Below are 71,636 nucleotides of genomic sequence, written 5' to 3'. Positions count from 1 at the left end.
TATGTAATGGCCGGTTCACACTACACAATTTCAGCACAATTTTGCCCCGATTTCTTCGTCGCCGACAAATTTACAGGATCTGGCCCGATTTTGAAAAGTCTGCGAGGAGGCGAGGTCTTGTAGTGTGACATGCCTGCGGCCTGTGATTTTTTTCGTCTGCGACGTTCGAAAACCCCACGACGAAAAGTCTGGCATGTCAGAATTTTGGAGTGAATCGCAATGACGTATCCATTATTGACATAGCGTAAACCTAGCATAAACCTCACTCTGGCCTGTATAACGAATGTCCAGCCTGATAAACTGTTATTATTGTAAATGTAGGTTACAAAATGTTGGTTTTAAAGTAGTCTATTTCCAGTCTTACCCGGAAATTGACGTTTGATAGCCTACCTCAAAAGTATAAGTAGCCTATCAAAAGTAGCTAGCTGCTACCTAGGCTAGTGGATACAAAGATTCATGATCTTGTAGTGTGGCCAATCTTCCGACCAAGACGAAGCCCAAAGTCGTGGCTCTGTGATCAGGTAGTGTGACATGTTAAATCGTGAAGGAATATCCGACAATCGTGTAGTGTGAACCGGCCATAAGACTGACAGATTTTCAGAGCTCTTACCCGACAGCATTATGCAACATTATGTCCAGATGATAATTCACAAAGGAACTTCTCACACAACCTAAAGCCCTTATCTCAGAGGGCAGGTTTGCATGAAACTTTGTAGTCATCTGAATACAAGAGAGCTGGTTGTTACATGAGCCCCTAAATGAGCCCTGACTACACACCTTACACACGCGCATGTTGACAAGACTTCCTGTGTGGCAGTTGTGCCTTAGAGGACAGGCATAGGTTCCTTAATATCTGGATGCTACAAAGTTTTATGCATCCCATTAAAAGCATGTAAAATAACATTTACAAAAGCTGCTAGATTCCTACTGTGATGGCTTTGTGAGGCAATATTTATGAAAATAAAAGCATCCAATGGATACTGACATTCTCTATAGACCAAGTGTCTCTCTCTCTCTCGCTCTCGCTCTCTCTCTCTCTCTCTCTCTCTCTCTCTCTCTCTCTCTCTCTCTCTCTCTCTCTCTCTCTCTCTCTCTCTATCTCTCTCTCTCTCTCTCTCTCTCTCTCTCTCACTCTCACTCCCTCTCTCAGACACACACAAACACACACTCACACAAACAGGTTGGCTGATAAAGAATAGGTTGGACCATTTACAAGTTATGTTTTTGTAGAACTCAATTTTACAACTTCTTCAAATTCACTGTTATTCATGATCAATAGCCACCCAGCCACTAGTTCTCAGGTCTTTAACGCTAAAGATGCAACCTTTGGGCCGATGTAAATGTACCATGAAGGGTCAATGGCCCGATACTAAAGTTAGGAATTGGTAAACTACATTTATGCTGCTAATTCTACTTCAGTAGCCTATAGAGAATGGAAGTTGACTTAAATTTGTATTTTTTAGAGTAAGCATTTTAACTCCTCATGGTGCCATAGAAAAAATCCCTATGAAAAAAGGAATGGGTTTTTGCCAAATCTGGGTAAAGAAGGTGTGAGTGTTTAAAATTTTGTCAACGTTAAAGAGGAAACTTCTGGACCAAGTAAATGTACCATGAACCGGTCCATGGCCCGATACTAAAGTTACAAATTGGTAGACTAAAGTTTTGCTGCTAATTCTACTTTCTACTAAAACTTAGTTATCAGTCTGTCTGCTGTAACGAACTGTTGATGCCAAGGATGTTGCTACCAATATGCTTAAAGTAACATTATGCAGCGATTTTACCTTAAAATAACAGCTTTTAATAGTTTTTGGTGGTACACTAACTTGAATGATTTGGAGAATGGCATCTGTGCCACTGCCACAGCATGCCTGGTATTGCACTTTGTAACTTTGGGGTTGTGAGAAGGTGAAGTCCCTCCCCCTTCTCACTGTGGTCCATGAGGAAAGAAGGACTGGACTCCCTTACCTAAATGGTTTGGTCCGGATTCCCCCACCCCTGTGGAGGGGTCCAATTACCTCTTAATTGGACCAAGGTGGCCCAACTTAAGGTGCACCTCATTGTTTGATAGATGAGGACAGACGGGAACATGCTGGATGGAGCTTGGACAAGGTACTAGACCAAACCTGTATGCACAGAGGTGTACCTTGTCTAGTATAGGCTTGAGTGTGTTCAGTTTGTGTTTATATGTTTTGGGGTTTAACAAAAAACCCTTGTAAATAAATATAGCTATTTTTATGGAAGCCACTGTCTCCTGCGCCGTGTGTTCATGCCTGCAACCCCAGTCTACCATGCTACATCCCACATCGTGAGATGGTCGGCTCGGGCCTTTTCTCACATTTTGTGGCAGCAGTGGGATGGTACGCTGACGGAGATACCGGGGGGAAGCAAGGCAAGGAAATGGCGACCAACACTGGCAGGAGAGGGCCTACCACCGGCGGCTCAGTTGAAGCTGCAGCAGCAGCAGCAGGAGTTGAAGCTGCAGAAGGAGCTGGAGCAGCAGCAGGAGGTGGAGCCAGAACGGGGTGGCCGACTTGTCTCGTCACTGGGTGGCAAGACTCCAGAAGGGGAGGGAAATGTGAAAAGTTGAAGTCCCTCCCCCTTCTCACTGTGGTCCATGAGGGAAGAAGGACTGGACTCCCCTACCTAAATGGTTGGGTCCGGATTCCCCCACCCCTGTTGAGGGGTCCAATTACCTTTTAATTGGACCAAGGTGGCCCTACTTAAGGTGAACCTCATTGTTTGATAGAGGAGGACAGACTGGACAAGGTACTAGACCAAACCTGTATGCACAGAGGTGTACCTTGTCTAGTATAGGCTTGAGTGTGTTCAGTTTGTGTTAATGTTTTGGGGTTTTACAAAAACCCCTTGTAAATAATTATAGCTATTTTTATGGAAGCCACTGTCTCCTGCGCCGTGTGTTCATGCCTGCAACCCTAGTCTACCATGCTACATAACACATGGTGAGATGGCCGGCTCGGGCCTTTTTCACAGGGGTACAGGGCACGTGACCTCTTGCAAGAACTAGGTTATGCTTCATAGTGCTTCACCCTACGCAACAACAGACCCAGGCGCAACTATAAGAGGAAGCAAGCGCAGTATTCTCTGTATGGACATCATGGTAGAGGTGACAAAGAAACTGAGGAAGACGATGTCAGACACAACCTTTTGTTACATACCTCTCATTGTACCATATCAGCCAAATGAGTTATCTCACAATGTGTGTTAGTTAGGCTGACCATATTTGAGTTTGTGAAATGAGGACACTTTGTTGCAGGGGAGGGAGCGTGGTAGTGTATAGTTTACAGATGACCCCGCCCCCTCCCCCCCGAAATTTTGACATGTTTTCCACATGCAGATGTCATGTGCTGTTGTAAACAATGCACCGAATGGAAGCGGCAAGGTACTCAGTGTTGCCAGATTGGAAATGGCAAAGTATTCTACCAAATGCTCAAAATAATCTTTGGAGGATAATTATTGTGTATCTGGCAACACTGAGAGGGCGGTCAACCAATGACAGTTCTCTCTAGAGTCAGGGCTCGCGTTAGAAGTTGTAAGGGCGTAAAAACTAGTTTGTGAAGGACCCAGAGAAAAACAAATATCCAACGAGGCAAAATCCCGGGCGATTTTGAAATCCCTGCCGGACGCATTTTTTAGGTCTCGAAAAGAGAACATGTCCGGGTAAAAGAGGACGTCTGGTCACCCTATGTTAAGCCTACGCATTACAATGGACTGTTTTGGAAGATGGGTGACAATAATCTGCAACTGTAGTTAAATATCATTTCAGTGTTAGAAGGGCTTAGCAAAGTTATAATGTAATGCCACTTATAAAAAAATGGCTTATAATGGAAAATTAATGTCTATATTAAACAAATAGGATATCTTCATGAACTTGCATCTGTCAGCAACTAAACAATGAAATTGTAAATCATTTCACACCAAAAAATGGCACCATTGTCTTACACTTGAATAATTTTATGCCTGAAATTGTATCATTAAGTTATGAGCAAGTGATACAGAAGTGTATGGGTTCTGTATTCAAGGAATTGCCTCAATACTGTGAGTAACAAACTACACAGTGTGGGACTGATTAGAAGTTTGAAGAAACACTAACTTGGAGTAGTACTCAAGTTTTTATTGTTTTATGACTTAGACTTATGCACACACTTTTACATCAATGAGTTGTACAATGAGATAAACAAGGCAAAAAGTCTTTGATCTCTCAACGTGAACTTCATGTGCCTTTGTCCTTCACAGTGCACATGGGTTATCAGCACAAAGAAGATAAAACAAGTTCAGAAACACGTTTTAAATATATGCCCAAGGTCATGGAAAATAAAAGGTTAACAGGGAAAATAACAGGATACCTATATTTGGTTCTGACTAGTTTTAAAGAGTTCATATTGTTTTTACTTGATGTCCATGCGTTACCATATATGCATTCCATTGATGGAAGAACCAGATGAAATGTCACATTGCTGCCAATAAAACATCACTTAAGCCTAAAATAACTATTTTTTCATCACTCATCCTCTTTCTGGTGTGAGTGCTGTATTAGACATTCATAGAGTGGTAGGTTACAACATATGCTTTTGTTTTTATTTGAGTGTGGAAAAGCTAATATTTCATAGTAGGCATTGGATCCTTTAACCATTGTGGCCACAGGTCTCCTCAAAATGCTGAATGAATAAGTCATGAACACACTGTCTGAGACAAGACATGACCATGAGCAATCAAAGTATGCAGAGCACAAGGTCTCAGATCAAAGAATCAAATAAACTGAAACTCATCATTTAGTTTTCTGATTAAGCAATTCACAGAATTGGGATTTCAAATATACTTTAATCAGCCATCTCTAAAAATGATCTAAGGGACTGTATCTTAACTGTCTGTGATATGAGTTTAAATAGGCAGTGCATTATTTAAAAGAAAATAACTAGGGATTCTAATTAAACCATATTTAGGGAAATGTTTTTTGTTGTTGTTGTTTTCTGTCATTTCAGATGAACGATTTCACCACCTTCAATCAATTGTCCTTATACACCTCTATAAAATGAGCCCCCCCTAAAGGTAGACTTTACAAGTGCAACTGATGTAAGACTAGAACACATATCACATTCATATCACATATCACATACAGATGTAAACACGAGTGACCTGCTTAAAATGAAAAGGATATAGCTTTCCAAATATAAAGTTTGTGCCAGTGAATTTGTATTGAGTCAAATAGGCTTGGTTAGTACACATAAGACAAGTAAAGCTTTCTTCTTATCTAAGAGGCTGTAATAAATGTAACGTAAGTCAATCGTTTGGTTTCTTAATAGGCCACTCCGCTATCTGTGGTTACATGGGAGAGTATCATTTTTCATGCCAGTGCACACTTCAAGTCAGTCATGTGCCGGGGTTATGGCTTGTGTAATTTCTGCAACATTGTTACTTTACATACCCAGTTCACTGAAACAAACTGACATCCACAGACAGATGTAGTAAAAATGGGAGGGGAAGAGTGATCTTAGAATTCCCGCCACGTGCACTCAAATAGCCCCTTTAAAAGTATACAAAACATGGTATTTATAAACGCTACCCTATTGGTTAGGAGCTCCAGTAAAGGACGTAGTAGAAAGCTTCCAGACGAGTATCCTTGAGCGTCTTGTAGCCTACTATGTTTAAGTAGTACCTATGAATGCATCTATGTTTGTTTTTGTGTTGGTCGTATACATCATTTAGTACACGTTATAATAATAATGCAAGTATTTTGCATATTGAGGTACATTGTATGAGAGAGATGTATTCATAATTGGCCTAGATAAGACATGAGTGAAAACGCGGAGGGATATCACCACCCCCTCCACGCGTCAAAATATTGGCGTTAAAGGAGTACGTGAGTCCGCGCCAAAGCTCAGACAGAGATCACGCTTCGGTACAACAACAAAGTCCCGCTGACCGTGCTTACAATCAGGCTGGGCGTAATTTTATTTTTACAATACGCGTTAAGAGACGTGTTTTGGTAACTGGAGTGGCGGCACGTCTGTGCACGTCCAGGATCAGACCTTGTGGATTTTGTTCGTTTTCACGGTTTTCCCCGACTGGATCAGCATAACGCAGCGACAATTGTGGAGTGGGCGAACTGGATAACCTTGCGCTATCGATAGCGTGCTGGCTAGCTAGCAAAGAGGAGCGCTTTGCCAGCTAATCAAATATTTCTTCAGATTGAACTGCGGATCATAATATAGCACGTTCAGTAAACAAAAAAACGGATTCGTTTACACCCATTTAAATATGCTGCTGTCGAAGTTTGGCTCATTCTCTCATATTTGCAACCCGACTAGTATGGATCATTTACCGGTGAAAATACAGCTTCAACCAGGTAATTTTGCCGGTCAGCCCCGTGTCGCTGACAATAGTAACATTAACTAATGCTGGCAAATCTTATAAACCTGTAAGGTATGCATATACCGGATGACAAATTGTATAATTGCTTTTTATGTTAAAATATTAGTAAAATGGTATAACTATATGTAACATACACGTAACCCTCTAACCCGCGATTGTAAGTTAAATGGCAGTGTTATGAAAACCGACTACACTAACGTTAACTTTAACGTTACCGGTTAGTTTGCCCTTTGCATTGTAATGTAACGTATAGTGGATGATATGTGGCACGATTTCATCTGAACATAATGATTTGCTTTCTAGGGAGTTATGTCGCCAGTACAAAATACTAAACGCACTGTTTTGATTTTTTCACAGTTAAAATAGAAAAGGAGCCATTTGATAAAGTATATCAAGTCGGGTCCGTCCTGGGGAGCGGTGGATTCGGAACGGTCTACGCCGGTAGTCGAATTTCCGATGGTTTACCGGTGAGGATAAATCTATTTGGGGCAATTTGACTTGAAGACTGATAACTGATGTTTCAATAACGTATGTATATAGATTAATCAATTTATGTTTTTCTTCCCCAGGTTGCTGTTAAACATGTGGCAAAGGAAAGGGTGACCGAATGGGGTTCCATCGTAAGTAACGCTAACTAGCTAGCTTGTTGACATTAGCAAATGAGGTTGTGTTTTGTTTGGATTTGTTGACCAGCCAGCTGTAGCTGCGCGGCCACATTCACAATAAACCTTAATGCAATGTTGTGTTGTTCTTACAGAACGGTATGATGGTACCTCTGGAAATTCTGCTTCTGAAGAAAGTCGGTTCATCTTTTCGAGGGGTTATAAAACTCCTGGATTGGTATGAAAGACCGGACGGCTGGCTGATTATCATGGAGCGGCCCGAACATGTGAAAGACCTATTTGACTTTATTACTGAAAAAGGCGCATTGGAGGAGGCGACGGCCCGAGGATTTTTCAGACAGGTCCTTGAAGCTGTTCGACATTGCTACAGTTGTGGAGTCGTGCACAGGGACATTAAAGACGAAAACCTCCTCGTAGATCTTCGCACCGGGGACTTGAAGCTCATTGACTTTGGTTCGGGGGCGATTCTCAAGGACACAGTCTACACCGACTTTGACGGTACGCAAGTAACGCTTGTTAGCCAGCGATTGCTACGCAACACCACAGTGGTTCTGACTTGTTTTTGCTGGTTCAGTTTTAAAACTGGTGCTTGATTTAATATTAACGAGACTGGTTCACGCTTATATCATCCCATGGCTTGAACTGGGATAGACATATATTGTGATTGATCAGGTCGCTGTTGTGTCGTCTATGTCGAGACCTCCCCGACATGTGACTCATTCGTTTGTTTACCGTTAGCTTCCTCAAGGGTTTCCCCAAAAAGTCATTTTTTACTCATACACACTGATCGTCGTGTAGGAAGCTCGTAGCTTAACATGCCTGTTAGTATTTGTTAAGGGTGTACTATGGGTATTATGTCTCTACTTTGAAACGTCTTTCTAATTTGCCAGTCGTTTAATGGCCGCACAATGTGTTCTTTATCATTTTTTTTAAATCGTACAACACGCCAAATCGTTTAACGTTAAGGACTAGTGTCAAGGAGAAGCACTCAGCTGCCACGTAACAGCTGTTTGTTGTGAAACCTGAGTAGATGGTTCACGTGATATCTTATTGCACTGGTGTGACGTATCTTATGCCTTCGACCAGTTTTATCCGATCTAATGTCCAACCGCCAGTAGTAAGGCATTTTTGGGTTTCCATTGATGTTGAAAAGGAACTTGTTTGAAATGTAAGCACTTTATGGACGGATTTTTTTTGCCTCATGTTGTCTATGTGTTGATTGCAATGCAGTTATTGCCAGTTTTTTTTTTAGTTGTAAAAATGATGGCATTAGAAGTGTGGCATCAAGTGAAAATGATGATTTAAAAATGCATTTCATGCTCCATTTTTCAACACAGGTACTAGAGTCTACAGTCCTCCAGAGTGGATCCGCTTCCATAGATACCATGGGCGCTCAGCAACAGTATGGTCACTTGGCGTGCTCTTGTATGACATGGTCTGTGGAGACATCCCCTTTGAGCAAGATGAAGAAATCCTTCGGGGTCGACTGTACTTCAGGAGGAGAGTGTCTGCTGGTGTGTATTGTAGTATTTGTTTTGTGTCTTTTCCAAGCAAGCCTTACATAGCAGCTCTAAGAATGTGAACACACTGTGATCTTTATTATTTTTGTTTTTCATATTTTTTTAGACTGCCAGCAGCTGATAAAGTGGTGCCTCTCCATAAGACCCTCCGACAGACCCACCCTGGAACAGATCTTTGAGCATCCATGGATGCGCCCAGCAGAGGTCTCCAAGGCAGAGGAGAATGATATCAGGCTGCGGACCATTGACACAGACACATCGAGCACCAACTCCAGCAAAGAGAGTCTCTGAGAAAGAAGGCCAGAGCTGAAATGTGTTGAACTTTTGGGTCTGCGGTCAGTCATTGACTAAGCTCACAGAATACCATTTCGTTTTGTAGGGAATCATAATTTATTACAGCTTGCTCTTCCTTACCTTTTTTCTCTTTTATAATTCATGTTTCCTGATTGGGAACAGTTGCTGTTTGGGCGGACTTGCCAGCACTATTTATTTTTATTTTTTATGTTCAAAGATGTTATAAGGCTGGTTTATGCATAGGTCAACCCTCCTATTCAGATGTGGATGCTCTCATAGAGCTTGGAGAACTTTTATTTAAATGTTTTAATTTGATTTGGAGTGCCTTTTTGAAAGCTGCTGTTGTGGGGCTTTCATCGTTGCTTTTGTCTTTATATGATTTCCCTTCCAGGCTTATATGTAAGTTGTCCAGCGGTGGGGGCAAAATGGGGCTGGGGTGAGGGCCTCCCATTATACCGCAGAACAAATTACCTCCCAGCCTTGGGCCTCGTGATGGGGAGGGGTGAACATAGAATACTTGAAACACACTCACTCACTGCATCCCCTTTTGATGCTGCTCACTCACACTTTAGCCTCTACTGGTGTTCGTAAGACAGTTCCTTTATTTTCTGAATGTGTATTACATCTTTCAATTTCCTCCCACACCCACTAATGGGTGTAAGGGACCCCTACCTTTACCCCCCCCCCCCCCCCCCCCCTCACTGCTGATAATACAGTGCTCTGGCCTGGGCTGTCTAGGCTGGGGTCAAAATTGCACAATCAATGCAATATTCATAATTTTTCCCTTTTTGTATTTTTCAAAGTAAATCTTGTACAGTGTGTTTTTTGTGTATATTTTTATTTTATTTTTCCTTGCATTTAATTTATTTGTACCATGTAGACATTCCACACTCTGTGGCTATTTATTTTTATTTATTGTCTTTGCTTAGATCCCAGCATTCGCATATCTTTACCTGGCCTTTTGTTTGCATTCCTGTAGTACTATTTTTTTACATTTTGACAAGAAATAAAGTGGAGGATGCACTGAAGATGCTGTCAATGTTCAAAGGAATAAAGCAAGGTTTACTTAAAATTGGAAGAGCAATGAATGTTGTTTAATTCCTTCTCAGTTTAGATTTCAGAAGGTTCAGGTTCAGAAGTTGACTATAACTGAATTGATATATCTTTATCATTTGTGTAGTCTCCATTAATATAACTAGATCCAAGCAGTCTAACAGTTTGGGTTGGGCGAGGGCTGTTCTTGTTAGTGGCTTTGCAGCCTGGTGTTAGGTTTTCCTCTTCAGATTACCTGTATGGAGCGTAATGGAGATCCTATTTTTATATAAAGCATTTCAATTAAACATGTTTTGTACATTACATTTTCTTGTGTTTTATTGGCTTAGGGAAAGTAAGTAATCAGCAAATTCTCAGTATAAACAGTGTACAAGAAACAAGCCTCTTTTTACTTTTAGACATGATTTCATTGACATTATTAACTGTAATCTATTTTGGTACATTAGCAGTTGTGCAGTATCTTGACTAAACTAGTCAGACTGCCTTATCCTTGAAAATTACACAGCCAGCCATTGTTTGTAAGAAAACAAACAACTGAAGTAGGAACGTTCAAATGTTCATAGAGTACTGCACTGTCAGTGGTAAAAGTAAGTAGTATAAATATAATACACATAACATGGCAGTTTGCTGCCGCAGCACACGTTTATGTCCATGGTTTGCTGGTAGGGTCAAACTTTGCAGAAGAAAAACTAAAAGTAAATTAAGTGGGTTTAAAAGATGTTTGGTACTCCCAAGGTGTAATGTTTGCAGAGCCGTATCCTTCTGATGGCAAGCTAATCAAATGAAACTAAGCAAACAATTAAAGAAGCGACACCCGTAGCTGACGTGCAGGTGAACTGAAGTTAGTGCATTTAACAGCAGAGCCTGATAACATTTGAACCGTTATAGGTCAGAATTTCTACTCCAAAAACACTGTCCTGAATGAATGCAATCTCACAGAGAACTGCTGAAATGAAACTCCTTCTATTTATAGCCTGCAAAACAAAAAATACTTCTTCACATTTTTCTTTCTATTACACTGTCTATCAATTCCCCATTTTCTCCTTTTTCATGTCCGCTTTCTCTGACTTCCAAGTCCTCTAGCCTCCCTTCCGTCTTCTTCCAATGTCATGTCTATAGGCCAACGCCCACTGGCAGCGTCTAACGCGTGTCGAAAGATGTCAGAGTTTAGAACTTAGTACCTTTTAATGGGTCAACACCCACTGGCGTCAACGCCAGAGTTCTGAACACGATTTTATCAATCAAGAGAGCCTAATGTCTAGTAGTGGTTTCAATATTTGCAATATATCAGCAGTGGCGGTGCGTCAATACAAGGCGCTGGGGCGCCGCCCACCCTACAATTTTGAGATGAAAAAAAATAAATAAAAATGAAATGTCAAAAAAACATTACATATCAAATAATTTAACAAGAAATGTACCGTTTTAAAGCGTTAAATGTGTGCCGGAGACCGTAAGCCCCTGTCAAAAAACACTTAAATATGACCAAATATAATATATTGCCATTCGTTATCATTGAGAGAGAAGCCACTCCTCCCTGTGGGCGCCGACCAAGTGGAAGTCTATGGGAGCCAAAAAAAGGGGCAGGAACATTTGAGCAAGGACAGCTTCTCATTGGCGGATGACAGGTCGAGCCCGGGGCGCACATCAAGTGCGCCCACAGCCAATGAAAGGGCTTCTTATATATCATCCTGACAGGACTGTCCAATCAGAGACCTTTTGTTATTCCCTCACATCTCATTTAAATATCACATATCTACCGGAGCACCATAGCTAGGCTAGCAGAGAATTGGAATCTGAGAGTATAGTGACTGAAAACTCCTTAGTATCTATTCGTGGAATACCTTTTAATCGACGATCAGATGTCGATAAGAAGAGACTAAAAGACATGGGACCAGAATGTATGGATTTAAGCACTGACCGCGGGAGGACGTACCTCGACCGGAGCTGGGCTGTTCAGTGAGTAATGCTTGTAGCGACGCTAGTAGCTTGGTTGGCAGTAACGTTGATATTTACAAAACCAAGTAACTTTTCAGTAGCTAAGCTCTTTTATTGATCAAGTAGCGCAGAAGTGTCCTCGAAAGAATGTATCCTGGACCTTTCTAATGTTCATACATTCCCTGTATCCATCAAACAGACAAATTAAGCAGGACGTCACTTCAGTGGAGACTAGTGAAAAGCTAGGTATCGTAATTTCAAGTACAACAGACGCTGCTCATACATTTAGAATTAATTAATTTTAAATGGGTAGTTTGCATGCACATTCTAAACACCCGGATAACTAGAATGCTGTGGACATTCAGATACAGCTAGAGATGATGAAAGTTAAAATAAAATAAAGTAGAAATAAAGGAAGTCCGTGCTGTCTGCTCAGGGAGTCGAATTGGGAAAATGCCAAAGAAAAGTTCCTGTCAACATAATGACATCCAACACAAACATACGAACACACGTACAGGTGATTGAATTTAATTTACCGTTTTTATCTGACTGACAGTTGTGTTGATCACTACAATTGCATTGACTTGGCATGCAGTTTGTTTAACTGAAAGTAGCTACTAAGTTATCAAACTACTTTTGACAGGTTTTTGTAACTTAGCTTGCTACTTCTTTATGAGGTGTATCTTCTGTGTAGTGAAGCTGAATGTATTGTAGAGTAGCTGATAGCTTCGCTCACTACAAATATCAAGAAGCTTGCCCATCACTGCAAATATTCTACTCAAAACCTGTTTTCTTCTCACTGTGGAGAGCTATTTAAACCGCGCCGACAAACTGCGCCCCCCCTCAAAAAAATGTCACCAGCCGCCAGACACAAAGTAGTGGTGTGTATGTATGTGTGTTAAGATGCAGATGTGTGTTTGAAACATAAATGTGACAGCGAGAGAGCCTGGGAGGAAGGAGGTGTGACCAATTAATCAATTATCTCTCCCTGCAATAACCACAGGCTCTGCACTGCCACTGCAGGACTAGTGGGGGACCACACTAGGCCCACACACATAGAGATTGCCTCTCAAAACCACTACAGAACTGTAGGCTAGTGGTGAACTGTAGTACACACATGCACACATCACATCGCACATGCTTCAACAGAGGTCTGTCAGAAGTAAAAATCCCATAACAGGCCACTGCTCACATCAAAAGCACAAATCCACTGAATAGTAACCTTGACTCAACTGGGCACAACACAAAGCCTAATCAAACTCACACCACCATTCCCCCACACAGGTATCTATTCTATAAGGTATCTTATCAGTGATAACCAAAACGTTTTAAATACAACACAGAAACGTAGCCTACTCCAGCACTCCACGGCTTGACTCAAACTTACAACACAAGTAGTACATGCAATTCCCTATCACGTAGCCTAATATCTGCAATAGGAAACACCAAAACATGTCACTACATAACTTCACCCAGTTCCTAAACACCAAGTGTAAAACGCTACAAAAGCAAAGGCAACACCACACCCCACAAAAGCCTTTAAACACATAGGCAAGGCTAATTATCTGCCTGCAAAATGACAGGAACACAGACAAACATGCACAGGAGTCTCAACACAAATGGGGGAAACACAAAACATACGGTGAGTTAAAACATACAGCACATCACTGGTAACAACAGAAACTCCCAAACCTAGCTTAAACGTAAGACTATCTTAACCTTGCTATCCTTCTGTGCCCCACCCAGGATTGCCAGAGTGGACAGACAGTCTGTTAGCGATTCTGCTGTTTAAGTTCCTGTTTTTCCAGCAACATGTGCTTTTGTTTACGTTTTGATCATGTGGGGTTGTCATGTGCCTTCTGTTGTTTTGAAATGACATGTGTCTCTGACTTCACGCTGTCTTTGTTTGATTTCCTGCCATATTGTGAGCAAACCTGATTTCTGTTTGTTGTGATTGGTTTCTGGGTATTCAAGCCCGGTGTGTCTATCCGCCTCTGCCAGATCATGCCAGTCTGTTACCTGTGCCGTTCACATTGAGCTAAACCAATCTGAAAAGGCTCCAAAAGGACACGTCACGCCTTGTAACCACATACCTCGGACTCATCTCTAAGAAGGCTTCCGCCTAGGACACTCGCATAGGATAGGATGTTATGGGATGCACCTACTTTGTCAATGGCCTTCTGTTATGGTGAGTTGCTCTTCCTTGTGGTCCAGTTTCACTCATGCAGTGGTAATGTCCTGTGTGACTGTACATTTACTTATTTACAGGGATCATTGCTTTTAAATACATTATGGATAGTACTGAAGGATAATACCAAAAATAACTTTCTTCAAACATTTCAGATTTTATTGCATTTTTTTCCCCTTTCTTCTGCTGTATCTAAAAATAGATAGCTCTAATTTCTTTACATTTAATAAACATAAACTGCATTATAACCACATGCTGAGCTCTGAATGGGCAATCATTCATTTTTACTATCAAAGTATGTTAACATAATATGACGCCTCTTAAGTTTGACATCTGCTGTGAAGTGCTCCTTAAATCCCTTGGGAATCCGGGGGTTGATCAGGAGTCTAATTTATGAGCCCATGAGCTACACATGACCAGGCATTTTAATTGGCTCACACATTCACAAGTGGTTAAAAAATAAATCAGCTGCTTTCATTTTAGTGTTATCTTGCTTTATTTATTTATATTAATGATTAAAGTTTAAGTTACCATTATTATTTATTTGGTTAATCTGTTTGTTTTTTCATTACCCCATTTCGCCTCTACCTCTCACATCTAATGAGAGGGGGTGGAGAGATAGGGGGAGTGGGTTAAGTGTTTTATTCATTCTTAGGGCATCGTACGGTATGTGTTGGGGGGAGGGGGGGCCAGGGGATTAGTTGTTGGATATTGGTTAGATATCTTGTTTGGGGGAAGGCTGGGTAGATACCGGTACCGTGGCTAATTGTGGTCAAAACTTTGTATAGCTGTCATTTTGACATGGTGTTTGTGTTTGTGTACAAAATACCAATAAAAAGATTCAATTGGAGAAAAAATGCCACAACAATATGTAAGCAAGTATTTTTCTTCCTTTTCTAGTATCACACTGGGCTAAATCAAACCAGTTTCTATGAGAGTCAGTTTCAAGATGCTGACATCTGTTTCTGAAATCTACCGTGGCCATTATCCTGTGTCTTTCAGGATCCATGCTATTGACATGTAAATGATGGAGTTCTTTTAATGCGGGGGCCTTCTGGGTATGTTGAATGTCTGTCTCAAACCTGCCATAAAATAACAACTGAGCTAAGTGAGCATATGTGCATCTCTTTGTTTTAAGGATTTTTATAGCTTATTATGAGGGGTATGGGGGGGGGGTGGGGAGTTATATATCAGAGTCATTTTGCTTGTCATTTAACATGTTAGTCTTCTGCAGACATTTTCAGTGTGTCTCCACTGACCAAATTGATCTGATTACCTGAAAATAAGTCTATATTACATCACATATAAAGAAATATTGATACAGTGAATCATGTAAAAAAAAGTGAGTTATTTGGAAAAGCTCGCACGACGCCAATAAAGTCAAGTAGAGATAGCTACTGAATACCACTGCTGATGTTTTGACAGATCTTCAGGGTCATGAGTTGAGAAAAGGAGTCCTTACTGAAATGATGAAATCACAATCCAGTGGTACCCACAGTCTTAGGATGGCAGAGTTGACAACTTAACAGACAAGCAGGGGTATGCCATATGGGCTAGCGGGGCTTCTGTGGGCACAGATGGGGAAGTGGGTGGTGCACTGACAGGGCAGACTGTGGGCACAGAGCTATGGTATGGGAGGTAAGTGACAGAGGACAAATACACATCATATATACTTGATACAAAAGGGGCAAAGTAATCTTCTTCTTCAATGAACGACTTCTGTATAGTTTTTAAAATTTGAACTGAATTTAATACATCTTTTAAATATATTGAAATAAAAACAATCAAATATCATTAGCAGGACACTTTGCAGAAGCAACGTAAACACCAAATCCAATGTTGTAAACACATGATGGAACCGCATTTTGCTACTCTACTGTTGTAAGAGACATGGAATAAGCGTTTTTTATCTGTAAACCATACCCATGGATGTGTCTGTCTCAGATGCTGAACGAACCGTTAGCATCTGAACCCCTTCCCTCCCCTAGCCTCCTACCTGCTATCACCCTTTGTCCTCTGTTCTCTCTCCCTCCCCCTACAGATGAAACCCCAACCCCACTGTCTCCCCCTCCTGACATTACCTGTAGGGTGTGGACTTGAATCTTACATTTTAGGATTTAGATTTACACAATATGGCAATATGCAACCGGATATGTCTGTGCAACATTTGTAGCCAACTATAAACTAATGCAGACCATGTTTAATTTTTAACCTGAAATCCTAATATGAAACTCACTGGTAACCACAGCAATTGAGGTGAGTGACCAATACCTTCAATGAAGGCTAATCAATTCCAAATCACAAATACCAAACCTGTATTTGGAGTATATTAATACAACTTATCATCTTTATTTACAGAGCAAATTTAAATGAACAAAAGCTAATTACAAAATTACTGCAAAGACTGCAAAACATAACAGTACAATATTATGTACTGTTATATGGCACTGTTCTGTGCGGGCATCACCGGTCACTAGTGTTCCCTTCAGGTCGGTCCTAACAGGGCCAAATGGTCCGCTGTTGGTGCACCTACATGACAAGTGTTAGTCAGGGTAGGCTGTATAATTAGTCAGTAACTTTGTGACAACATTGATTGATTAAAGAAAAAAATTATTAAAGGTAAAGTATTCAGCACACAATTTGTCCAAAGCAATGTTCTGTGGCTGGGCATTGAATCCAGGTCGACTGGGTGTTAGACAATGCTATTCACTGTACCAACTTGGGCATGAATCATGTGGTGGCGCTGACTATTCATGATCTACTGACCCAGATCCGTTGCAATAGTGCCAATCTTATTGCCACAGAATTTCGTAGCAATAGTCACTGAAACAATCAGGACGGTCATATTTCATGGTGAAAGGAAGGCACCACACGAACCGTTTGCTTATCACAGTTTCAGACGTAATGTTAGTTAAATTGGGACGCGGAACTGTAAGACAGAATTAACAACAAATATGTTGCACTAAGTAAAGTCAAAAACTGGCAAGCAACAAGCGTCAATGTAGGCCAATGTTCAGTTTGGTAACCTACTCAATTACTGAATGAAAATGCCTAGTATTTAGTGCAGCCAGTGATCTTACAACCTTTACTTTTTCACCGGCTGGGACCTGACCTAACCTAGCAAGCTATGAGGCAGAAGATGAACCTGCTTTTAAAATGGTAATAATAACTACTTACTAACCGAGAGTGAGGTCATCCTGGGATATATCAAACTGCTTTAACGTATCGACCGAGCGTTAGCAAGGTTGATATACGCTAAAGCCGTCTGAATAGAAAAAACTTGAAATGTTCGTCAGAGGGAAATATGTAAGGGATAATGTATAGAACGCCGGTCATTGTCGGGAAAATAAGCCCCGACAGGGTGAACAGCACCCCGACGCGAAGCTGAAACTCCATTGATAACTTACCGGACTACTTGCGGAGTGCTACGAAAGACGTGAATCAGAGGCAAAAAGGCCACTTTCCTTGACAGCGGTCATTATTGCATAGCAACGGTCAGGTATCGGTTAATAACTGACCGCAGAACGTTGGGAAGCCCCATTTAAGTGAATGGAGCATTCTACAGCATTAAGAAGAGCCGTCTAATAAGGATCCGTATTGACCGTTGAGGAGGGCAATACGTGGGTGGCATGACCAGCATTAGCCAATCAGAACGCTCATACTGTCGTTGATTTGTTATTGAAAGTGATGATGAAGATTTGAAAACCATATTTTGAATCACTTGTGTTGTTGCTTTAAATTAAAGCCATTTTAGCTTATCTGTGTTGTCTGTTTTCTATTGATCATTGTAACTTGAAGTAACCAAGCATAATTGACGATTACAAGGGGGGCACTGTAGCTCACACAGTAGCCTCAACCACATTCGGGCTTGAAGCTCAAGGAGGTCACAGGTTCGAATCGGTCCAATGCCATTTCTCCTGTCCTCTTCTCCCTCTCATTTCCTGTCCAACTCTGCACTGATCTATCCATTACAGGCATAAAAGGCCAAAAACAGATCTTAAAAAAAACAATTACAAATTATTTTCATTTACAAAATGAAAGCAGCAAAAAATGCCATATAATAAACAATTTACTAACCTCGACCGTTCAGCTTTGACGTCTGTTAGGTGTTAGCTAGTTAGATCGCTAGTTAAACAATGAAACTCCATATAAATCCTTTTGAATTTGAGCATACCATGTCAACTAATACAGATTAATCGTTAATTATAACGCATGTTTTGCAGTTTTGTATACTGAGCACTTGAAACAACAGGTTTCACATTTTGGATGCAACTTATGAATTTCTTTTCTGGCAAATTATTCTGACTGGTAGATGTCCCATTGATATTTGGATGAGGAAGAAATAGAAAGCCCCTATGAAAGAAATTGCCTATAACAACAGGAGATGTCCGACATTTTTGTAGCAGTGTGACTGGACATATAAACTATTCATATATGCTAGTTTAATCTTGTTCAAAAGCTAGGCTGCTCCTGAGGCTATGTATAGAGTTCTGGCCAGAAGAGGTTGAGTCAAGGATGAGTGAATAGTTCGTCAGAGGTACATTGTGAAGTGTTTTATTCATTCAGAGGCATCATCTAGATATACAAAAGCGGTCGAATGACTAAAGCCTTTCCAGATGTAATAACAAGATCACCTACAAACTAATGGTCATGCAGAGATGGGAGATGTTTTTTGTGCTCGGGTAAATAGAAGGAATGTCTTCATGCCCCTCGGCTAATGGAGCTGTGATATGATAGGTTGTTATTGCTCAAGCTGAGGTCTGATTTGTGGCCCAGTCCAAGAATGAGAGCAGCTAGTACGTACGTGTTTTTATTCACGTCACACGTCAACATTGCAGTTGACTCATAAAAGGTTCTGGAAGTGCTCCTCCAGTTTAAATACCATGATAAGATCAAAAATAAGATCACAACCTGGCATTTTTCTCAGACCCACCTCTAAGTGGATTTTGAGTTCCAGGAATTCAAGATTCTTCCATTTTTAACTTAAAATGATCGTAGGCTCTCTCACAATATCATGGTTTCTGAAACATAATGCCTAATTAAAAGCTGAAATAACAGCAAGGCATTCATCAACTGATCAGGGGCATTTGAAACCGCTCCACTCTGGGTGCAGAGGCTGTGGTTCTGATTAGAGAGCAAGATGTACCACAGGTATGCAGCGGAGCCGCATCAAACCAAACCTGCCATCCCTTCAGAAATGCGCTGCGGCTGCTTGGGGGAGGACTAACTCTCTGTTTGTGGAGGGCCAGACCATTCATTGAGGCCCCCCTGTGAGTACTGGTTTCTTTTATGATCCCTCCAAGATTTCAACTCAACCACTCAGCACATGTTTCGGGAGCTGCAGTCTTAAGAGAGGGATCACAAGTACAGGGTATGGGTAACCATGCCTTTGAGAAGCTTGGTCCTGTTAGGGAGTATGACAACGTCTGATTGCGGAACTGAAGTAGTTTTGTAAATCAGTCAGCCTTAAAACATCAAGAGATAGAATGAAAGGTTGCACGATGAAGGACAAATTTAAGCTATTGAGAGTGATACAATGGATATATCACTCTACATATCATGGTAACATGTACATGAACCAAGACGGTTACTGGTGGCAGTTGCAGGAAGTTCTCTCTCCGTGTGAGAATCTGTGCATTGTATTTTTTTCTACATTGCCACATATATTTTTCTCTGTGTGGTCTTTTTCACAGACTTTCTTTGAATGCTGTTTAGTTGTGCCTTGGTGTATCTTCCCCAGTTTATCTCCACACAGTGACATTGCAAGTCCTACATGTTCCCCACATATGGGCTTTTTATTCTGGGATAGAATACTAGTCTAACCTATGCATGCTCTTCAAAAAATTAAAAAGAACATGGATGGACTTGAAAATAAAATCCACTGTTGTTCATGCAGTTTAAGAGGACAGCAGCGCATGTGTGAGTGTTAATAAAAGTTGTGCTCTGTTTATAGAAATGCTTAATGAAGTCACCAGTTTCAGCTTCTTCATAGACGTAATGGCAATAACGCATGCACATTTTATCCACGAATAGGTTGTGTGACAGACAACAGTGACTTTTTCAGTGACATATTCATGTTGTAATCATCATCAGCATTAGGTATCATGCTTTTTGTCCAAATGAAATTAGGAATGATGAATGAAACGTATTGCATACTGACACAGTGACAGTACAGCAATGACCATGTCCCTGGGCTTCTTTAAGGTGTTCTACATTCATAAACCCCTGATGTTCATTACATTACTCAATACTGTACAATGAGTGGTCTCCATGGCCTTACTATGAGTTATAAGGTTAAGAAAAGTCATACATGCAAAGGAAATCGAGTTTTCTATTTGCTTTTATTTTCTTGTCTACTTCTTGTCCATATTTGTATATGACTAATCCTGTGCATAAATCTGTGAATAACCCTGAGCCATGAAAGCCCTGTGGTATTTGAGGCTGTTTTGGTTTTAGGTCAGGAACAGGAAGGCTGTTTGTTGTTGGTGTCCATTTCATGTCCTTTGAGAGCGTGTTTGTAAACTTTGAAGAGGGTTCCCATGAAGGTTGCTGTCATTTTTTTCTTTCGAGTATATGCAAATGATGTCTAGATCTAATCACAGGTAAGCAACAAAGGTGAAGAGCCACCACCCTATCTGTTTACAGGTCAGTGGATCCTGTTGGTGACGGGTCAGGTTATCACAGCACCCTTGTCTACGGGCTGGTCAGATTTCAGGACGGGCTGTTCTCTTGGTGCACATTTTTTTCTGGCAATAAAGCAGAATTCTCCCTCACCCTTAATTCCAAGAATCAAAATATGAAAAATAGGGGGGGAAAAGCCTCTGACATTTCATGTCAGACGATACATTTCCAGTGTGTTTCTGAGGAGGTGAGACTAGATTGTCTTGCGTCTCATTTAATCATTATAGCTGAAAATCTGAATTAATGACTTAACACAGTCATCCCAGGTATGTTTTCAAGTGACGTGTCCTGTAATTTCACAGGTGCAAAGCGGTACAACATGGCAATCACAGCAGGGTGCAGAGACGAGCGTCCAGTTTCCAATGTAGCGAGCTCAGCCCTGTGTGTATCCCATCTGCTCTGGTCAGGTGCAGGAAACCAAATACTCAAAGGACCTTTCTAAAAACAGATCCAGAAAAGAATGTGCACAGTATTGTATGAAGAGGGGAGTGCTGACTTTGGGGTTTGGATATCAGATGTTGGCTTCAAAAAAGTAGGTCACACACAATGTGGTCAATATGACTTAGAAATTAACAGGATTTTTTTTTTTTTTGCTTTTCTCATCAGGATTTTCTGTCCTGCTTTCCACTCCTTCCCAAAATGACCCATGTGTATTAAACAATTTCCATGTTGTATATAAATAGACATTGTGTAAAGGTGTGTTAAAAGCAGACAGCTAAAAATAGCACTGCTGCTTGATGATCCCCTTGGATTGGAATAGGTGTCTCTTTTACTTCATCAACCCTTAACATCAGAGGAAAAAGGGAGGTGTAATAAAATGAGGACAATGCTGAAATATAGGTGAACATACAGTAGGAAAAACGTTAAAGTAGCTATGAATGAAGAACATCGGAATCATTTCATAACTTGTTATTCTAGGATGATCCTGATTTCTCACTGTTCTGGCTCTAGAACATGATATATGAGCAGCAGTTAGGGCATTTGGGCAGAAGGACAACATACCAGAGAGATTCAAATATTGACTCAGAGAGTACACAGAAAAGACCTGGTCATGCTGCCTCTGTGTGGACAGTTTGCTGTTTCCCCAAACAACAACAGTGTCACCATCAGAATAGGGTCACTTACGAGAAGTCCCTTGCCCTAACTTCCTGTTCAGTAAAGGGCTTTCCTGGCAGAGGATTGTGACAGAATACCTAACTGCCTTTTACTCAATGAGAACTGACACAGTGTTCCAGAAATGAATGAATACGATTGGCTAGGACGTTTTGCCTTTAGGGAGAAGTCAACATGAACAAAAACAGAACATTCATGTGTGCAGTTACAACAGAGGAACTATTTTCTTCTATCCTAGGTACTGGGTTTCAGCCTGGCCTTCCCGTACATTTGTCAGTGTCAGATTATTAGATTGTGATACACATACCTGCTCTGCTGTGTGTGTGTGTGTGTGTGTGTGTGTGTGTGTGTGTGTGTCTGTGATTGAGGGAATGAGAAAAATACATCAATATCCCATTACACATCAAACATTCTTTGTAACACAAAACCATTTTATCTGAATTTTGTCATAGTCTGTTTGATAGGTCAAATGGAATTGTCACAGTGACACATCGTTGTTGTGGACACCAGGATAACTAAAGCATGTTGACTTCCCTTTAAATTGACATCAAAGAGCTCCAACAGTCAAGCTGACATGCCACAGGGATCAACATCTTGTAAACAGACCTTTATTGTGCCTCATCACCATGGCAGCCAGGTTTACGGTCCAGGTGTTTGTTCTGCTGTGTTAATGTGGTATGACTTCATCAGGCACACTGAGGTGAATGCACATGGATGATTTCCGTGCCAGCTGCCAGCTTTGAGAATCATCGCTAGTGTTTGGTGATCTCATAAAAGCCCCATTTTGCCCCACTGAGAAGCGTCTTGATTGGCATGAACACCGTGCATGATCCGGTGACGATCAGAGGAACTCACTCAGATGTTCAGCGGAGGATCTAATGAGAGTGTGGCTCAAAAGATGTAATGTTATTAGATTTTATGTTAAATAAAAAAAAAGTTATTGGACTTTGTTTCAATTAAAATGTCTGTATTGTCTTTGTTGTATGCCTTTGGCTGAACAGAAACTATGAGTTTTTCTTATACGTCTCTCTGGCATGATTTTTCTACAGAGTATGAGCTGATACTTATCGGTCATGGCAGTGTGGAGAAAAAGCAGCAAACAATGGTCTGGACAGAGGGTCCTATATGACCCAAGGAGCTGAAGAGATACTCAGGGCAAAAAGCTCAGAGGATTATTTAACAAGCTTTGGAGTTCAACGAGAGGCTAGCTATCAAATGTAGGTCAAGTTGAAGAGTTTTAAGTTAAAGATATAATAAAACAAGAGGAACAATTATTTTCTTTATTGCGCTCACCACTTATGACAAATATAGATAGGATTAAATTGAATGTTATGGGTTGTTGTCAGTGTTTAATGAAGAGCAGCTCTCCACGTGATGTTTGCCTGTTTGAGCTGTCATTCGATCACTGTTTCATACGCACCAAATGCTATTATGGGTCCATGCGTTGTAATGAGTCATAAGTTAAGTGTCTTTTCATGCATTCTAAAAATAACCCCCTAGAACTGCTCACTGAACTGCTCACACTGGCTTAATTATTCAAAATGTGGAAAGGGCTGAGTGCCTATTCTTTTCCAGGGCATTAAGTGGAGCTAGCAGAGTGAGTGAATGAAAGAGTAAGAGAGAGAGGGTAAAGGAAATAACCCCACATGATCCTCAAGTGCATGTCACTAGGTCACATACAAAGGCAGGCCAGCCATCAGTGGGGTCAAAGGGTACAGACGACCCCAGGCCTGGACCCAGGGGGGGCCCATGCTAATGTCTATGACTGAATAGTATGGGGGAGAGGAGAACTGTTTGGCCCTTTGCAAATGGAACATGCATTGTGTGTGAGTGGCCTTGCTTTGGAGATCATCTTGTCACGGGGCCTGAGCGAGACACACGGCGGGCCTGTACAAAGGACATATTGTATGAGTGGTGTGTTGGGTGACACAGCATGCCACTAAACTGCCACTTGAGCAACACCTAGTGTAACCCTGATTGGGCCAGTGGTCTGTGCACTATGCAACAGCGGGGATGGAGAATGCCATGGTGAGATGTTGCTCTGACTGTGTCTCTGGTGTGAAATCATCCCTGTTAAAGTGCCAGTGTGACACTGAGCACATGTGATGTGAGTCTAAGGGGACAGGGAGACGGCAGCATCATGCTTCTCTGTACGTATACATCCTCAGACTGATGATGAGACATGTGTCACCCCTCTATAACGCTTGTGGCTTTACCCTAACTTTAGACATACATTTAACCTTTAACATTTAACCAGAAGGGACAGCTTAATACGGTGAGTGATCCATTTATGCTTGATTTGTCAAGTAGCACACCCAATTGAATTGACATTGTATGGCCGAAGTCTATATATACTGTATATATATGTATATATACATTAAATCCAGGCACTTCACTTGTTATTCTCCCTTAGACCAGCCATGTATCAATCACATAGGTGTATGATAGACACAGTGTTAAGGACTGAATTTACTGTTTATTTGTGTCTGTCACATAAAAATAGCTTATGATGCCGTGGTGCTGTTGCTGAGGGATTGCTCAATTCTATCAGCACACTCTGTCCTGTATGACAGACCTCTGATTAGTCTAACGAGCCGCTAACAAGCGTACAAATCATTCTTTCATCTCATTTGTCCTCTTTTTAGGCACAGGTTGTATCTACTGACTGCTAAACGTAACTAAAATAGAGCTATCCTGCCCACCAGCCTCACTTATGAGGTGTCAAATGTGCCCTCTCTATAAATCTCTAACAGCAGTTTGTTTGGTCTCTCCATGCACTCTGAAAGGCCCTGTCTATGGAGAGTATAATGTCTTAGAATTATTTGTAAATGCATTTACCATGATCCACAAATATTCAATGATTTACAAATGACATTTTCCATCCACAAACACAGAACTCCTTAATCCTTCTCATTTGAATAAACATGCTATGATTTGTACAATATTTGTTCATTCAATCTTCCACTTACATTTTTTTGTGACATTTCGCTTTAGCGATCTACACACAAATCAGTCTTGGACCACACCAAAGATACAAAACGTTTGACTACAACTATTTTGTGCTTAAAGGCAGCTTACTATTCACTTACTATCTATAATCACGCTGGCAACCGTATTATAAAAGCAATAAGGTAGTCGAGGCAGAACTGTATTGTCAATAATGTACTGTTCGAGGGTTCGCCACATTTGTGTGTATCAAGAGCCATTTGTTTGGATTGCGAAAAAGCGAAAATACAGTGGCACACAGAATAACAGATTTACAAATGACATTTCATGATGAATGCACAAGCTAAGTATGATTTGTATTTACAATTAAACTATATCAATATGTACAATTCATAGCACGTTTATTCAAATGATGATTGATACAAATAGCAAAGATGGTTTTCTCCAGCCAAGGTCAGTATGTAACCTCTCTGTAGGGTTTTCAGGATAAGTACCAACATCCCATCAGGCGAGATCTAGACCTTGTACTCAGCATCTACCCCTAATCCATGATTTTAGAAATAACAAAAACAAAATGTCTCAACAGCAACAGTTCATCATTCATGTGTTTAATGGAAGGGATTTCACACCTTTGAGGGATCCTTGGTGTTTGCTGTGTGTGAGGAAAACCACTGCCATCCACATACAACCAAACACAGACTGCAAACACACACACACACACACACACACACACACACACACACACACACACACACACACACACACACACACACACACACACACACACACACACACACACACACACACAAACAGAGCAGTTAAAATCAGTGTGCTCAAGCTCCGACTCAGTGGCATGAGTGGGTGGGTGAAAAATGCAAAGAACGTCCATATTAACAGATAAACCACTGCGTTTTGTATTTGTCCATTGTTTTTTTTATCAGTTGATTCATGCCCATTCTTTCTAACTGTGCATGGATTGTACAGTGAAATAATTCTTTGGCATGAGCAACGCCAATGCTTACTCACTATACCAAATGATGTGCCTTCAAAAAAGGCAGCACCATTATCATCTGACAGAATGTGACAGGAATAAGGGGTGATTCATACTCAACGCTAATACACAAACTCAGATGCAGCTAGCTATGCAAGGCCGCCGTGTGTTGTTGCATTAAAAAATGCAACTGATAACTGATAAGTCATTCTTGGATGGTGGATAGATGTACCTTCTTCGGCGTTTTTTATTTTGGCTTTTGCAGGCTGCAAAAAGAACACATTCCTCCTCAGTAGAAATGTTCTGTGGTGATGAAATGTACATCACTCGGACCCTAGCGGACCCTCGTGTACTCATGAATGTGGAAAGTGTTACCGCAACTTAACACAGCTCTTATTCATAACTTTGCCACAGCAGGATTCCATAAAGATGTTTTGTTTGTTATCATAATCATGTATGGATGATTGTTATCGCTAAAGGGGAAATGGGAGATTTCACCATGAAACAGAAGCACATCCTGTTGGAGTGTCTTGCGTCCTGCCAAAAATATCATCCATTCAGGGTCCCTATGTGCTCGTGTCTGCAGGGCTGATGATTGAAGAACTCTCAGGGAGCGGGGTGTTCCACCCAAACAAAGCACAAAAGTTCTTAACACAAGTCCTCCATTGTTCCACTTGTATACACACCAGCAGAGAGCAGAGTCTCCATATTCTTGCTTTGTATTTCATTAACATTCTTGACCTGGGCCCTTTGGCAACAGGTGTATGTGTGTGTGTGTGTGTGTGTGTGTGTGTGTGTGTGTTTGTGTTTGTGTGTTTGTGTGTGTGTGTGTGTGTGTGTGTGTGTGTGTGTGTGTGTGTGTGTGTGTGTGTGTATGTGTGTGTTTGTGTTTGTGTGTGTGTGTGTGTGTGTGTGTGTGTGTGTTTGTGGATGTGTATGCGTTTATATGTGTGTGTGTCTGTGTGTGTGTCTGTGTATGTTGGTCTGACAACTCTAAACTGGGCTCTCACTTGCCTCTTTGTTTGGTAGGGAACAGGTCTGGGGTGCAGTGTGGAAACTCAGGCCTTGCTCACAGAGTTCCTGTGTCTGCCAGTGAGCAAGGTGACGCCAGACGCCACAGAGAGGCTGTTGTTTGGGTGGGGGAGCAACGGGGACAAGCTGTGTGTGGCGGGAGCCTCTACATCTGTTTCCAGTTAGGCTCTTTCTGTGAGTCCATATTGGATTTCAAAACAAGCGCCCTCCTTCGACGCACTTTCCCTCTCTCCTGCGCTCTCTCTTGCACACTCCTCCCCTCCGGCCGCAGAAAAGCAACATTCAGAGAGTTTTGCTGGAGAACAGGGACGGAGTGAAAGCATGTCAAGTGGGCAGGAAAGTGAGTGAGATTGAGGAGATTAGCTGTGAACTTGTGTTCTGCGTCATATGACTTGTATAATGTCCCTGTTACATAGAATGAAAGTTGAGAAAAAAATCCAGTAAGTCAAAGATACTGGGCCAAATGTGTAAAGATTTGTCAGATCAATCTTTGTGGCAAACCTCTCTATAAACTTTGTGTCAGCTGATTTAATCTGAAGCGATGATCAGGGTTGACAGTTTTCACAACCAACATTTACACTCTGAGCGGTTGCTTAGTTTGCATATTACATAAATTCAGTTTTGTTAGCTACCATCTGGGTCCAGTTTTTTGGCCTGTGTTCTGTTGTGCAAGTGTGTGTGTGGGCAGTAGCAGGCGGGAGAGTGGGCAGAGAGAGACCTACTGTTCTACTGGCGCCTGTGAGGATGCAAGGGCCGTACAAATCATTACAGAATCAATGGAAAGACAAAAATGAAAATCTTATTCATTCATTTTTTTCCCTCCCTCAATCACTTTCTGGTTTTCTTGTGTGGCATTCACCTAATTGCCTTTGTCAACCAAAGAAGGGACAATAGAATCTCTGTGCAGGCCTTGACAAAGAGGTCAAAAGGTTGACAGAACTGAGAAGAGAGTGTGTGGGTCTGAAATAACACACGTGCTCCAAGGCCAGATATGCCTAATATCCCAATTATTTCATTCTGTCAATGAGCCGATTTGAAAGTGGTCAATAGCTTTCTGAGTGGGATTAAAATGTCACACATACCACTGGGTGTGGAGATGTAGGCATGTGGAAAGTAAAGCAGCCTGTTTAGAGTTGAGTCGCCCAGATTGCACTCGTGGCTTGTTATTTCCCCCCTAATTGGGGCTGTGTACACAGGGTGCAGGTCCTGTCACTGCGTGTCTGTGCATTTCTCACCAGATTGCAGCTCTTTCACTGCAGGTGTCTCACAAGGGCCTCTCCTCTCCCCCCAACCTCACTGTCACACACTACCTCTACAGCTGGAGAGGAGGGAAAGATTCTACCTATCCCAGCCATCAGGAAGTTATGTAGCACATGATCAAGAGGAATTATGTATGGTGGGTGTAGGTGGCTGTAGGTGGATTTTGGAGTTATGAGTTTAACTACACCCTCTGCAGATTACTCAAGTTCTTTGAGCTCTAGGAGGACTCATTATAAACCGGCGTCTTCTTGGAAAATATTATGTTTTCATATGGAATCAGATGTTGGGATCAGAATTATTAGGAATTCCAGGGATTTGCCTGAAGGGTCCACCTTTTAAGGTGTATCAGATAGCAGCATTCCAGTCATCTGCGCTACTTGTCAAATCTGCCACCTAGTGGAGGAGAGATTTTCCTTCCTTCTTCCTTCACAGATTAGTGACCAGTTCAAAAATATTGATGTGAGCATGTGAAAATGATAAGATAATGAAGAGCATATCCTACCCTGTGATGTAGGAGTTCAATAGTTGGACATCTCTCAAGTGAAGCCTTACTTCTCACAAAGATACCAATAGGAATGCCCACATGTCACGTATGCAGCATTCTACCATCTCCATTCTTCTTCGAGAGGCTCTACTCAATGCCGGGGTTGGTAGAATTGGAATTGGCATTGTTGTTAGTTGCTGGCTACAAGCCTGACCCAGATCTAAACCCTAAATAAGTGATGTGATCCATGTGCTCTGTTATTAACTACACTATTATTATCCTCCTTTTCTGGTGTATAATTTAAGCAATTGTCTGATACGTTTGTATTATTTATTGACAGGCTTTTTAAAGTCAACTCCCTGCCTGGAGTATGGACACAGTCATCACTGCATTCTATCATGCATCCTAATCACATTCTACATGATGACATCTTGAACTGTTACTATGGACTAACCTGACAGTGGACTCTGAGCATTTCCTATAAGAAGGCCAGTGAGGCATAATAACAGAGACATAACTGACACTATGGCCTTTGCATGAGAGGTGAGCAGAGAGGGGATGCTGTGCACTTCAGCCAGCTCCAGCTCCACAGAGCGCTGATATATGCCCCAAAACGCTGACCTGTCAGAAGCCGCCAGGGAGCCTCGCTGACCCAGCAGCATTTTACCCCACAGGAATCTGAATGCAGAATCATCAGTCTCTCCCAACCCCAACCCCCTCCTCCTCTCTCTCTGTCTCTGTCTCTCTCTCTCACACACACACACACATACCCATTCACCCACACGTGTATAGACATCCTCTCACACACAAACACACTGCATTCTCTTGTATCTCTGAATATGTTGTAGCCTGTTCTATCCCAGCTCTCTGTCCTCACACAGGGCATCAGCACAATGGAGTGTGTCTGTGTGTGTGTGTGTGGTCCTCCAACCAGAGGACCGGTGAGCATGTCTGTAAAATGATCTGTCAAGAACCATGTGCAAAGTGTTACAGCAATACAACAAACAGCAGTGGGATCAGTGTGTTGTGAACTTTCACAACAAGCTGTGGTTCACATGGTACAGTTGCATCACCCTCATCATCTGTGAGAGCAGCGAGACGTCAACCTATTTCACCTTTCGTCAGGGGTTCCTTTGGAATCTTTGAATAACAAAAAAACAGCAATCCTTTGAAATCCCCCTCCATGTTTGAGATTTCATGCCTTTCAGCTGCAAACAACTTGGATCTGTTTTCTTGTTCCACAACTCCCACTGGGTGGTCAGTCACAAGAGTGTGTGAATTCCCCTGTTGAACTTTAATACGCTTTCAAACAGGAACAATTTTATTCTCAATCCTGTGTGGGGTTGCCCTCCAGATAAAACAAAACCATATGAGTTAATATTGGTCAGGAAATGAAATTGCCTTGATAACACAAACGCAGAAGTCTGCTTCACATTAAGTTATTTTTAATAGACAGAACAGAAGTCTGTATCCCAGAGTAACTGTAGGAGCTATTGTACTCTTTCTTGTGGCTACTGCAGATACTTCGAACAGATTTTTCCAGGATACTAAGACTAATGTGTTATTTTGTTACAGCACACAAACACAAATATATAATACAGAAACTTATAAACTTTGGCTCTATCAAAAAGGTGGACACTTTGTGATCTACTTAATTAAGTGCAAAATGGAAAAAGAAAAACTTTTGCCTATAGCAAAATATTTTCAAATTGAAGAAACGTACAATTTGTTTCTGTTTTGGTTGCTTTCTTGGATGTTGAGCAGGGGTTATTCACCTCTTGGAGTCTTGAAGCATAAGATGGCCAATCACACAGTTGTTTGATCCCCATCAGCCTTGCCCACACAGACAGTGTACCCAAAGGTAAAAAACATACAAAGCAATATAGGAGATCAAAGCTTTTCTCATTGAATTCACAGTCGGAGCAGACACGCACAGACAGACACACACACAGACACACACACAGACACACACACACACACACACACTAGCTAGTTCAAAAGAATGACGCATCAATCCATCTCATTTGTCTACAAAATCTCTTCAAAGTGCACAAGGATGGCTCATTGAATGCCACTCCCTCTGATGTCTTGTGGAGTCCTGGTTAGAACTCCTCATCAGACTTAACTGTATACCTTCACATAAATGCTTTCAAGAGTTCTAAAACAAACTGAAAAACAACAAATACACTAGAGCGCAGCATGCAATAGAATATCGATGCCATGAGATATCCACACCAAATACCAAACTAAACAGTTGAAGTGGAGTTCAACATTATGGGTCACACTGTGCTTAAGAGGATGGACTTAGGGAGATTGTTGTGACATGTTTGTATACAATGCACCGTTGCTGTTCCTGGCCTGGTTGGTCCTCCCAAAAGCAAGTGCAGGCAAACGCCTGAACCCAACAGCGCCAAAATGTGTCCAACTTTATTGATAGTGTTTAGCTCTGGAGCTCTGAGTAGGCAAAGCGGGTAGCCACAACAGAGAGGGAAAGAGGTGACCACATCACACACAGAGTCCTGAACGAAAGCACATGGCACAGCTGCACCTCACTCCGGTCCAAACCACAGATGGAAGGAGGGGACCGGGGGAACCTGTGGCAGAGAGACAGGGAGGGTGTCTCTCTCTCTCCACCACCTGGGCAGAGAGACAGGGAGGGTCGCTCTCTCCACCACCTGGGCAGAGAGACAGGGATGGTCGCTCGCTCTCCACCACCTGGGCAGAGAGACAGGGAGGGTCGCGCTCTCTCTCCAGCACCTGGGAAGAGAGACAGGGGGGGGTCGCGCTCTCTCTCCAGCACCTGGGAAGAGAGACAGGGGGGGTCGCGCTCTCTCTCCAGCACCTGGGAAGAGAGACAGGGGGGGCTGCTCTTTCTCCACCTCCTGGGCAGCTTTTCCTCAGGGCTTTCATCTGATCAAGGTATTCACTTCAGGTCAGTCCCACATAATGGCTTGCCCTTCCGCTAACTCACACATATACACACTGAGCACTGGCATCCCAGCATGCTCTGGGGGAATTGGCAGTATCCTTGCGGCCACCCTGGCCTGAGTGAAACCACATGCACCACAGCTGAGCATTACTGGCAGAGCAAAACCACAACAGAGCAAAGAGAAGAGAAGAGTTGTGCTGCACTCTGTTTAAGATTTACCATTATATGTTCCATTTCAGCAGGCTTCCTGGGCATATAAGTGTCCACACAGGGATTTACTCAACACATGACATGCACTGTGTAATGTACAGTTCAGGCTATATATGTTCAAAAACCTCTTGGCTTGCCCTTGAATGAGTTGTTTTAACAATGTGGTTCACTGGAAAAGGACCATCATGCAGACAGGGGTGGGTAAGTAAGGGGAATTGTGAGATTGCATCTGCAGTAGAAAGCCCCGGCTCAAGGATGTGTTACAACAAGCTCTTACTCTTAGCCCAACTCTCTTGCAGCAGTCTGTAAGATAACTACAAACAAAGCAGCTCACTGCCACCTGGTGTTCATTCTCAAACCAACATCATTGCTATTCAGACACTGCTGAGGGACAAAGTAGAAATATACTATTAGCTGCTTGGTTTCAAATACAATACAATCTCTTAATTAAGACAATTTAAGCTCTAATATTAATAAACAGTGATTTAATTTTATTAGGCTGGCTTGAAAAAACAATGTTTCCTCCTAGTGATACGGCAGCACAACAACTTGAGCTCAGAGAATGAGTAAAATGTTTCCACTGTTCCATGGGGGAAAAAATGTCCTTGTAAAAGTATTTTTCGTCCTGGCAAAAATGACTAAGTACTGAGATAGTTCAGTTCAGTGAAGGACATGATGTCCGAAGCATCGTTCAATACATGACATTCAGCTGATAAGGGACTATCATGATGCTTTATCTCCCTCTTGTGTTCAATCAAGGAATTAAAAATCAGAAAGACATCACAGGTCTTCATGTTCCACAGGCTTCTGTTCATCTTCAGGCGGTTGCTGATTCTCTTCTAAGGATAAGAGGAAATGAAGTGGCATAAGGTCATATGCAACTTCCTCTGAGGATCATACACCTAATTAACAACACTGCTGTGGTGCTCTTGCAGTATTTAGGATGATGTATGGTTTCAGGCTAAATGGACTGTTTAAAGTGGCCTAACAGATTTGGAGATGATGTTCATACATTTGACTGTATACAACAGTATTTCTTATTGTTGGTGCTTAAGATATGAAGTGTCCTGGAAAACAAGGGACCAAATTGTTTAACACCTTTACAACAAATTTACACCGAGTAAATCTGATCTAGTAATAAATCTGATCTAGTAATTCATCTGAAAATTAAAGTAAACCAATGCAAAAAACAAAGCAGTCTTATTGTATATATACAGTGGGGAAAATAAGTATTTGAACCCCTACCGATTTCGCAAGTTTGGCCACTTGCAAAAAAAATTGTGATCTAGAATTGTATTGGTAGGTGTATTTTAAAAGTGAGAAACAGAATATCAACAAAAAAATTCAGAAAACTGCATTTTATAACATTTATGACTTTATTTGCATTTGATGCAAAAAATAAGTATTTGAACCCCCAACCAAACAGCAAGAATGCTGGCTCACAATGACCAGTTATGTGCCCAAGAAGCACACAGATTAGTCATCATTAGGTCTAACAAGGTACACCTGATATCAACTGGTGACATTTATAAAAGAAACCTGTCCAAAGAATCATACTTCACACCTTCAACCTCACCACCATGGGCAAGACCAAAGAGTTGTCCAAGGACGTCAGAGATAAGATTGTAGACCTGCACAAGGCTGGAATGGGCTACAAAACCATTGGCAAGCAGCTTGGTGAGAAGCAGACAACTATTGGTGCGATTATTTGTAAAAGGAAGCAACACCAAACAAATGTTAATCGCTCTAGGTCTGGGGCTCCATGCAAGATATCCCCTCGTGCGGTATCAGTTATCATTTAAAAGGTGCAGAATAACCCCAGAACTACACAGGGGGAGCTTGTGAATGATCTCAAGGCAGATGGGACCACAGTCACCAAGAACCATAATTTAAACACACCACGCCGTAATTTTTTGAAGTACTGCAGCACTCGCAAGGTCCCCCTGCTCAAGGAAGCGCATGTACAGGGCCATCTGAAGTTTGCCATTGCACACTTGAATGATACTAAGGAGGATTGGGAGACAGAATGTGGTCAGATGATACCAAAATCAAGCTCTTTGGCATCAACTCGACTTGCCGTGTTTGACGGGGGGGAATGCTGAATATGTAATATAGCATGGAGGTGGAAACATTATGCTTTGGGGCTGTTTCTCTGCCAAGGGTACAGGACGACTCCACCGCATCAAGGGGACTATGGATGGGGCCATGTAACGTGGAATATTGGGCTTGAACCTCATTCCCTCCCATTGAAAACGCAACCTTAAAGATTTGGAGAGGATCTGCAAAGAGGAGTGGACCAAAATCCCTCCTGAGATGTGTGTAAACCTGGTGACCAACTACAAGAAACGTCTGACGTCTGTGCTTGCCAACAAGGGTTATTCCACCAAGTACTAAGTCATTTTTGTCAGTCAGTTTTGCTAGGGGTTCAAATACTTATTTTTTGCATCAAATGCAAATAAAGTCATAAATGTTATAAAATGCATTTTTCTGGATTTTTTTGTTGATATTCTGTTTCTCACTGTTAATATACACCTACCATTACAATTATAGATCACACATTTCTTTGCAAGTGGCCAAACTTGTGAAATCGCCAGGGGTTCAAATACTTATTTTCCCCACTGTATATAATATATATAGTGTCTTCATATCTGACACTAGACATTAAAAATACATTTTGTAATATCAGTACTTACCTAATGTGGGAGTTGGAATGCAGGTGCCGCCTTCTTCATGGAAACCATTAGCACACTGGCACTCGTAGCTTCCAACAGTGTTGAGGCAGTCCTGGTGCTCCTCAGTGCAGACAGCTTCAGGCTGATCACATTCATTTATATCTGCCATCAGAACAGAGCACATAGAGCTGAGTTCCTGATGTTGGCCCTCATAATTCAAGCTCATTTTTGTATGAACTGTGAACTGTACAGAAACTGTTCATGATTTAAGCCTCTAATCCTCTACTATGCTCCATGCTATTGACTCCTGTCACCACATCCACTCTTACAAAAGTAAATGATCAGATGTTTACCAGTGCATATGCCTTCCTCCTCCATGAATCCTTCCGAGCAAGCTAAGCAGTGGTCAGGACCAGGTCCTTTACAGCCAGAACAGACCTTGTCGCAAGCTGGAAAAATATGAAACATATCAATATGTAGATACCAGTATTAAACAAGGCAGTCTATACATCACTGAAAGTTGTATAAAATAATACTAAAATACATATGACATGTCTTACGACACCTTAAGATACAACCTGTCTTACCATTGCAGGAGAAAGAGCCTTGAGTGTTTAGGCAAAACTGATCCTCTTTGCATGTGGATGAATCCTCGACGCACTCATCAACATCTTTGAAATATGAAATGGGAAAGAAAGCAGATTGATATACAAACCAGGTGAAGAAAAACAATGTCCATCACTTGGCAAGAAATAATGCTATTCCTACCAATGCATTCCTCTTGGTCATCCTCCTCCCATCCCTTTTTGCAGTCATCACAGTTCTTATTGGTGGGGCCCGTGCAGGTCTTACAGGAGGTATGACACGCTGTAGAAGAGCAGTTTTTAAAATGACGCAGCTATGTTGAGACAGTTCCTGTACATATTTCCCTTTGAAATGACTGGATCTAGATTGGATCTACGTATCCAGGCTGCATGTTCTTGTTCAAGTATTTATACTGGTTGCTACAGTAATGACGTAGATGAGAGCACACTGTCCAATGGTAGCACAGTTTTAGAAAGAAGGAAAAAAATAGTTAATGGAGATATGGCTTTTGCTTAAACAGTCAGGTCCGTAAGTATTTGAAGAGTGACAGAAATGTAATAATTTTTCCTCTGTACACCACCACAGCGGCTTTGAGCAATCTATCAAGCAACCAATATGTGACTAAAGTGTAGAATTGCAGCTTTAATTCAAGGGGTTGAACACAAATATTGCATTAACCGTTTATGAATTACAACCATTTTTATACACTCCCTCCACTTTCAGAGGCTCAAAAGTAATTGGACAAACTAACATAATTATAAAAATAAGGATTCTTTTTTATTCTAGGATGAAAATCCTTTGCAACCAATGACTGCCTGGAGTCTGGAACACATGGACATCACCAAATGTGGAGTTGCTCCCTTGAGATGCTTTGCCAGGCCGTTACTACATACTTAATTTAATGATCTATATTCATCTATTGGAACAATCTAATGATCTATATTCATCTCAGTATTGCCAACATTGTGGTGTGCCAATCTGTACTCAATGGTTCCAAAATTAGTATTTTCCCCAGTATATTAGTATTTTTCCTTAAGTGAAATCTGTACTGCGTTAATGGGTGCCACGGGCAAAAATGTTATATGTATTTGTAAAAGAAACAATATTGTGGCATTCAGTCGACAAACGTAGACTTATTTGTAGTCTGTATGATCACTTTTTGAGTGGGTCTCTTTTCTTAATCACGTGAACTTGGTGTGTCATAGTGTATTTTGGCAGCCTTTTCATATTGTGGTGGAAGTATCTCATATTTTATAAGTTTCTGTATATGAAATGCAACCCTTCTAAAATAAAATCATGGCTGAACAAAAGAAGAAGACGTATTCTAGGAAAGACATTTTGAAAGGGTCATACTACGCAATGCAGTTGTATAACTTCTGTATACCCCATAAAGCAAATGTTGTCTTGAGGTTTGTCATCTAGTAATAAATTAACACATTTTGGCCATCAGTGGTGAGAGGTGGTCATCAACATTAAAGGGTATGCAATGTTCTACGAAGGCGTCAGCAAGAAGCAGCTCAGCTGAGGTGACTTTCTCAGTCAGGGTCATCCCACTGGACAGGGTCTCAAAACCCATTGACAGCAGACCCTTATTCCCTTGGACTTGGGTGCTGGCTGTTTTGTGTTTGATGGAAGAAATGTGTGTCCATAGAGTCCACTATGGGCAATGCTAAATCTGGACCGAGATATAGTGCAAAAGGAATGACTGGTAGACACAGGACTTTAACTAATACAAGTGCATTCCTTGGTAAGAAAGGAGCTTGATTAGACAGAATATCGTCACGTGGAAATTACTGCTCGACAACGCCTAGAAGAACAGTGACAGCAGCGGTGCGCGTGTCAGTTTGTTGCCACGGGATGACAATAAATGCGGTCTGTTCCAACTCTAGTCTTTTGCCTTACTGAGTCTTTTCATTTAGCTCACTCTTTTGACAGAAACATACCTTGATTCAATTCTGCGTTAACCCTTCGTATTTGTGTTAGAAAAATATATATCTCGAGTCAAGAACGTTTTATTCTTGATCATTAGTTTAATATTCTTTCATTGGGGTTCCATATTAAGCAGTAGTTGATTTAAAAAAAAATAAACATCACAGAAACGTACCCAAATCTGTTGGTGGTGGCCATTTGTAAACTAAGAGCAGATGCGACAAGGTAACTTTATCCATCAACGTCAAAAGTAAATAGTCCTCATATAGTCCAGGCAAAATAGCATTTTACGACAGACTAATTGTAAAAGTATTTTTTTTCTGCATAGATCATTTCTATGAGGTGTGTAAAGTTTTGTTTTGATAGGAGTAAAGGAAAAAAAATTACATTTTTGAGATGTATTTTTGCCATGGATTATTAGCACACATCTCATATTAATTAGAATTAAACACATTTCCTCAACTAGGATTTCTTAGGACTTTTAGTATGTTGTTCTGGACACCTCATAGAAATGATCTATGCTGAAAAAAAATATTTTTCAATTAGTTCTATTTTTGGCTCCAAAATGAGCTATTTTGCCTGGACTAATTAGCCTGGATACCAGCCTGAACTCCGCCCACAACATTTTTGGTCTGGGAGATTCAGTCTAGAGTCGAGCTAGTTGGGAGAGATTTAACGTTTCAGAAAAGTTGAGAAAGCAATCTAAACCAATCAAATTGTAAGGGCGGGCTTTATTCGTTGATGGACAGATATAGATAGAATATACCGGAATATACATCGAACAAAGATGGCGCCGTCTCGGGAGCTTAGTGGGACATATTTTATATGATTTAAGCCATCTACACGACTTTTTTAATGTCTACATTGACTCGGTTAGTTGTGTATACGCAAAACGAGTGTTGCCGAGGATTGTAGGTCCTAACTAAAGCACTCTAGACCATTATTGATAGGTTATGCTAACGCGTTGGCCAAAAAAAAACATTGAAACAAATGGTAGCTTCTAGCCTTGAGTGCTAATTAAGTAACGTGTGCAGGCATATCTCAACAGATATTGACAGCGCATTCATTTTGAAAGAGGAACAGAGAAACGCGATCAAGGCATTTGTCGATTGAAAAGATGTTTTTGCCGTCCTTCCAACGGGATCAGGTAAAAGTTTAATCTGTCAGATGGTAATACTACGTTGCTCTGATTGGTTCTAGGTATCCAATTCAGCAAAGAGGAATTTTCTTTCCTGGTTCGTTGAAACACGCCCCATAATAACAGCCCAATGGTTCGGTCTCAGACTCATATGACTAGAATTATGAGTATGACATCGTCAGGCTATGGACTAATAGCAATAAAACACATTCCCAATCGCTTGTGTGCACTTAAATAGATTACAATGAACCGAGCTTCCCTATTGGTTTCCGTGTCGCTGCAGCTTTAATATCGACCAATCAGCACAAGAGTATCATGTCGGTCAAAGAAAACAAGAATGGCGCCCTCCGCGTTGGTAAGCAGGAGGCCAAATCATGACACATTCTTGCTTATTTCTCGAGTTACTGCAAATATTCTATTCATTAAATAACATTGCAAGTTGATCCCAAATTCGTATGAATGAGTCATCATATTTGTATCGTCGTATTTCCACAACATTTTCGTATTAGTACGGATGAATTCGTATGAGTTGGCATCACTGTCATCTATTGGATCAATGTAATGATCTATATTCATCTATTGGATCAATTTAATGATCTATATTCATCTATTGGATCAATTTAATGATCTATATAAGGGGTTTTCAACCAGGGGTCCGCGACGGCATTGCAGGGGATCCGCGACATGAGCCTATGTTGATCAGTTCACCATTGAATTTTTTCATTTGTATACATTTGTTTTGATATTTTAACACATTTCTAGATTACTCTTGAATATCGTGAAAAATATCTAAAAGAAGAAAAATATGTCAATCTAAATAGTCTGAATAGCCAAAACACATTGCCTGAATAATACCGATGTAGACCGATATTTAGCGAAGAAATTACACTGACAAGTGCTATAGGCAAAATGTCTGTGCAGGGGGAGGTGGCGTGGCGGTGGCGGTAACAAACATGCAGGCGCAGGCACATCAGTGGGCCGCACATTTTTTTCTAGTCAGAATAGTGGTCCCTAGGACAAAACCAGTTGAAAAGCCCTGATCTATATTCATCTATTGGATCAATTTAATGATCTATATTCATCTATTGGATCAATTTAATGATAGTATTGGAACTCTTTAATGATTTATATTCATCTTTTTAATGATCTATATTCATCTATTGGAACTCTTTAATGATTTATATTCATCTTTTTAATGATCTATATTCATTTGTTGGAACAATTTAATGATCTATATTCATCTATTGGATCAATTTAATGATCTATATTAATCTATTGGATCAATTTAATGATGTATATTCATCTATTGGAACTTTTAAATGATCTATATTCATGTATTAGAACACATTAGTCTACCTTAAAAATTGTAATCCAATTGGTCTCAAACTCCCCATCTAAGTTTTCAACTGCTTCAAACCAATAAAGGAATGGGTTACCCTTTGTCACACAGACAGGGAGTGGTTATAGGGGGACTCCTATAGTGACCATGTCTACTGGACGTTAGCAACAATGTTACCATTACTTACAGAAGTTGGTCCCTAAAAAGCCTAAAAAGGGAGAATTTACCTGTGCAAAGAGAAAAAGTGTCATTTCTCAGCTCGTTGAAGTATCCATCAATGCAGTCCAGACAGAATTCCCCTTTGTATCCATGGTTACAACTGCACTTGCCATCGCCCCCTCTTGTCCCTTCACCATTACAGACTCCATTCCCATGGCAAGGTCTCTCAGATCCTCCAACACAGGCTGATCAGAGAACAGTGCATTGTTAGAGAAATACCACCACTGCCATTCAGCTGTACAACACAGTCTGATCAGAGTACAGTGCATTGTTAGAGATATACCATCACTGCCATTCAGTTGTAGTATTATCTTTACTAACAGCACTGAACTCTGATGTGCATTAAGGATGCAACAGTACAGTCAGTGGGCCTCCGGGTCGGTATGCATCACTGTGTTTGGGCCACGGGAGCGGTGCTTCTCTCTGTCTAGCTACTGTTCGCCGTTGACAAGATAGAACTGAGATCGTTTGGTTCTTAGGTTCCCCAATCTTCTCTAGCTCATATTTGCATACAAAGTGCTGATAGGCTACAGGGAAAGTCGAACTGACAACGTGCGTGCAGACTGAGGTGCGATATGAAAGTTTAGGAAATTAAAGTAAAATGACAGGCATATTGCAATCCAGCGGTTCACGTGAGTGCATTGAACCGACAGAATACTGTGTGCCATTGCATCCCTCTTGTGCATATACAAAGATCTACACTACAAAGATAAAAGTATTTGGACATTACATAACATAACATTGCATGCACTTGAGCATGAGCATAAATCACATTTTGGTGAGCCTATTCCAACGAAATATAATATCTTTTCATGTTTTTCAAGTACATCACTAAAATACATTTACAGTTTTACAGATACGGTTTGCAACCTAACAAGCTTTTATCACTGCTGACTGTGAAATTGTTGATTCTTGCTGGGTAAGTCTGTTGGCTGATTATTTGATGCTAGTCATGTCCAGGTACCTGGTAACCAACAAACATTAACAGTTTTCTAGCAGGCAGTGGTGATCAACAAAAATGATATAACTGTCTTCAAGCATAATCAGAAATGAGAGATTATGCACAATAGAACCTTTCAACCTAAAAGGTGGTGTAGGATTGCTGTTTGAGCAACAATGATCTTCCCGCTGAACATGCTTTTGTTCTGAAAAATACAACAATCTTCACAGTCATGTTACTTGGACTTGTATAAGATGTGTGCATTTTAACTCAAAAAAGATTTTTTTCTGGTGAATATTCTCTTTGTAACATTCAAAAGCAGCTGCCGCACTACTTTTGTCAAAGCCAGCATCCCTTCAAGTAGTTTGACAGTTTTCCACAGGGTGTCAACAACGTAGTATCATGTGATATAGTAGTAATATGAGCAGCTAACTGTCTCAAAGACACATTGAAATGTTACAATGATGGTACAGAGGCATCATGTTTATATAGGTCTACAAACAGCTATATAAACAGATATATTATTATGAGAATCTTGCCAGAAACCACAGGATTTCCCCACATTCACTACAGCAAAACACCAAATCAATGTTACTGATAATGTATAAAAATGTATGAAAAATGTACATATATCCATCTTCATAGGTGAATGGATGTATTGGTGCTGTTGACACATGCTGCTAAACAGCCTTACCATTGCAATCTCGGCCAAATGTTCCATTGGGACAGCATACTTTGATGGTCTCAATGCAAAACCACTTCAGTAGGTCAGGGTTTTTTGATTTACTGAAAGAATTAAGACACACGTTTAATTTTGTGAATGATAAGGCCTAACATAGTTAATTTCAACAATCTAATGAAACATGAAGAAGAAAGGTTGAGTCAGTAGAAGTTAAATAAATGTAATACTCCAGTAAACACAGTCCAACCTCTTGAACCACCAAGTTTCAAAATGGTCTTCATGCTCTTCTACCATCTGATTGCATTCAAAGCTGCTGCTGTCACACAACCCTTCAATGACCTCCACCAGACGGATCTCACTGGACAGAGGAAAGAGTGCATAATCTTAGCACAACGGACAAATTGCAATATCCTGCAACATCAGTATAAGATATAACTACAAATACGTGACCTATCAAACAGCATTACTTCACCTGATCTCATATTTTGCCAATTTCCTCTCCTCCCATGCTGTATTTCCACCACCAAAATTCTTCTTAGCGGTTCTATCGAAGCCCTTAATATTGCAGAGTTAAAATTCACATTAAGTGATCAGTCAAACATTTCGCATTCATACTTAATTGGTAACTTTCAGTTAAATTGCACAGATCATATGTTGTCTGACGGTCAATGTCAGGGAACGACTCCAGAGGCGTAACATTAGCCTACAATTAGACATCAGTACATTGCAGTGCATTTCAGATTGCCTTACCTTGTTGAAATTGTCTGTAATCTGTCTGCATGTTGAGCAAGAACTTTTTAGATCTTTTGTGTGGATGTGCTGCAACTGCAAAACTAAGACTACAACAAAAAATGAAATAATCGATATACTGGTTGGCATTTTCCCATTCAACTTCGCTAACTACTAGCTGATTAGCAAACTGTCTCAGACGTAACCACTCAGCTAGATACCTAGCTATGACAACATAGTCTTGTCAGCGACCCAAAAATATTCCTGTCTTTGTAAAGAAACATCAGTTATAGCAGCTACAATAAATATACTGACACGAGTCGCAAGGCTTTAAAGTAAGTTACAGTATTTACATGCCGGCTGAAGAGAAAGCCACACATTTTTCGATTTCCGCGTCATCTTGTCATTACGATTGTGTCTCCTTTTGATTGGTCAAGCTTATACATCAGTCATTTCATAAGCCAATGTAGTGTCGCCACGCGCGGGACAACTATGTGAAGTCAAGTGTAAATTTAAGGTCACAGTATCACCTAAATGCACTTCACTGATAAGTCTACATTTGTTGTTTACTCGGTCGAACGCTGATACGTTTATCCACGAATATAATTACTTTGCTCAAGAGATTTTTGATTATCCTTATGAACCTGGCCTGACAAAACAAATCAATGTGAAGGAATATTTCATATGCATATGTTATTTTTAAAGAATGTATCGTCATCAAAAAATTGTGTATCTGTCCACTATCACTTCATATCATATTTTTGACGTATCAGTCTATTGTTCAAGGGAGAACTAAATCTGAAAGATTTGTCCAATGAGAAGGTAATGGTACAGCGTCTCCAGTGACCAAATCTGCGCATGTGCCGACTTCCGATATTGAAAAGTCATGGCAGAGAAGAGAAGTGTCTCTGAGCGGCCGCTGCTGTTTTTGATTGTTTTTATAGTTTTTCTACATTTATTTATATGCCCCTTTACAAAGGTTGAAGAAAGTTTCAACTTACAAGCAATACATGATGTTTTGTACCACAGATTTGATCTCGAAAGGGTAAGAAATTGGATAACTGACAACTATCTGACATTACCTCAGTGGAGTTAGCTAGCTGGGATAAGTAATAGTTATGACCTTTTCAGTGTTACATTGCCAATGTTGACATAGGTAGGCTAATTGAATAGCAGATACTATCAGGGTGATACTACGAACACCATCATTTCGCTTGCCAACTTCCTTTCACACTTACGAAAGTGTACTGCAGCGCTAGCCAGGAGAGATTTGTGTGTCCATCCACAGGTTATATTTGCTTTACAGTCTGTTGAACAAAGCTGAATTCAAATGATACTGAGAGAGCGTCAATACAAATGCTTACACCTCCACGAATTCAAAGCTCAGAATCAGCTTGGTTTTCTCACTTACAGTATGACCATCACGAATTTCCCGGCGTAGTTCCACGGACATTTGTGGGGCCAGTGTTTATCTCAGTTCTGTCATCACCAATGGTGTATATACTACATTTTCTGGATGTGCCAAAATTCTACACTCAAGTTATTGGTAAGTGTCTTTATGAATATCAGTTATCAGCACTTTATGGCACTGTGAGGGAATATAAGCGCTTGGATCTTGTACCTTAACCCGCTTTTACGTCTTCATTTTAGTGAGAGGTGTGCTGGGGATGTGTGTGGTTTTTGCTCTCTGGCGCATGCAGAATGAGGTTCGGAAGCAGTTTGGGACCACTGTTGCTGGATTTTTTTGTCTCATCTGTACATCACAATTCCATCTCATGTTTTATGCCTCCAGACCTCTACCAAACGTTTTTGCTCTGCCTATAGGTAAATACCATATTTAAATATTTGTTATCACCATTTGATTCACCTACTTAAAGGCTTCAATTTTTTTAATTCCCATTTTCCTTTTTTACGTTGTAGTTGTTATGGCATTCACATCATGGATGGCGCAGAAGCACGGTTCCTTCATATGTCTCTCAGCATTTGTCATCATTGTGTTTCGCTCTGAGCTTAGCCTCTTCCTTGGCCTGATGCTACTTATGTCGTTGCTGAGCAGGAAACTGACTTTTCTACAGCTGTTTTACTTTGCCATACCATCTGGTATTCTGTCATTAGGTGAGTGCTGTGTGAAAGTTGACTTTATTTTATATTGTGTCAAGTTTTCTGTGTCAGAACTGTGAGCTGTCCAAGTCAATTGTTTCAAACTGTATTTGAACCAAATGTAATCATTTGTCCATATTTTTCTTACAGGTCTCACTGTATGTGTTGATTCTGTGTTCTGGAAACAAATACTTTGGCCTGAGGGTCAAGTTCTGTGGTACAACACAGTTTTAAACAAAAGTTCTGACTGGGGAATATCCTTTTGTTCATCTGCCTGTAATAAGATATGGATTGCTGTTTCCATTTTGTTGATGTTATTGACATTTCACCAAAATATTAATTTTAGTTTTAACTGCTGACTTCTTATTTACCTTAACTTTGTTCCCCTCAGTAAACTTCACCATTTCTGTGGTATTTTTACTCCGCTCTTCCTCGTGCCCTGGGCAGCACGCTGTTTTTCATTCCTTTAGGTCTTTTTGACAGGCGGATGCAAACACTGTTAATTCCAACTGTTGGGTTCATTCTGCTGTACTCTCTCCTGCCTCACAAGGAGCTTCGCTTCATCGTCTACACTTTCCCTGTGTTCAACATGGTGGCCGCCCGGGGCTGCTCCTACATGTGAGAGGAAAACCTTTCATTTCTGAATTCAGTCACACAATTGGTGTTTAAATGCACTGTTATGTAGTCCACTGTAGTTTAGATTATTTGTAACTGCCGTTTTTTATGTTCCAGTTTGAACAACTACCACAAATCCTGGTTGTATAAAATTGCATCCTTAATTGTGGTTGGTCAGTTGATGACAAATGCTGCCTACACAAGCCTGTCCTTGTGTGTCTCCCATCACAATTATCCTGGTGGGAGAGCCATGTTGGAACTACACACAATAGTTCCTGCCACCTCAGGTCAGTGCTAAATGGAAGACTCTCAGTGTGCGAGAGGAGGGTGGATGTTGTGGAGAGAGGGGTTCTGATTTGTTTCCCTCATGTTGTCCCTTTCAGATGTCTCTCTGCATATCGATGTGGCTGCAGCACAAACAGGAGTCTCACGCTTCTTAGAAATGAATGGAAGCTGGAAGTGAGTGACTCATTTTTTTGTTTTCTTATTATAGATTGTACTCCAGGCACAGTTGTAGAACAGCTGTGTTTCTTTGGAAAATGAAAAAGAGTATATGGAAGTATGAACTTCCAGTGACCGGTTCTTTGTTATTTGTCATCAGAGAATACTGATATCAGGTACAATTTGTCCATAATGTGGATATTCATGGTGTAGGTGGCATTTTTGTATCCAGTCACTAATTTGAATCTGGTTTTACAAGTCACCTCATTTGATAATATTTGCTAAGTGAGGTGAAAGCAAAACAGATTGTTTGACCATCACAGTATTTTAAGAATATTGCTTTGGACAACTTTAGAGTGACTTACTCAGCATGGGATAAATTGGAACTGACTGGTATGATATTGCACTCTTTTAGTTAATATTATTTACTGTTTTTTATACTTTCTTTTCTTTTCAGATACAGCAAAAGAGAGGGCATGGTACCGGGGGATTCCCAAATGAAGACCTTTACTCATATATTGATGGAGGCTAACTCAACCCAGATAGCATTACTCAGAGACTCGCATCAGCCAGTTACTTTCATTCAAGGCTACAATAATGTCATGTTTAATTTATTCAGCCTTCCCCCATTCAGTATTAAGCTGGAGAACAAACTGGTGCTATTAGAACAATTAAAACATAAACCTAGCTGAATGTTTGATGTGAAAATGACTAGTTTTGTAGAATGAGATTTAGTTGGTTTGGACATTCTTAAGGAAACATTCCACCTTTTTGTAACAGGGCGCCACTGAATGGGCCATCTTACTTAATATTTATGACGTCATTCTCCAAAGCAGGCTGCTGTATACATTAAGCACTGAACCAAGGGAGGTAGAGATCCACTGTATCCTAATTATTTATGCCAGGCTCCTGGGCCTGTGCCTAACAGATGCATAGGAATATTGGGAAATTAACCTGTAAACTGTACTTTCAGAATTATCATATTAGGTCTGAAAGAAGTTTTGCACTTCAAAGTCAAGACAACACATTTTAAAGACCTGATGTGGTATCAGTCTTGGATATAGTGGATTGTTACCTCATTAGGAGAGGGGGGAAATATGTTTACTGAGCTTTAGTTATCAGATCAGTGATAACGTCTGTGTAAACGAATACATTATTACAAAGAGCCTGTGGCCCTGAAATAAGGATGTGTACAAATTGATGCCGTGTTTACGGATTAAATGTTGGTACTTTTGCAGGAAGCTGTGGTTGATCCATTTATACCATAGCCTGACAGACCTCGTCTAACCTCATCTCAGTTCCACATGTAGAATGAAGTTCAATAACATCTCCTCTATAGCAGAATGAGTATGGCTGTATTGGGGGCTCTGGACCTAGCACAACAGTCAGACCTGAAGCACTCAACACCAACCAGGTAGACAGTCATTACTGATGAACAGTTAAGACACTAAATCAGGAGGAAATGTTTTATTTACAAATCACAAAATTAGCATTGTTCCAGTCTGAATGTTTATCAAATTCTGTTCAGAGACCATTATTTATAAAATATACAGTACATTTTACTTGACATTAACCCATAATTTAATCCCTCAGAGAAGACAATTGTGCTTGTGAGGCAACTGTAATAAACAAATTGCTTGTCCTGAAAAAAACATTTACACAAGTAATTAAGAAACATTTCAGTGAGTTTTAAAAGATTCTACTTCTATGACAGTACCATGAGACATAAATTCACAATAAAATAATTAAATAACAAACGAAACAAAAACGTTTTAGTCACAGAATTTTTCTTTTGGGCCAATAGATATAAAAACACAAATTCAGCATCTAGGTTTATTTTACATTATTTCAACTGAAGACTTTGTTTGCAAATCATTAAAGTATTTACAGCATTTTGACCTGAAGTAGTTCTAAGGCACAAGGAGAAAGAAGACCAAATAAATACAAAAATCATAATACAGCAATAAACCATCACCCCTACAGCTAGATACACCAACCCCCCCTCCCTGATACAAATGACTGAGTTTGACATCAACTCCAGTTTGCAGTGTTGCAACAGTAGTACACAAAGAGAAAGAAAAAAAAACATGATGCAAAAATGGCAAAACATTTTAAGTATTGAATATGAATCTTCTCATTGTAAAATATTCTTAAGGACCCTGTGATAACTATGATATGATCCTTGATTGGGCACAAAAGGGTGTATGAAAATTTCAAATTAGAGGTCAAGATCAGTACTGAAAATATATCAAGGGAAGGTTGACCTTTAAAAAGAGTAGTCCCTCTAAATTTTCCAGCATTGGTCTGGACTGATTCAGGGCACAATTCATACTCCCTGTGCTAAAGAGAGTTTCTGCTGGGACAACACTAGGTGGACAGCCCACATACCGAACAGCTACTTTAGAAAGCTCTGGCCAAAGGTACTTTTTCAAATTCCAATAATCCAGTGGATTGCAGCTTTGATCCAGAATGTCCTCCTCCAAGTACTCCAGAACTGCTATTTCTGAAGCCTTTGGCTTTTCCTCCTGTTTGATTTTGTTCCTGATGTCATCCATCAGAGACCAGAGGTCATCCTTTTTTGCAACAGAGCTGTTGGATGGAGTTGAGACTTCACCACATCCATTGGACAGAAGAGGCTTTGCTTCATCTGAGGTAGACAGTGACACCTCAAGTTCTTGAATGAGGTCTTGTTTGCACTGTTCGGCTTCCTCCTCTGAGAACAGGGAGGTCTTGTACCGTGGGTCCAGCATTGTTGCCCAAGTGTATCTTGGATCATGAAGCGTGGAGGACATTCTGGTGACCATGGCTTCTTTTAGAGACTTGAGCATGTTGTCTATACCCATCGTCTCGTCAAAAAGCATATCAATTTTTCGGTTGAGGATGTGTATGAGAGGTATGACTTGGCCGAGTGTGGCAGTGCGATTGCTCATCTCCCTGCAGGCTACCTCAAAAGGCTTTAAAGCATTGCACACTGACTGCATCACCTCCCATTGATCACAGCTTATCAGTTCCCTGAAATTGCACTCATTGGACATTTCATCAATGGCTTTCTTTTGTTCCACTAAACGTTCAAGCATGAAAAAGGACGTTTTCCATTTGGACGGAACATCCTGGACAAGTTGATTTTCAGGTAACTGGTATGTCTTCTGTAGTTCGGTCAACTTTTCCTTCGCTTTTGCTGAGCGGTGTACACGTTCACAGATTTTGCGGGCGATGCTAAGAATATTCTGAACCATTCTCTGACTCTTTATGGCTTCACTCACGATGAGGTCTATTGTGTGACCAAAACATTGAAGGGTGGCATGACCACTGTCTTCCAAAACATTTCCAATTATCTGATTATCTGTTACAGTGTATCCAATCCTGAGGCCTGAAGAAGCGATCCATGTGTCCCAGAGATACTCGAGCTGCTTCTGAATGTTCTCCATGTTATAGTCACAGTCTATCTGGGAGACATTGAGAAGAGCTGAGCAGTGAAAGTCTTGGCCCTGTGGACGTACACATGATTCACAGGCAACCCAGTGAGCGGTCAGAGTAAGATACTCCCTGGTTTGGCTGCTTACCCAGATACCTGTTGTGAAGTGGACGATGCCACCCTCAGCCTCTTTCAGATGTGTAAGAACAACTTCTTTCACCCGTTCATACATTTCTGGTATGGCAGTGCTGGTGAAGTAGGATGAGGAGGGTAGAGTATACTGTGGTTGGAGGTATTCCAGCAGTCGGTTCAAACCGACATTCTCCACCACTGCAGATGGCTGAAGATCAAGTGCAAGCATTTCTGCAACAAGTTTGGTGATTTTTTTGGCCACCGGATGGTATTCATCAAATTTTTCACCATGTTCTTCATATGAGGAAGTGTCCATGAGCTCATGGTTAATTTGAAGTTCAGCAGTTGACACATCACCTGAGTTATTGCTGTTATTTTCAAGAAAATGTCCATGAAACCTCTGCATGTGCCTGAACAAGCAACTTGTGCCAAGGTTTGTGGTCTTTTTACCTCTGCTAATTGTGCGGCTACAGTGCAAACAGATCACTTTTGTGGGATCTGCAGTAGAAATAGAAAAATGATTCCACAGCTTTGAAGTCTTTTTGCTGAAAACTGACAGAGTATTTGATTTTTTCTCATGAATGGGTTTGTCAGTCACCTTGGCAGAAACCCCTTCTGTGTAGGGTGACTGTGGTGAGGGCACCTTGTCATATGTGTTTTTTTGGTTCTTTAGGACGTCGGGGTGTCGTCTCATAAGATGTCTCATCAAACAGCTTGTGCCAAAGTCGCCACGTTTCCCGCGACTAATAACACAGGGACAATATCGACAAAGAGCTTTCAGCTGGTCGACTGGTGAAACAATAAAATGATGCCACACTTCAGATTTCACCCTTTTCATTATTTTCTTGTTTTGCTGGAACACGGAACTCAGGTCCTCATTCAAGCTGGGAGCATCAGATGGCTCCTCTGGTGAAGAAGCTGATGGTAGATTTTCACCTTTCAATCCAAATGACAAGTCAAGCAAAGACCCTTGCCCTATGTGATATGTGGCATCATCTGACTCCTCCTCTTTAACATCCAAGTCTGCATTGTTATTCTGTGGCACTTCATCTGATGTTTCAGGAGAGCATGAGGCAAAAATGGGTTCCTTTTTCACCTCAACACAGTCCTGTGCCTGTGTGCGTGACAAAAGTGTAGGTGGTGTTGTGTATGGTGGCGGAATGCTGGAGCCCTGACCGTTTTCCTCAATGACAATTTCACGGTGGGCACGCCACATGTGGCGTATCAGGCAACTTGTTCCCAAGTCCTTTCCATTTTTTCCTCGACTGAACTCGTTCATGCAGTGTATACACACAGCTTTGGAACTGTCGGCAGGGGATAAATAAAAATGTTTCCACACTGCTGATCGCCTCCGAGAATTGGAGTTTTTTGGTGTTGATGCCAAACCTCCATCCATCAGATCATCAATATGGTTGTTGGTGGAATGTGGGGATGCGCCTGTGCCAGGGCCGGTCTTGGTGCACTTCTCCAATTTTGGTTTGATTTTTAATGGTGCTTCTTTGGATGACGTGTTGGTGGCTTCCGTTGTGGAGGTTGATGGTGAGGTGTTGTTCTCTGTAACATGAGCTGCCAAGTCTCCATTATTTGGTGATTTCATGGGAGGTATTACGGATGAGGCAACAGCACTAGACATCGAATTACAGGGGGTCTCCCCGTCTTGTAAAAGCACAGTGGGGTGAGCCCTGCGTACATGTCTCATTAAACAACTAGTGCTCAGGTCTTTTTCATTCTTACCCCTACTAAACTCTTTCATACAGTACATACAAATAGCTTTGGTACTATCTCGTGGAGATATGAAGAAATGGTTCCAGGCAGGAGACTTTTTACGTGGATTTACAGGATTCCTCATGGACGACAGAAGGCTCTGAGTAACTGCATCCATGGCGACATCGTAAAGGGTACTTGTGTAGCCACTCAGCAAACCGCCATAGTCATCATTATCTCTGCTAACAAAAGGGCCTACAGAACTATCATACGATAACTTTTCGTCCTCTGGCATGCCCTCGTCCATTGAATTTGGTTCCTCTTTAATATGCAATGGTGTGTCATTTTCTGGTGGACATTCTTCATCCACATCAGTGTTCTCGTCATTGGGCCCATTTGTAACGGCTGGAGAGATTGGAGAATCCCCTTTTTCACTAAACTCCCCAGTCACAGCATCCTCTGATGACTGTTGGTTAACCTGAGTAGATACATCATTTGATGTGCTCTCAACAGAGGAAATGTCATTACCTAAAGCTTCTGTCTTACTGGCAGAGGATTTTGCTTCAGTTCCATCATGAGGTGTGATGCTATACGATTTAAAAACGTATCCATCTTGACCCTCAATTTTCAAACATGTCGCTTTGACTCGTCTCTTGTCCTCCCCTGTGCAGCCATTACGTTCCAGGCCTACATCACTTTGATCAGAGAGGCCTTCTTCTCCATCCATGGTAACAGAGCAAGATGCTGCAGGGGCTGAAGGTTCTCTATTGAAGGTAAATTGTCAAATGTTCAAGAGTCATTAGTGTGGCGGGCGTGTATGTTCCTGCAATATGATCAAATCAGAGTTATTCTCCAAATCCACAGGGCTGGCATTGTTGGCATTGTCCTCAGCAATGGTTTGAAGAAGTTGCTCATTTCCTGAAATCCTGAAATACAAGAAAAACAGAAAGACATTTAGAATAGAAACATGTTGACCTTGCTCTGGTCTTGACTTGCTTCCTCAAACAACTACAGCTCCTGTGTTTAAGGCTGTTATTATGATGCATGCCAAAGAGTCCATATGTTTAAAATCAAGTAAAATCCAGTATTTTTCAAGTAATTTCCTCTAGGGAAAAAATGCAACAACGTTTAAAGGAAAATATATCCCATGACTGAAGACATGGGAATGTGATACTAATTGCAAGCATGGTTCGATGTCCTCCAATGGGTAAGAAAGTGAGTGAGACACCATCAACAGGAAATGCTACGATGTGTGTTCCTACAATAACGACACATCTAACCCGGAACTGTAGCCCACAGGAGCTTGGGTGCTGTTTTCCGATCGTCAATGCCACCTCCCCACTACCATAGTTTATAACTATCTGGTTATAACTGTAAACGGTATTATCACAGTTGATGGTACAGATATGTGTGTTTGTGCTTAGCTTTTTTTCCTGGAGTAAAAGCGAAAATTGTGCGTTGCACGTTTGACATCAAATTTAGCAAGCGATTATAGTACGTTAGGTCTCTAGTTAAGCTTTTCCTCGATACCATTATCATAGCTAGCGAGTAGCGAACTTACCAAATATACCCGTTGCTTTTGACAATGCTTGCTCAACTTTTCCGGGTTTGCTTTGCTACGTTCCGGGTCTGCCTTAAAGATACAGTGTTCGCCATACCGTGTTCGCAGTCATGCTACAGTTACGTTAATATTTAAGGTGTCAAACAAAGCATTTCGAGTGACAGTGGCTAAAAGCAGTTATAAGCACACTTATATTTCTATGTAATTAATTACACAATGCTTAATTCTCTAGACGTGTTATACAAAAATCACCTAGCCAGTTAATTACATGAAGTAACCAAGTATGGTTATTTCGTTCATGTGACATAAAAATGTGTAGCACTTTCTGAAGAACACGGAGATTTGGTGAATAGGCGCATGGATTCAATTTGGATGTTGTGGCCATTCCTTGGCGAACATTAGCCACTTAGCTACTAAGCTAATGTTAGAAGGCCATCGCGGCTAGCTATTTGGCTTGCGTTAGACAAAAACAAATAGGGACCTAAACTACAGCCTAACGATAGATAGCCCAACTGTCACATGGATTTGTAGACAGAGTTTCTCAGACACAATAATCCCAACTAATTTACAGTTCAAACACGATAAAATGTGATCACAGTAACTGACCACTCAAAAAGCTAACGTTAGCTCGTATGGTCCTTTCGACGGCAACGTTAGGCCACACAGGACATAACCTGGTGAGACAGAACCAGATCTTGGCAGCAGAACAGTGTAGTAGAACCAGCTAGGGAACCGGATAAGCCCAATACTACAACCGATTTACATCAAGGAAATCACTAAACATAGACCAGAGAAGCTAAACATTCTTACCTCAATACTCCGTCTCATAATTATATAGGTTTCGGTTCCTAAACAGTTAAAACATCGCATGTGATTGATCCAGGGGGGCAATTAGTTCGTTGCTTTGTCTCCTGTGCACTTAGCGTTAACATCAGTCGGTAGTAGTAGCTCCCCTCAGCGACCGACGGAAGGAACACGCTTTCATGATGTCATAGGGTTTAAGGGTGTCCAATATGGCGACGGGGCAATAAAAGGAAAACAACACTTACTTTACAGTCCAACGCATTAATGCTTTAATAATATGTTTGTATCCTATGGTCTATCACGCATTGGGAAAGAAAACGTTTATTGTCACTACATTTAAGAACCTTAACGAACGGCTCAATATATGCATGTCTCGATATTTCACGGTGGATTCATTTGTTTCCTTTGCCTGTTTGGCTTAGTTTGCACTTCAAATTAACCCAAACATACGGGGTTTCTTGACCTAAGGGTCTTTCAGGGGCACCTAGGCGCCATTATGGGTGGGGTTAACAAAGCATAATTGTGGTATTTAAATGACAAAAGATTGTTTGCTGATGTGTTTTCCAAAAGACCAGAATAACATGTCCCACCTTAACCTCCCGATTCAGCCTTACCTGCATCATCTAATTTAAAATGCTCAGCAACTTGAGGGTATGCACAACTCACTACTAGTTCAGTGGTCAGTGTTAAGCGTGTATGTCAGTATCCTTATTCACCTTGGTTTATCATTCGATTCCCCTATATTTGTCAATGAGTTCTTCCTAAGTGAATCATGTTCTTCATATGAATAAAGTCAGTTGCCACTGACAATATGAAATAATAAGCAGAACACATGGGTGGCAACTTCATGTGCATCTTTTGCGTAATACGTAACGGCGTACAACGTAGCGGGTGGGACAGTCAGTGTAGTGAGCCGTCTGCATTGTTGTTGGTAGGGTAGAGAAGCGTACTGCAGCCGAGCGTTAACGTTACAGGAAATAGGATACGTAAAATCATGAATGATATTCCAAACAAAAGAAAATACTGATGTTGCATCCGATTTTATGAGTCATAAGACCTTAGTGGGTACATGTCTGTATCCCATTATTTTGTCGCTGGGTAGCTGTAGGCTACTAGCATTCGTTGGATGAGAACATTGTGTACGGACCTTCAGCAGCTTAGCAGGCCATATCGCCATTGCTTGTTAAAGCTGCTGCCATCTACATCTAAAAGCATTGTGTTCCAAAGGTAATGTGTTTAATTATTGGCGTCTTTCCATTTTAGGACAATGTTGGACGTGTCTACTCAATTATGAGGAAGTGAGAAGTTGAACAAGCCGAAAAGAAACAGAGAGAGGGTGTTAAGCGTCTTGTTTTGTTGGACGCCATTTGCTGTTTTATTATTGTGAGCTGCCCCTCTACCGCAGGCCTCTTGTTGCAATGATTGCTCTGTCTTTTCTTGATGTATTTAATGAAGCTCAACAGCTTTTGAGATGAGTACTTCTTAAGCATGACTACTTCGTTGTGCCGTAGAAAGCTAGCTTGCTATCTCTGTCATGTGGCCCAAATTGAATTTAAAGGTATCCAGAAGGACTTCTTGCCAGGATATGTCTTTGCTAACTTGGCTAGTTAGCTGGCGAGGGCTAGCTTTCTAACGAAGAGACTGACTTCTAGGCTGCATGTCCAAGGAGAACGATCAAATATAGACGCGGAGAAGAGTAGGGGAATAGTCATCTTGAGCGCCAACTTGTAAACCCTTTTATGTTTGACTATGTGTAGGTAATATTTAAGATTGAATTGGTGTAGGACCGGGACGAACATTGCAGTGATGAGCTAACTGAGCTAGCTGGACAGAGTAGCCCTGTCTTAGTGATTGCGTGAAGATACGGACTCTCTTTACACTGTGTTACTTTACTCTATAGTGTAGGCCTTGCACATTCTGCTTGTCAGCTGTCCCGACATTATGCCTATTTCGATAACCTGATAGTGTGATAATCTGAGTAGCCGGATGTCACTTATCCTCAGTGGTATAGCTTTTCTTTTCAGTGCTGCAGGCAATCTCATTCGTAAATTTCGTTCAATAGGGATAGGGAGTAGCCTATCATCTGTTGTCAGGGACGGCCCCTTATTTATCCGACTGCTTCTGTCAGACTGCATAACCTCATGGTGGTCTTTTTGTGTGACGCAATACTCCTTCTGCACTCAGCAGTACTTGATTTTCACAGACATCACGGAAATGCAGACTTCTTCGATGTTTATATTACTGTTCTTATTATACTGCCAACGGGCCATTCAGTCTATTTCCTTAGTCCTAATAGGTGTGTGTATTAACTGCAAATGAACATTTGTTCTTATCTGCAGTTTTTTAAGCTGTCATAATGAAGAAGAAAGCTCGGCACCACAGGGCCCCTGCACCTCCGCGGCCTTCTTCTCCAATCAAACCATCACCCAACAGAGAAACCCTTACCTACGCACAGGCACAGCGCATGTGTGAACTAGAGATCGATGGCCGGATGCATCGCATTAGTATACATGACAAGTTGGATATCATCACTGATGATGATCCTACTGCTCAAGAGATCTTGGAGTGCACTAGCAACAAGGAAAACAACGAAAAGCCACAGCAAGTTCTCCTGCGGTCTGTGAGGCTAAAAAATAACCAGCAGAAGAAAAATGCTGCTCTGTCAAATGCACATGGCGGTCATGTGCCTGGCAGTACGCTTCCTGAGCCCAGAATTCGCACTGTTGAGTACAACCTGCCAGCAGTTCCACGCAGACCCCCGGCATACTACAAGTATGTTGAGAAGACTGCAGAAGAGCTTGATGAAGAAGTGGAATATGACATGGACGAGGAGGACTACGCGTGGCTTGAGCTAGTCAACGAGAAGAGAAAGAGCGAGGGTTACAGCCAAGTGTCTCAGAATGTGTTTGAGTTCCTGGTGGACCGCTTTGAGAAGGAGTCATTCCTTGAGAGCCAGAGTCAAGGGGATCCTCAGTCCCTCATTGACGAGGATGCTGTCTGCTGTATCTGCATGGACGGGGAGTGTCAGAACAGCAACGCCATCCTTTTTTGTGACATGTGCAACCTAGCAGTGCACCAGGAGTGTTATGGTGTGCCATATATTCCTGAGGGCCAGTGGCTGTGTCGCCACTGTCTTCAGTGTCCTAGTCAGCCTGCAGACTGTATCCTCTGCCCTAATAAGGGTGGGGCTGTTAAGAAGACGGATGACGACCGTTGGGGACATGTTGTTTGTGCCCTTTGGGTGCCTGAGGTGGGCTTCTCCAATACTGTCTTTATCGAGCCCATAGATGGCGTGGCAAACATTCCACCGGCCCGTTGGAAACTCACTTGTTATCTCTGCAAGGAGAAAGGTGTTGGTGCCTGCATCCAGTGCCACAAAGCCAACTGTTACACTGCATTCCATGTCAGCTGTGCACAGAAGGCTGGCCTGTTCATGAAAATGGAACCCATCAAAGAGATGACTGATGCTGGCACCCCCACCTTCTCTGTGAAAAAGACAGCTTACTGTGATGCCCACACCCCCAATGGGTGTGTCCGGAGACCTCTTACTATCTACGATGATGCCAAAACCAAAAATGGACTTTGTCAGAAAACAGAAAAAAAATGCAAGAGGACACGATTAAAAAGGAAGTATAAGAAAAAGAAATGTAAGAAGACTGAGTCCGAGCCAGTGATTCCAGCCCCAAGTGTGTCTGGGCCTAGCTTTCCTCCCGAAAGGTATGTTCACTTTACTCTAGAGTATGTACAGTAAAACATCAGTCCTTTTTTCTTCCTAAGTAGATAGTGGTAATTCATTTTATCCCCCCCCCCCTTCCCCCTTGTCTACAGATTAAATACAATCCTCAATCAGGTTTCTCTTCAGAAGAAGAGGGTGTTTGTCGAGCTGGTCTTGAATTACTGGACTCTGAAGAGGCAATCTAGGAATGGACTCCCACTAATAAGACGGCTTCAGTCTGGCTTACAGACGCCGAAAACTGCACAGCCGGTAAGTGGAGTACAACTGCAGCTAAACATATTCAACACCAGTGGATCAGGAAATGCGGTGTTTTTTCATTGAAATAACCGGTTGATATTGATCATTGAAATGTAGAAACACAATGAGGAGGAGGGCTGGGCCTTAAAAGAACAGCTTAATGAGTGGCATCGGTTGCGTCATGACCTGGAGCGTGCAAGGCTACTTTTGGAGCTGATCCGCAAAAGAGAGAAGCTGAAAAGAGAAGAGGTAGTCTGTTTTTTAATGTTTAAAATAAGGCTCATGTTTTGTCCCCAAATATGTTGGTAGGCACCTGTGAATTTCTGCAAAGTGCAACTCAATTTCTTCAACTTTTGAATACATCAGTTGGTTTGTGTTTTTCTGTGGCAGATGAGGCTGCAGCAGAAGTTGCTTGAGGTGCAGCTCAGTCCATTCACCATCCTGCTGCGTGCCGTGCTGGATCAACTCCAGGAGAAAGACCAGGCCAAGGTGTTTGCACAGCCTGTCAGCCTTAGTGAAGTAAGTTTCTGCAGCAGTCTTCAATTGCACTAGTTTAAGTCAGGAACGGTCTCCTGTGTGTTCTGAGCCTGGTTAGCCCGTGGCTGAATTATTGTCTACAATGTTTGTATAATGGATCATTTGTGTATTAGAATGGAGCGCTGTGGGTCAATCTTGTCCAGGTTGTGTTAAGCGGTCATGTATCGTGTTACAGCCAGCTCATAGACTGCAACAGAAATGTGGACTGACAACAAAGTCTCATTAAAAAGATGTTACATTTGTTAAAACCGATGGTGAAAGTGAAAAAGGTAACCTAAACAATATTTGGTGAAAAGAGCACCACAAACAAAAGTAACAACACAAATTTGAGAGAGAGAGAGAGAGAGAGAGAGAGAGAGAGAGAGAGAGAGAGAGAGAGAGAGAGAGAGAGAGAGAGAGAGAGAGAGAGAGAGAGAGAGAGAGAGAGAGAGAGAGAGAGAGACCGAGAGAGAGACCGAGAGAGAGACCGAGAGAGAGACCGAGAGAGAGAGAGAGAGAGACCGAGAGACAGACAGAGAGAGAGACCGAGAGACAGACAGAGAGAGAGACAGTGAGAGAGAGAGCCCGAAAGAAAGACAGAGAGAGAGACAGAGCGAGAGATATACTGCCCTCACCTTGACGCTTCAAGGACGTCTGGAGATTCAGTGGGCATTGCCTATCTGTGTTTCAGCTAATCAATAGTCCCATTTATGTTGAACTGCGTTGGACTACTACATCTAAATGTTTTTCCTGTCATTTATTCCAACATCTTTATTGCAAAACCTTCTATGCTAGCAGTTAGAATACTACAGCCGCGGAAAAAATTAAGAGACCACTTCAAAATTATCAGTTTCTCTGGTTTTACTATTTATTGGTATGTGTTAAAGTAAAATGTACATTTTAGTTTTATTCTATAACCTACTGGCAACATTCCTACCAAATTTCAAATAAAAATATTGTCATTTAGATCATTTATTTGCAGAAAAATGACAATTGGTCAAAATAGCAAAAAAGATGCAGTGTCTTCAGATCTCGAATAATGCAAAGAAAACATGCTCATATTCATTTTTAAACTACACAATACTAATGCTTACACTTAGGAAGAGTTCAGAAATCAATATTTGGTGGAATAACCTTGATTTAAAATCACAACTTTCATGTGTCTTGGCATGCTCTCCACCAGTCTTTCACATTGCCGTTGGGTGACTTTATGCTACTCCTGGCGCAAGAATTCAAGCAGCTCGGCTTCTTTTCATGGCTTTTGACCATCCATCTTCCTCTTGATCACATTTCAGAGGTTTTTTATGGGATTCAGGTCTCGAAATTGGGCTGGCCATGACAGGGTCCTGATCTGGTGGTACTCCATCCACACCTTTACTGGCCTGGCTGTGTGGCATGGAGCATTGCCCTGCTGGAAAAAACACTTCTCAGAGTTGGGGAACATTGTCAGAGCAAAAGGAAGCAAGTTTTTCTTCCGGGACAACGTTGTACTTTGCCTGGCTGAGGTTTGTAAAAGACCATAAGGGTTGAAAAAGCGGACTGGAGGTTCTTCTAAGTTCGTCTTCTCTGATGAGTCCGATTTCACAGTAGGTGCAAGACTCTCTGGCTTGTAGGCCTCTCCAGGTCTCAGTCTAACCATCAGACGACCATGTGTTGGGCAAAGCTGAAAATTGGACTCATCAGAGAAGACGAACTAGAAGACCCTCCAGTCCGCTTTTTTCAATCCTTATGGTCTTTTACAAACCTCTGCCAGGCAAAGTACAACGTTGTCCCGGAAGAAAAACTTGCTTCCTTTAGCTCTGACAATGTTCCCCAACTCTGAGAAATGTTTTTTCCAGCAGGGCAATGCTCCATGCCACACAGCCAGGCCAGTAAAGGTGTGGATGGAGTACCACCAGATCAGGACCCTGTCATGGCCAGCCCAATTTCGAGACCTGAATCCCATAAAAAACCTCTGAAATGTGATCAAGAGGAAGATGGATGGTCAAAAGCCATGAAAAGAAGCCGAGCTGCTTGAATTCTTGCGCCAGGAGTAGCATAAAGTCACCCAACGGCAATGTGAAAGACTGGTGGAGAGCATGCCAAGACACATGAAAGTTGTGATTTTAAATCAAGGTTATTCCACCAAATATTGATTTCTGAACTCTTCCTAAGTGTAAGCATTAGTATTGTGTAGTTTAAAAATGAATATGAGCATGTTTTCTTTGCATTATTCGAGATCTGAAGACACTGCATCTTTTTTGCTATTTTGACCAATTGTCATTTTTCTGCAAATAAATGATCTAAATGACAATATTTTTATTTGAAATTTGGTAGGAATGTTGCCAGTAGGTTATAGAATAAAACTAAAATGTACATTTTACTTTAACACATACCAATAAATAGTAAAACCAGAGAAACTGATAATTTTGAAGTGGTCTCTTAATTTTTTCCGCGGCTGTATATGTACTTACTATCTGCTCACTATGTGCATGGCCCTTAGTGCAAGGAAAATACCTTTCTTGCCTTGTATAATAGTATACCAAATACAAATATAACGCCTGTATTGCTCATTGAAAAATGCAATGGTTTGTAGGAATATGGTTTATGTGAACAGCATTAGCTTAAATTTGTACTTCCACTTTTTTTTAAATGATGCCAAATGTTCTTGTTCACTGTTAGGAAGAGCTGCATATGTAACTAATGTAATGTAATGCAGTGTAAACCATGGTAAAAGCGTGATGGATATATAAACAGTTATAATACGAGATAGATGTATGTTAAAATATAAGAGGGATATGCACAGTTGCAAGTTACTTTTTTGCATTTATGTTCTTTAATACACATTTAATAATGGCTAGCAAAACCAACAGTTTACATGTTGGATGGAAGTTGTGTTAAAGATGGTGGTGGTGAAAAAAAGCCCCTGCTAAATAGATGCGTTTGGGTTTCTTAAGGTTCCTGACTACATTGATCACATTAAACTCCCCATGGACTTCTCCACCATGAGGAAACGCATAGATCTCCACGAATACCGCAACTTGGAGGACTTCGAGGCAGACTTCAACCTGATCATTTCAAACTGCATGAAGTACAACGCCAAGGACACCTTCTTCTACCGCGCAGCGGTGCGGATGCGAGACCACGGTGGAGCACTGCTCAGGAAGACCAGACGAGACATTGAGCGCATCGGCTTTGAGATGGACAGTGGCATGCACCTGCCTGAGCAGCCGAAGGTGGAGCCATCAACACCTTTCACATGGGAGGAAGGTAAATGAAACAGACCAATACATTTGAGCACAAAGTGTGTTCTGCAGCTGTTTAAAGTAGAGCAGTAATATGATCAAAATGACACCGTTCGCAGAGCGTCAAGCAAGAGTACAGTTTCCTCATTGTCCAGGATTGTATTAGTAGCTTTAGTGCTCAGGAGACTCTTTTTATCAGTGCATTCTTACATGATTCTCACCAAGGATTCCTACTTACAGATATTAATACTATATTACCTTGTGAAGAGGTTTAGAATCTATAGATTCAAAGGTTTTCTGACATCTTTATAACATATTGGACATTATATGCACAGATACCCTTACTGTTTGGCCTGTTTGAGGTTCAGTTCATCTAATTTGTGCAGTTCAGACATCTAATTTGTGCAGTTCAAAGAGTGTGGGCTCTTTTCATGAATGGTCATTGTTTATGTTCCAGTGGACCGCCTGTTGGTTCCAGCCAACCGGGAGCACATGTCCCTTGAGGAGCAGCTGCGCGAGCTGCTGGAGAAGCTAGACGTAACCACTTCTATGAAGTCCAGTCCCTCACGCAGCAAGCGTCTCAAGCTGCTGAAGAAGATCATCAACGACATCAGGAATGAGATGAGTCTGAAGAAGACGCTGCCAACCCCCGCAGAAAAAAAACCCATTGTGGAAACAGGTTCATTAGAAGAAGGTAGGTTTGAACAGACCAGCCTAGGGATAGTGAAGAATTATTCAGTTTTGTATGACAGTCATTAGACAGAATGCTTATTTTCTCAGCTCTATCTCCCCTCCAGACCTGACAAAGTGTTGTATTGTTTACAGGAGATAAGTCTCTTCCCCCAAAACTTGAACCCTCGGACACCTTGCCTCTGCCTGCAAACTCTGCAAGCAACTCTGAACCTCCTACCCTCAAGCCCATTGACTCCAGCCCTGACCCCAAGTGCCCCAAGCGGGTGAAGTTTGACGGTGACAAGGGCGGCACCTCAGTGCCTAAGAAGATGCTCAACGGACACTCGCAAGATCACCTGCTTCTCTCCGACAGCGACGTCAGGGTGGTGGCCACCTCCACGCTGGCCGCGCCATCTGCCCCTGTCAACAGGCGCACGGCGGTGCTCTTTCGCAAGTCCAAGAGCGTGAGCCCCCAGAAGCCTGCCCGGGGCATGGAGGCTCCCGTGGCCTGCCCACAGCTCGGCACCAAGACCTTCCTGTCAGTGGTCATCCCCCGCCTGGAGACGCTCCTGCAGCCCCGGAAACGGACCCGCAGCCCCGCGGGGGACAGCGAGGGCGAGGACGAGTCCCCTGTCAAACGCTTAGACACTGGTGAGAGGCTCAGTCACTCCTGTTTATCACTGTTCCAGCTTATCATTAGCAGCACAAACACTACTGGTTCAGTGTTTGAAGCACTCACTAAATGTATGTCTAGGGTCATTTCACTTTGCATAGTGAGCAAATTAACATTATGGTTATACTTTTATTCTAAGCTAGTGCTGTACAGCATACAGCATATAGCTAGTGCTATACAGAAATACAGCATATAGCTAGTGCTATACATCATATAGAACAGTGGTTCTTAACCTTATTGGAGGTACTGAACCCTGCAAGCTTCATCAGTGCATTCACCGAACCCTTCATAATTTGAAAAATAAAATATGATTTCTTCAAACGTAGGTATGTATAAAAACGGCCCGACATTGCTAGTGTGAACCGGGCTATACTGTGTGTGTCTTGACCCCTGCCGAACCCCTGAGAGTGACCCAACGAACCCCTGGGGTTCGATCGAACCCAGGTTAAGAACCACTGAATATAGCTAGTGCTATACAGAAATACAGCATATAGCTAGTGCTATACATCATATAGAATTTAGCAAGTGCTATACATACATACATACATACATACAGCCTATAGCTAGTGCTATACCGACATACAGTATATAGCTAGTGCTACACAGCATTTAGATAGTGCTATACAGACATACAGCATTTAGCTAGTGCTATACCGACATACAGCATGGCTAGTGCTACACAGCATTTAGCTAGTGCTATACAGACATACAGCATACAGCTAGCTAGTGCTACACAAACATTACGTTAACTTACGTCACTGCGTGGTAGTGCTATACAGACATTACGTTCTTGCCAACAGTAACTGTAGACTGTGGTTGTTCTTGCGGCTGTAGGCCTGTCCAATGGCTTTGTAACTGTAAACTGTTGTTCTTTCGGCTGTAGGCCTGTCCAATGGCTTCTCTGTGAACCAGGAGAAGGAGCTCAGTCCCAGCAGGCAACTGGAGCCGCGCCGCCGCTGTGCGTCTGAGTCCAGCATGTCGTCCAGCAGCAGTGTGCAGGGAAGCTCCAGGTAGGTGCTGTGCTACGCTGGAACACACCCACCCTTGTTGGCAGAGCATGTACCACGTGTCCTTCACCACCTCCAGAGGAACCCTGAGAGAGTTCAGTCTCCGCTGGGGGGCACACTGTACTCAAACAGGTGCTTATTACACCTTCTGCCCTCTTTTTCTTAAAAGCTCCATACTCAGTCTTCCGAAATGTGGGAAGGGGAAACCAGCACTGGTGCGGAGGAATACTGTGGATGACAAAAATGAACTAATCGCTTGCATTGAGACTGGGAACTTTGCCAAAGCTGCACGGATTGCTGCTGGTGAGTTGCCCATGTAGAGGTGCCAAGCGCCGTACAGTGTGCTGCATGTGGTTGTGGATGTGTTTGCTCAATTAGTGCTCAACTCAGACTAAGTGGCAGGCCCTTGGGAGAAATCTTTTTTTCATTTGTCAAAGGCCTTCATTTTTGGTTTCACTGACTTACCTGACGCTTAGTTTGAATTCTGAAATGTTTCGTGTACTCAATTCATGATAAGTGGACAACAATTTCCATTCTTTTTATTTTTACATTATTTACAAATATTTACATTAGTATTATTTTTTGACATGAAATTGATATGTTGTCAGCATCATGTGTTGATGTATGCTCTGTGTTTGAGGTATCTGTTGTGTTGTGGGTTGTTGTGTTGTGTCGGTGCCCTGTCACTATAAGCATGGCTTTGGAGGTGTTTTGCTCTGTTTGCAGTGAACCCCACATAACTTGATTGTCGTTATTCCTGCTTCCATAGAAGTTGGCAACAGCAATATTTGGATGCCCGCTAGTGCTGCAACAGTTGTTCTGGAACCTCTAAAACTAGTTTGGGCAAAATGTAGCGGATATCCTTCCTACCCTGCCTTGGTGAGTGTCAATGCGTGCATGTGTCAAACTGACCATCTCATTTTTTTTGCCCTTCAGTTTGCTGCTTCTTGTGGATCCTTGCACGAGTGGACTCTTCTCTCTCTCTCTCTCTGTCTCTCTCTCTTTCTCAGACACACACACAAACCCTTGTTGCCCCCTCTTAGTTCCAATTTAACTCCTCTGTGTTGAATGTGAACCTGTGCTTGTGAAAAACGTGACCAAGACACCAGCACTGATATTTTACAGTGTGGAAGCCTTTGTCAGCTGTTCTCTAAAAATGGATGAGATCCATTTCCCCTGTATTTGCCACTAGGTGGCAGCATTTATACCCTCTGGGTGGGTATAGAAAGGGACTGCTGCAGCAGGATGTGAAGGCACAAAGCATCTCTAAGTAGATCTTAGAGATGACCATGTCACGTTTTGTTTGCAAGTACAAGTGTGTGTGTGCTGGGCCAGCGTTGACTGCTGCTTGCTCAGTGTGTGTAACTTCCACGCTACTCCTCTGCTTCTCCAGATCATAGACCCACACATGCCTCGAGTCGGGTGCCAGCACAACGGGGTGTCCATTCCAATGCCCCCGCTAGACGTACTAAGGGTCGGAGAGCAAATGCAGTACAAGTCCGAAGAGGAGCTCTTTCTTGTCCTGTTCTTCGACAACAAACGCAGCTGGTGAGATTTTAATATGTTTAATTGTTTTTAAGTTATTGAAGTTTATACACATAAGCTTCCCTTTGGCATTAATGTTTTTGTAATGCAGAATGTTTTTACAAGTTTTAGTATATTTTGTTCGTACATATTTATATAACTAAATATTTAATATAATAACACAGGCACATGATTCCTACATCTTCCAGATTCATCTGACAAACCCCCGCCCACACACACAAACACAAACACACAATAACACAAACACACACTACTTCTTTGTGGTCATGGTGTGATGAAGCTCCCTCTTGAGGTCAATCTAGACACTTCAACATTTGCTTCTGTTGGTAATTGTTTAAATGTATTTCTCAGGCAATGGCTTCCTAGATCCAAGATGGTTCCACTGGGTATTGACAAGACTATTGACAAGATCAAAATGATGGAAGGCCGTACATCTGCGGTCCGTAAAGCCGTGCAGGTCGCATTCAGCCGGGCGATGAACCACCTGAGCCGGGTGCAAGACGAGCCCGTCAGTGACCTCAGCGATGTTGATTAGCCAACATTCTCATCGGTACTGACTGTAGAAGGACCTCACCCTAGATTTGGGTCCTGCTGGTGTTTAGGCCGTGGTTCCCAAAGGACTGCTCTGGACCTGGATGGCCTTGTGTCCCTTAGCTCCTCTAACCTCACTGTGGTCGCGTGCCCCTGGCCTCACTGTTCTTCCAGTTGCTGCTTACTGAATGTGTCAGTTCCTCCATCTCCATAACCGTGCTGTGAGACTGCTGCAATCGTCACTGCCAAGGCCATCATGACTTTTGTCCACTCATCCTTCACTTCATCTCCACTTGTAGTGGAATAGCAAAAAAATCAACCTATTTAACAGACTCTGTACATTACTGTAAATCAGTGGACACTAACTTATTGTGTAGAAAAGGAATTGGTACTGTACAAGAATATTTGTAGTATTTATACTATTCTGGTGAGTTCTGGTTTGTTCTACGGTGCACTCCCTGCCGTTGCTGTGAATGTCAAGCCCAAGCTGAAAGACAATGCTGAGATTATGGCTTGATCATGTTTGGAAAGTATTTTTTTTTCCTTTGTCTTTCTTTTAATATGTTTAATTGTTTTTAAGTTATTGAAGTTTATACACATAAGCTTCCCTTTGGCATTAATGTTTTTGTAATGCAGAATGTTTTTACAAGTTTTAGTATATTTTGTTCGTACATATTTATATAACTAAATATATATCTGTATTGTCCAGACACTCACTTGGGAAAGTCTTCGGTTGTTATGGAAATGGAAAGCGCGTTGAAACCAAAAGAAAAAAAATGGTCAAAAGAAGTTACGTTCTTGCTGCCCAGATTTTCCTTTTTTTCCATGCTTTTTTTAATTGAAATAGTGGGGTGTGAGTGATATTGCTTATTTGTATACGGTCTTTTTCACATAATGCATTGTTTTGGTTGTATTATGGGACCTTCACAATAGATGTAGGAATCATGTGCCTGTGTTATTTATTGTCAAGTAAAGTATTTGCATTACTTTATATGAAAAAGAATTTGATATGGAATAAGGCACATTTTGGTGGATATTTCAGTTGCCTTTTTTTTATTAACAGTATCTGGTAAATTTGACGGTTTGACTAGACTTCCATTTCATCCACTTAGTTGTCTTCTGGGTAGCAGTGGGTAGTTTTCTATTCATCAAGTATCTAGACTTTGTTTTAAATATGAATGAGTGCTGGGATCTTTTTTTTTTTTTTTTTTTTATAGATTCACTGATAATAAAAAGACCTTACTGATCTATTTTGCCTTCATAACAGTTTGTCAGAACTGTGGCTATGAATACTTTTATTGAGTCTGTGCAGGCATCTCACCAGTAGAGGGCACTAGAGCTCCATAGAAGACTTCATGCATCACTCACTTTATCGACTGGATCTCTCGCAAAAGGTCATCTTGCTTAAAAAAGGTGTTTAATTATAAAATGCATGTGTGAAGACAAGGATAAATATGACATTCATTTATCTGTTACCAAATCTCCACACAATGTAGGATGATCATTGTTAACGGGAACATTTCAGATACAATGTTCTGCAGGCTGCAGCTTGTTTAAGGGAGGAAGAAAACGATGTTATAAGGTATCATTTCACAGTTCTGGGAAGTTGACATGTATGTCAACTACTGTGTTGTTTCTCTTTGGAACAAAAACTGAAAGCGACAGTTTGCAAGTGTTTTCGTTTTTTTTACCAAACGGTTTTTGTAGGTAACTAATGACATCCTCAATTTCATTTTGATGATATATGGTCATGTGAAGGAGAGAGAAACACAACTCTGCCCAAGCTATTCACAATGCTGTTGAGTTCTCTTATAGACATGCTCAGGGCTTGATAACAAGCCAAGATGGAAAGAATAGCTTTTATATATCTCAGCTGAAAACTCCAGCTTCACTGGCTAGCTGACTGTGCTGTTGTTGGTGTTGCAAGGCAGTTAACTGGTTAGCTCACCTGTTATCTATAATAACAATGTGTTCCTGTTGTGTGTTATGTGAAGGTACCACGTGTGGGCATATCTGCACTTTGCATAGCACCCATATAATGTAGCATGTTAACAGTGGCAATCTGTCTAACTCATGTTTTTATTTGTTAATACTAATAGGAAATGGAAACATTACCTTAAAGGTGCAATGTGTAATATGTGAAAATGCTTTTCATTTGTTTTCATTTATTCAGGGCCTGTAAACACGTTGTATTGTGAATCTAGGACCTGAAACATTCCAGGAGGGATTCTGAATGATTCATTGAGGGTCTGAAACACAGCAGTTGATTTTAGTAGTACCTGCCAAACTGTTTTAAGTACTGGTTTATTATTATTGTACAATTTGTGTGGTTGTAAGCAGATAAAAATAGGTGGACCTGTTACCTAAAGGTAACATAGTACCATAGATGAAAGCATTCCATTCAGAACCTGTGTGGCTGCTTGCTGAAGGGAGCCATGTGTCATGATGGGTGAGAATGTTAGTAAGATGCTCATGTAAATATCGCTGCAGTGCACAGATGCTTCTCCTGGGTTCTCTACTGCCGTCATACTGATTGCACGGGGAAGTAAACACCACGCTCAGGTGGAGAGGGGAGCCAGTCAGCCATGAATATCAATCCTGCACATCAGCGTCATCAAATGACTTTGACAGAGCTGAGGAGACCTAATTAGCCTGATGCTCAACGGAGGCCCTTCTTCCCCTCACGCGCTTTATAACTGCCTGATGGCAGCTAGCAGGTGAGCCCCAGTGACAGGAGAGGTCTTAGGGACTATCTCCAACCAAGAGAGGGGACAGATAAGTACTGAACTACACTTGCTGGAGGCAAGATGGATATTAACAGTTTTTGAACGAGAATAGAATTTGCACTAAAATTCATCACTGCTTAATTTCAAAATGCAGACTTCTGTTGCACAGTATGTCTACCTTATATAGATTTTCAGAAGAAATAAAACCAAGCAGGCACCAGGAGCCTAATTTTAAGTTTTTATTGACATTTAGTTAGCACACTCAACTGAGCACATCTTGCAAGGCGCGTGGGTACAAAATAGCCTAAAGCCATCACAGGCTGGATACTCCTGGAAATACTGTGCTCATGTCCTTAATGCATTTTTAATGAATTCATAACACCTTATAAGACTAATAAAATCTCAAAATTAAATATTCATAATTACCCACAGAACTTTTTGTAATAATGGTGTGTAAAACACATACCACACTTTAACTTCTGTTGTACCTGCTCATAACATGGACTGGTATAATCAGTGTTGTCATGAGTAACACACCTATCATAATGCATTCTTACTTCGAGGTTAATGCCATAGATTAAAATATCACAGTTGATAGAACAATATTACAATCATTCAATTCAATTCAATCTGTATTTTAGAGAGTGATAAAGAATTGCAATGATGCGAGAGAAGTCAGAAACAGGTTTGAAGATATCTTGGATACGACGGTCTCCCAAGGTTGTGTATGTCTCTAAACACCCAAAGCCTATGAAACAGTTCTTATTTAGTAACAAAAGTTTAACTTCTTCAGAAGATCCCCATGCCTTTCCCCAGACTATTAGAATCATTTGGCCAGGGATGCTCTACGTGCATTAATATTAATGCATTGTGTTCCAGACACTCTGTAGACCAGAACAAAAATGGTGCATTCACAAGGTATTCCAAGACAACAAACAACTTCAAAAGAATTTAATTTACAAATATTATGAGTTAAGTTTTTATGCTAATCTTACTAAGTTATGTGAAAACGTACAACTATGTACAGTACCTGAATAGTTTGGAGCATAGGTCTTCAACCGGGGGTCCGCGACCCCCAGGGGGTCCATGGAGGTACTGCAGGGGGGTCGCGAAATCTTTGGTTGATAAGACAATTTTTTTTTAATATTTCTTAAAAAAAAATACATTTTTTCCCCCCACAAATTTAAATGTCTTCCGAATCAGAATTGCATTTATTCCCTTTAAATTCACATTAACATAAATCCAACATATTGTAGCGAACGTATAAATTGATCGAGAAGACGTTATCATTCAGTCCAATGCACACATTCAGCTACCCACAGGAGCTCTCTCAAGCTGGGCACCGGTTCACTCACAGCACCTTTCATGCAAATACGACAGCACAGACACTAGCCAATCAGATCGCGTTTATGCTCAAGTCTAAAGAGCGCGAAGATCAAAAATAAAAGATGGCGGACCAAACTCCGAAGCTGGTCTTGTTTGTACCTATAAGTTGTTAGTTTGACATTTTTTTGCTTAGATTTTAAAACAATTACCGAGAAATAGACACTGTACAAGATCAAAAAAACCTTAATTGTAACTGAAAAATAAGTCTGAGAGGATTTGCGAGGTGTATGAGCCCCCTATCTAATGTTAGCATACTACTACCTACAAGGTTAACAACTTGCTAGCGGTGTGATTGGTTTGTTGACCTGTCAATCTCACTATAACGTCTCTGTTGTCAACACAACTCCATGCGCCAGACTCCTCCTCCGTCATCCGTTGGATCGTGTCAGTCAGGAGTTATTGAAAAGAAGATACATCTCACTGATGTGGGAGGATGTGTGCCATCTACAGATGCTTGAGGATTCACTGTCCCTTCTTTATGTATGATGAAATAAAAACATATATCTGTGAATTATTTTAATAAGTTGTTATTAATTGTTAGCTCAGAGTTGCATGCAAGATGTATATTTATAAATGGCAGTGGCACGGCCACCCTGTACCTTTCATGTTGTTAAATGTTAAATTAAATTCAATGTTAAATTAAATTCAATGTTAAAAATTGTTAAGTTAAATTCATTATTCAAAAATGTTAGGTTAAATTCAATGTTAAAAAATAAAAATGTGAATGAATCCTTTGTATTATTTGAATAGCTTAGTATTGAATGCACAATAACAGGGTAGCTATGTTTTTATGGCACTAGGCCCAGTATATTATAAACAATATGTTATGCAATTTATATAGTAAGGGGTCCCTGCTCATCTCGCCATCAGTTTGGGGGTCCCTGGCCTGAAAAACGTTGAAGACCCCTGGTTTGGAGAGTTGAATGGATTACAACATTTACATTTTAGGTAGTTCTTCCTTGGCCTCCGTTGTCATATGTCCACTTATGGGGGCACAGGACTCGCATTTACCAAAACACCTTCAGACACTGATAGTACAGAAAACAGAATTGAAGTGATTTAGTGATCACATAAAATCGATCTTTTGCTGTTCATAAATATTCAGTCAATGCCAGCTTTCAAAAATGTTTCAATAGTGGGGGTGGGGGTGGGGGTGGGGGGGTATAGATTCATATAGTGCATGTATATTGTCACATATAACCACACAGAATGTGTTGTGTGGTTTGTAGTGTGTGCTGCTGGTAGTGGCTTGTGATTGGCTGTGGCCTGGTGGCGGGCGTGAGGTGGAGCAGGGTGGGCTTTATCCCGGCTCCTGGGAGGACTCCCCCACCAGTCTCATCAACATGCCTCTTTTTCAAGGGCAGCGCTGTGAGTGACAGGGCTTAATGTGTATCTTGCTAGAATTGGATTTGATCCTGGGGGCTCTGCCGGGGGCTGTTCTGTAAGAATGGTTAGATTTGCACTCTTTCTTTTCTACCCCTCCTCTCGCTTTTCTAACAAACAGAATTACCTCGGAAAGAGCAGCATCTGTGGCTGCATTGTGAAGAATGTGTTGGTGGATCGGAGACATAATAGGTTGTCCCCAAAACGTTCACACTGAAGTCTGGTGAAAATAGCCTGGGTGCTCTGAAGAGTATGTGCTTGGCTGTGATATATGTGTGTGTGTGTGTGTGTGTGTGTGTGTGTGTGTGTGTGTGTGTGTGTGTGTGTGTGTGTGTGTGTGTGTGTGTGTGTGTGTGTGTGTGTGTGTGTGTGTGTGTGTGTGTGTGTGTGTGTGTGTGTGTGTGTGTGTGTGTGTGTGTGTGTGTGCATGTTTGGAAACAGGCCAGTGTGTATGTGCCTGTGTTTGTGCATGGCAACATGGAAATATTTAGCTTGTTTCGTTGTTGCCAAAGGTTAGTGGAGGAGTACACAATAGAACACCTGCACAGTAAAACATGTCTTAAACAATCCAGCTCTTCTGCTGTGTGCTTGTTTCAGCTTCAAAGGTATGATGAAATTAAAGGAAACGTTTATGCCCGCCTTGTCACCAGCCCACGTCCAATCTGTTTTGGGTGAAAACGAACTCCGTTATGTTTTGAGGAAGAAAATCTTAATTCCAGTCTGAAGACATTATGCACATCAGTGAATATGTCAGGTGTCAGTACACTAACTGTACCATATGCCAGTGTCTGTGCAGTCTGATACAGAGGAGGTCCAACATTATCTTACTGAGATGTCATTCGAATGAAAATGAAATTAAAAATGTAATAATAATCCACTATTAACTTCTTAGACTCCTCCACCATTAAACCAATGTAGGCTTTACACTATTTTACTGATATAATAACATGGAGGATTGTGGTGCCCCCTCCTCTCTTCTTTTGGCTTGTGTGACTATAAACCCCATGGTGACGGTATGAGGGCTAAAGGCTACATGTTACAAAACACAGACAAAGGCAGCCAGAGTTGGGAGAAGAAATAAAAAAAACATCACTTGGAGATGTGTTTGAACATCTTAATTCTTAAAATACTGGAACATTAGCCAAACCAATACATATGAAACCATATGTTTTCAATGTCTTTTCTATGTAAATTTGCATTTAACTTAATGTATTTTCTATTTGCATATTGCCAACACATGTGGAGTAGACAGGCTCAGGCTATATGTTCATGACTATACATGGTGAAATGCATTGTTTTTTCAACGTTAGTGTTCACTGCGTGCACTGCACGTATGACCTTTAAAG

General features: G+C 41.3%; 5 protein-coding genes across 6 annotated transcripts; 3 read left to right on the top strand and 2 right to left on the bottom strand.

The window, feature by feature from the left end:
* The first annotated feature begins 5,910 nt into the window (after positions 1–5,910).
* Positions 5,911–10,183, top strand: pim3 (Pim-3 proto-oncogene, serine/threonine kinase). Its single transcript, XM_080851076.1, has 6 exons — positions 5,911–6,364; positions 6,748–6,857; positions 6,960–7,010; positions 7,148–7,511; positions 8,351–8,527; positions 8,640–10,183. The coding sequence occupies exons 1-6, from the start codon at positions 6,277–6,279 to the stop codon at positions 8,822–8,824; spliced, it is 975 nt and encodes a 324-aa protein (XP_080707202.1). The 5' UTR covers positions 5,911–6,276; the 3' UTR covers positions 8,825–10,183.
* Positions 10,184–31,944: 21,761 nt separating this feature from the next.
* creld2 (cysteine-rich with EGF-like domains 2) lies at positions 31,945–42,222 on the bottom strand. Its single transcript, XM_080851655.1, has 10 exons — positions 41,904–42,222; positions 41,626–41,708; positions 41,401–41,511; positions 41,166–41,257; positions 39,540–39,716; positions 35,090–35,188; positions 34,909–34,992; positions 34,675–34,770; positions 34,343–34,483; positions 31,945–32,488 (listed from the first exon to the last, which is right to left on the bottom strand). The coding sequence occupies exons 1-10, from the start codon at positions 42,030–42,032 to the stop codon at positions 32,430–32,432; spliced, it is 1,071 nt and encodes a 356-aa protein (XP_080707781.1). The 5' UTR covers positions 42,033–42,222; the 3' UTR covers positions 31,945–32,429.
* A 546-nt stretch (positions 42,223–42,768) lies between these two features.
* Positions 42,769–46,279, top strand: alg12 (ALG12 alpha-1,6-mannosyltransferase; the record flags this gene model as incomplete). The annotated part of the gene is made up of 9 exons (XM_080851744.1): positions 42,769–42,927; positions 43,296–43,428; positions 43,533–43,706; positions 43,803–43,997; positions 44,133–44,258; positions 44,378–44,600; positions 44,715–44,884; positions 44,981–45,056; positions 45,496–46,279. The coding sequence occupies 9 exons, from the start codon at positions 42,769–42,771 to the stop codon at positions 45,728–45,730; spliced, it is 1,491 nt and encodes a 496-aa protein (XP_080707870.1). The 3' UTR covers positions 45,731–46,279.
* A 990-nt stretch (positions 46,280–47,269) lies between these two features.
* On the bottom strand, positions 47,270–51,016 carry zbed4 (zinc finger, BED-type containing 4; the record flags this gene model as incomplete). The annotated part of the gene is made up of 1 exon (XM_080851743.1): positions 47,270–51,016. One exon carries the CDS (start codon positions 51,014–51,016, stop codon positions 47,270–47,272), a length of 3,747 nt encoding a protein of 1,248 aa, XP_080707869.1.
* Positions 51,017–53,668: 2,652 nt separating this feature from the next.
* On the top strand, positions 53,669–65,859 carry brd1a (bromodomain containing 1a). 2 transcript variants are annotated; one of them, XM_080850903.1, is made up of 13 exons: positions 53,669–53,881; positions 54,994–56,371; positions 56,483–56,639; positions 56,745–56,876; positions 57,018–57,146; positions 60,080–60,392; positions 60,825–61,061; positions 61,193–61,690; positions 62,596–62,722; positions 62,889–63,022; positions 63,489–63,598; positions 64,113–64,267; positions 64,616–65,859. In XM_080850903.1, the coding sequence occupies exons 2-13, from the start codon at positions 55,011–55,013 to the stop codon at positions 64,797–64,799; spliced, it is 3,537 nt and encodes a 1,178-aa protein (XP_080707029.1). In that variant the 5' UTR covers positions 53,669–53,881; positions 54,994–55,010; the 3' UTR covers positions 64,800–65,859. The 2 variants fall into 2 exon arrangements, with proteins under 2 accessions (XP_080707029.1, XP_080707030.1); XM_080850904.1 differs by lacking the exon at positions 63,489–63,598 and having other exon boundaries at positions 64,616–64,748.
* The last annotated feature ends 5,777 nt before the right edge of the window (positions 65,860–71,636 follow it).

Source organism: Sprattus sprattus (genome assembly GCF_963457725.1).
Source record: "Sprattus sprattus genome assembly, chromosome: 14".
NCBI classification, from domain to species: Eukaryota; Metazoa; Chordata; class Actinopteri; order Clupeiformes; family Clupeidae; genus Sprattus; species Sprattus sprattus.
The sequence above is the reverse complement of the archived record's forward strand: the minus strand, read 5'-3'. Positions and strand labels throughout refer to the sequence as shown.

Bases quoted from the DNA above. Each gene is read 5' to 3' on its own strand.
- creld2 (XM_080851655.1), bottom strand. From the start codon at position 42,032: ATGCCAACCAGTATATCGATTATTTCATTTTTTGTTGTAGTCTTAGTT. The intron at 34,993-35,089 runs GTAGGAATAGCA...CATATTTCAAAG, and splicing joins TGACCAAGAGGAATGCATTG to ATGTTGATGAGTGCGTCGAG. The intron at 34,484-34,674 runs GTAAACATCTGA...TTCTGATGGCAG, and splicing joins GGAGGAAGGCATATGCACTG to ATATAAATGAATGTGATCAG.
- pim3 (XM_080851076.1), top strand. From the start codon at position 6,277: ATGCTGCTGTCGAAGTTTGGCTCATTCTCTCATATTTGCAACCCGACT. The intron at 6,858-6,959 runs GTGAGGATAAAT...TTTCTTCCCCAG, and splicing joins GAATTTCCGATGGTTTACCG to GTTGCTGTTAAACATGTGGC. The intron at 7,011-7,147 runs GTAAGTAACGCT...TTGTTCTTACAG, and splicing joins TGACCGAATGGGGTTCCATC to AACGGTATGATGGTACCTCT.
- brd1a (XM_080850903.1), top strand. From the start codon at position 55,011: ATGAAGAAGAAAGCTCGGCACCACAGGGCCCCTGCACCTCCGCGGCCT. The intron at 60,393-60,824 runs GTAAATGAAACA...TTTATGTTCCAG, and splicing joins ACCTTTCACATGGGAGGAAG to TGGACCGCCTGTTGGTTCCA. The intron at 63,599-64,112 runs GTGAGTGTCAAT...CTGCTTCTCCAG, and splicing joins ATCCTTCCTACCCTGCCTTG to ATCATAGACCCACACATGCC.